At 48.8% G+C, this 72,089-nt stretch overlaps 3 long non-coding RNA genes and 1 pseudogene across 3 annotated transcripts; all 4 read left to right on the top strand.

The window, feature by feature from the left end:
- Positions 1-17,096: 17,096 nt before the first annotated feature.
- On the top strand, positions 17,097-17,562 carry LOC103635652 (uncharacterized). The gene is made up of 2 exons (XR_557533.2): positions 17,097-17,129; positions 17,225-17,562. It is a non-coding gene; the product is annotated as an uncharacterized lncRNA (long non-coding RNA).
- Positions 17,563-18,417: 855 nt separating this feature from the next.
- Positions 18,418-22,993, top strand: LOC103635642 (probable polyamine transporter At3g13620; annotated as a pseudogene).
- Positions 22,994-31,938: 8,945 nt separating this feature from the next.
- On the top strand, positions 31,939-33,904 carry LOC118475993 (uncharacterized). Its single transcript, XR_004855256.1, has 3 exons — positions 31,939-32,382; positions 32,456-33,531; positions 33,840-33,904. It is a non-coding gene; the product is annotated as an uncharacterized lncRNA (long non-coding RNA).
- Positions 33,905-34,005: 101 nt separating this feature from the next.
- Positions 34,006-35,727, top strand: LOC103635628 (uncharacterized). The gene is made up of 2 exons (XR_557524.4): positions 34,006-35,178; positions 35,690-35,727. It is a non-coding gene; the product is annotated as an uncharacterized lncRNA (long non-coding RNA).
- Positions 35,728-72,089: the final 36,362 nt, after the last annotated feature.

Raw genomic sequence — 72,089 nt, 5'->3', positions numbered from 1 at the left:
GTGTCGCGGGGAGATGGCGCTCGTCTTCGTCTCAAACGCGGGGTCGATGCCCGACGCGCCCCCCGTTGGGGCGCTGGGGCCGTCGACTCGCTCGACAGCCGACGAGGCGCTGCCTCCTGCTTGGCCTTGGTTGCCCTGCCTCCTCCTCCGTCGGCGGGGGAGAGGACAGGGTGAGCTCGAATGTTGTTCTTCCACCACGCGGGGAAGACGTCGTCGATTCCGCCGCTGGCGGGCGGGCTATCGGCCGCCATTGTCATTGTCGCACGGCGGTGGAAGGAGTATCATGTCGTAGCTGCCGTCGAGGGACATGAACTCAAGGCTCCCGAAACGGAGCACCGTCCCGGGTTGGAGAGGTTGCTGGAGACTGCCCATCTGGAGCTTGACAGGAAGCTATTCGTCAACACGCAGCAGGCCCCTACCTGGCGCGCCAACTGTCGGCGTTCCGAGACCGGGGGGTCCCTGAGCCGACGAGTGAATGTCGTCGCGTGCCCCAGCCCAGATGGGCCGAGCGCGAGGCCGAGCGCGAAGGGGGGAGAGCGAGGCAGCCGGAGACCGGCGTGAGAGAGGTGGGAATCCCGCGGCCTTCGTGTTCGTCCCGCGCCCAGGTCGGGTGCGCTTGCAGTAGGGGGTTACAAGCGTCCACGCGGGAGAGGGAGCGAGCGGCTTCAAGCGAGCGCGTACCTCGTCCTCGTCCCCGCGCGGCCAACCCTCTCTAAGAGGGCCCTGGTCCTTCCTTTTATAGGCGTAAGGAGAGGATCCAGGTGTACAATGGGGGGTGTAGCAGAGTGCTACGTGTCTAGCAGGGGAGAGCCAGCGCCCTAAGTACATGCCGTTGTGGCAGCCGGAGAGATCTTGGCACCCAGCTGGTGTGATGTCGTGGCCGTCGGAGGAGCGATGGAGCCTGGCGGAGGGACAGCTGTCGGAGCTGTTGAGTCCTTGCTGACGTCCTCTTGCTTCCGTAAGGGGGCTGAGAGCCGCCGTCGTCACAGAGTATGCAGGGCGCCATCATCGCCTATCTGGCGGAGCGAGCCAGATGGGACGCCGGTCTTGTTCCCCGTGGCCCGAGTCAGCTCGGGGTAGGGTGATGATGGTGCCTCCTGTTGACGTGGCTGGTCTGCGCCCTAGGTTGGGCGACGTGGAAGCTCCTCCGAAGCCGAGGTCGAGTCTGTCTTCCGTGGCCGAGGTTGAGTCCGAGCCCCCGGGTCGGGCGAGGCGGAGGTCACCGGCTGATGCCGGGGCGGAGTCCGAGCTCTGGGGTCGGGCGAAGCGGAGTTCGTCGTCTTCTGGGGCTGAGCCCAAGTCCGAGCCCTGGGTCGGGCGAGGCGGAGATCGTCGTCTTCTGGGACTTAGCCCGAGTCCGAGCCTTGGGTCGGGCGGAGTTCGCCGTCTTCCGGGACTTAGCCCGAGTCCGAGCCCTGGGTTGGGCGGAGTTCACCGTCTTCCGGGACTTAGCCCGAGTCCGAGCCCTGAGTCGGGTGGAGTTCGCCGTCTTCCGAGACTTAGCTCGAGTCCGAGCCCTGGGTCGGGCGGAGTTCGCCGTCTTCCGGGACTTAGCCCGAGTCCGAGCCCTAGGTCGGGCGAAGCGAAGCTTCCTATGGTGCCTTCGACCGGGCCTGGCTGCCTGTCAGCCTCACTCTATCGAGTGGCACCACAGTCGGAGTGGCGCAGGCGGCGCAGTCTTTCTGTCAGGCTGGTCAGTGGAGCGGCGAAGTGACGGCGGTCACTTCGGCTCTGGGGGGCGCGCGTCAGGATAAAGGTGTCAGGCCACCTTTGCATTAAATGCTCCTGCGACTTGGTCAGTCGGTGCGGCGATTTGGTCAGGGTTGCTTCTTAGCGAAGACGGGGCCTCGGGCGAGCCGGGAACACATTCGCCGTTGGAGGGGGGCCTCGGGCGAGACGGAGATCCTCCGGGGTCGGCTGCCCTTGTCCGAGGCTAGGCTCGGGCGAGGCGTGATCGAGTCCCTCGTATGGACCGATCCCTGACTTAATCGCACCCATCAGGCCTTTGCAGCTTTATGCTGATGGGGGTTACCAGCTGAGAATTAGGAGCCTTGAGGGTACCCCTAATTATGGTCCCCGACAGGCGTCATCTTGGTGTACCTAGGATTTTCACGAATAAGGTTGACAAGATGGGGGTCAATTACTGTAAATGACCTGAGCATGAGTCGGACGACGTCATGATCCGTCCATCTTGTGCTCCCGTAGCTTCGGATCTTGTTGACCAGGGTCTTGAGCCTGTTGTAGGTCTGAGTTGGCTCCTCTCCCCTGATCATCGCGAACCTCCCCAGCTCGCCTTCCACCAACTCCATTTTGGTAATCATGGTGGCGTCGTTTCCCTCATGAGATATCTTAAGGGTGTCCCAGATTTGCTTGGCGTTATCCAAGCCGCTCACCTTAATATATTCATCCCTGCAAAGAGATGCTAGCAACACAGTAGTGGCTTGGGCATTTTTGTGAATTTGTTCATTGATAATCACAGGGTTATCAGTACTATCAAAATGAATCCCATTTTCGACAATTTCCCAAATACTAGGATGGAGAGAAAATAGATGACTACACATTTTATGGCTCTAAAATGAATAGTCTTCTCCATCAAAGTGTGGAGGTTTTCCAATTGGAATTGATAGTAAATGCGCATTTGAATTGTATGGCATGTGAGAATAGTCAAATGAGTAGTCTTGATTAACCGTTTTCTTTTCGACGAAGAGTCATCGTCATCGTCGTCTCTTGGTGAAGAAGAGGAGGCATCACTATCGTATTAGATGATCTTCTTGATGCGCCTCTTCTTCTTCCCGTCCCTCTTCTTGTGACTCGAGCCTGAGTCAGTAGGCTTGTCGTCTCTTGGCTCGTTGAAGATGGACTCCCTTTCCTTGTTGTTGACCACCATCCCCTTTCCCTTAGGATCCATCTCTTCGGGCGGTTAGTCCCTTAGATGAAGAGTATGACTCCGATACCAATTGAGAGCACCTAGAGGGGGGTAAATAGGTGATCTTGTAAATTTAAACACTAAATAGCCACAAACTTGATTATCAAGGTGTTAGTGAAATCAGGTGGCTATGAAACACGCTCGTGTGGTCAAAACAATCACAAGAAGCAACACACGAGACACGCGATTTTTATCCCGTGGTTCGGCCAAATAACACTTGCCTACTTCCACGTTGTGGCGTCCCAATGGACGAGGGTTGCACTCAACCCCTTTCAAGTGATCCAATGATCAACTTGAATACCACGGTCTTTTCCTTTAGAGTATTTTTCCCGATTGTGAGGAATCTCTACAATTTGGAGTCTCTCGCCCTTACAATAGAGATCACAAAGAAGCACAAGAGTAAGGGAGGGAAAGCAGCACACACAAGACTCAAGTTCGTAGCAAAATCACGCACATACGTGAAGAGGTGAGCACACAACACAACGCGATGAGTTTACAACTCGAAAGTGCTCAAATCTCAAGAACTATGATCGGAATGCGTGAGTGCAGAGTCTAGGTGCCTTAGGGTGTTTCTTATAAGATTGGTCTTCTCCTCCATGCGCCTAGGGGTCTCTTTTATAGCCCCAAGGCAGCTAGGAGCCGTTGGAGGTGGAAGGCCAATCTTGCCTTCTGTCGAGTGGTGCACCGGACAATCCGGTGCACCACCGGACAGTCACTGTAGCAGTCCGGTGCGCGATCTCCTTCCATATCTGGCGCATCCGACCGTTGGTCCTCGGGATCGGTTGGCGCACCGGACAGTCTGGTGTGCCCAGCCGACCGTTGGCACGGGCCACGTGTCGCGCGTTGATCGCGCGGCCGACCGTTGGCTGCTGGCGCCGTTGGCTCACCGGACAGTCTGGTGCGCCACCAGACAGTCCGGTGAATTATAGCCACGTCACCTCTCTCTTTTCCCGAGAGCAGCCAGTTGACGTTTGACCAGCCTAGGGCACCGGACACTGTTCGGTGCACCACCGGACAGTCTGGTGCACTAGGCCCGAGCTATTGCTGGCTGCTCACAGCCAACCTTTTGCCAATTCGAATCTTCTTGTCTTGGCACTATTTCTAGCACTTAGATGAACATGTTAGTCTTCAAAAACCAATTTACTAAGTCTAGAAACATACCTTGTTGTATGATTTGCACTTCTCACTTTATTTAGCACATATGAACTTAATCAAACGTGTTGGGCATTTAATCACCAAAACATTATAGAAATGGCCCAAGGGCACATTTCCCTTTCACAAGTTGAGCCTTGTTTCTTGTCACCACCCCGTGCTCGTCTTGCTTGTTGCGGAACACCCACTTGGTTCCCACAACGTTTTGCTTTGGACGTGGCACCAGGCTCCAGAGTTCTTTTCTTTTGAAGTTGTTGAGCTCTTCCTGCATGGCCAATACCCAGTCTGGATCCTGCAAGTCCTCTTCTACCCTGAAAGGCTTAATAGAGGAGACAAACGAGTAATGCTCACAAAAATTAGCTAATCGTGAGCGAGTAGTTACTCCCTTGCTGATGTCACCCAGAATCTGATCGACGGGGTGATGTCTTTGGATCGTTGCTCGGACTTGAGTTGGAGGGACCCATGGTGCTTCTTCCTCCATAACCTGTTCTTCTTGTGCTCCCTCTTGATCCGGCCCCTCTTCTTGAGGTACCTATTCACCGTCTTGAGTTGGGGGATGCACCATTGTCGAGGAAGATGGTTGATCTTGCTCTTGTAGTTCCTGTGGTCGCACATCACCTATCGCCATCGAGTGCATTGCAGCCGTCGAAACTTCTTCTTCATCTATATCATCAAGATCAACTTGCTCTCTTGAAGAGCCATTAGTCTCATCAAATACAACGTCGCTAGAGACTTCAACTAATCCTGATGATTTGTTGAAGACCCTATACGCCTTTGTATTTGAGTCATACCCTAGTAAAAACCCTTCTACTGCCTTGGGAGCAAATTTTGAATGTCTACCTTTCTTTACCAGAATGTAGCATTTGCTCCCAAATACACGAAAGTAAGAGACATTAGGTTTGTTATCGGTAAGGAGTTCGTAGGATGTCTTCTTGAGTAGGTGATGCAGATAGAGCCGGTTTATGGTGTGGCAGGCTCTGTTCACAGCTTCCAACCAAAACCGCTCGGGCATCTTGAACTTTCCAAGCATCGTTCTCGCTATGTCGATTAGCGTCTTGTTCTTCCTCTATACCACACCATTTTGCTGTGGTGTGTAGGGAGCGGAGAACTCGTGTTTGATGCCTTCCTCCTCAAGAAAATCTTCAACTTGCAGATTCTTGAACTCGGACCCATTGTCGCTCCTTATCTTCTTCACCTTTAGCTCAAATTCATTTTGATCTCTCCTTAAGAAGCGCTTTAGGGTCCCTTGGGTTTCTGATTTATCCTGCAAAAAGAACACCCAAGTGAAGCGGGAAAAATCATCAACAATCACAAGACCATACTTACTTCCCCCGATGCTGAGGTAGGCAACGGGTCCGAAGAGGTCCATGTGAAGAAGCTCCAGCGGTCTTGATGTTGTCATCACATTCTTGCTGTGATGAGTGCTTCCCACCTGTTGCCCTGCCTGACATGCTGCACAAGGTCTGTCTTTCTCAAAACAGACATCGGTTAGTCCTAACACATGATCTCTCTTTAGAATCTTATGAAGGTTCTTCATCCCAACATGTGCTAGATGGCGATGCCAAAGCCAGCCCATAGTAGTCTTAGCCATTAACCATGCATCTAGATCGGCATTCTCTTTCGAAAAATCAACTAAATAGAGCTTGCCGTCTAATACACCCTTAAAAGCTAATGAACCATCATTCGTTCTAAAGACAGATACATCTACATTTGTGAATAAACAATTATAACCCATGTTACATAATTGACTCACAGACAATAAGTTGTACCCGAGCGAATCAACTAAAACACATTGGAGATAGAATGCTCGGATGTGATGGCTATCTTTCCCAATCCTTTAACCTTGCCTTGGTTCCCATCTCCAAAGATGATCGAATCCTAGGAGTCCTTGTTCTTGACGTAGGAGGTGAACATTTTCTTCTCCCCCATCATATGGTTCGTGCATCCGCTGTCGATAATCTAGCTTGAGCCCCGGATGCATAAACCTGCAAGGCAATTTAAGCTTGGGTTTTAGGTACCCAACTCTTGTTGGGTCTTGCAAGGTTAGTCACAATAACTTTTGGAACCCAAATACAAGTCTTGTCTCCCTTGCATTTGGATCCCAACTTCCTAGCAACTACTTTTGCATTCTTACATGAAAGTACAAAAGAAGTATTGCAAGCATGGTAAATAGTAGAAGGTCCATTGCACATTCTCCTAGGCGCATGAGACACAACATGATTTCTCCTAGGCCTACTTCTACCATGAACAAAGGTTGAACTAGAGGCAATCATAGCATGTGTATCATTATAAGCAGCATGATCAAAACTCCTATTATAATGAGAACAACTAGCAATTTTCCTATGATAAATAAAGGCATGGTTCCTTTGAGGACTACTAGCCATAGGGGCCTTCCCTTTCTCCTTGTTGAGAACGGGAGTCCTTTGGCTTATTAAGTTCTTGGTTTCTTTTAAAAAACCAAGTCCATCCTTAATTGAGGGGTGTCTACCAATAGTGTAGGCATCCATAGCAAATTTTAATTTATCAAATTCAACTTTGCAAGTCTTAAGTTGAGCATTAAGACTTGCCACCTCATCGTTTAGTTTAGCAATAGAAATAAGATGTTCATCATAGGCATTAACATCAAAGTCCTTACATCTATTGCAAATAACTACATGTTCTACACATGGTCTAGTTGCATTTGCTTCCTCTAGTTTAGCATTTAATTCAACATTTAAATCTTTTACACTAGAGACAGATTCATGACCAGCAGACAACTCAGAGGATAGCATTTCATTTCTTTTAATTTCTAAAGCAAGAGTTTTTTGAACATTAACAACCTTGTCATGTTCCTTATACAAAATGTCCTCTTGCTTTTCTAACAATCTATCCTTTTCATTTAGAGCATCAATTAATTCATTAATTTTGTCTACCTTAGCTCTATCTAGTCCTTTAAACAAGTCAGTGTAATCTACTTCATCATCGGAAGATTCCTCATCCCTAGAAGAAGAGTACTTACGGGAATCTCGAATATGTACCTTCTTCTCCTTAGCCATGAGGCAAGTATGGCGTTCATTGGGGAAGAGTGAAGACTTGTCGAAGGCCGAGGCAGCCAATCTTTCATCGTTGGAGTCGGATGAAGAGCAGTCAGAATCCCATTCCTTTCCAAGGTGCGCCTCGCCCTTCGCCTTCCTGTAGTTCTTCTTCTTTTCCCTCTTCCCGCTCTTTTCTTGTCCCTGGTCATTATCATTATCGGGGCATTGTGCTATGAAATGACCAGCCTTACCGCATTTGAAGCAGGAGCGCTTTCCCCTTGTTTTGTTCTTGTTGGGGTACTCCTTACGTCCTTTTAGCGCGGTCTTGAAGCGCTTGATGATAAGCGCTATTTCGTCCTTGTTGAGCCCGGCAGCCTCCACTTGTGCTACCTTGCTTGGTAGCGCCTCCTTGCTGCTTGTTGCTTTGAGAGCAACGAGCTGCGGCTCGTAGATGGGCAGTGGACCATTTAGCGCATCGTCCACGTATCGCGCCTCCTTCACCATCATGCGCCCACTCACAAATTTTCCAAGGATCTTCTCGGGCGTCATCTTGGTGTACCTGGGGTTTTCACGAATAAGGTTGACAAGATGGGGGGTCAATTACAGTAAATGACCTTAGCATGAGTCGGACGACATCATGATCCGCCCATCTTGTGCTTCCGTAGCTTCGGATCTTATTGACCAGGGTCTTGAGCCTGTTGTAGGTTTGTGTTGGCTCCTCTCCCCTGATCATCACGAACCTTCCCAACTCGTCTTCCACCAGTTCCATTTTGGTGATTATGGTGGCGTCGTTTACCTCATGAGATATCTTGAGGGTGTCCCAGATTTGCTTGGCGTTGTCCAAGCCACTTACTTTATTGTACTCATCCCTGCAAAGAGATTCTAGCAAAACAGTAGTAGCTTGGGCATTTTTATGAATTTGTTCATTTATAACAACAGGATTATAAGTGCTATCGAAATGCATCCCATTTTCTACAATTTCCCATATGCTAGGATGGAGAGAAAATAAATGACTATGCATTTTATTACTCCAAAACAAATAGTCATCTCCATCAAAGTGTGGAGGTTTTCCGAGAGGAATTGATAGTAAATGCGCATTTGAATTGTAGGCAATGCGAGAGTAATCAAAAGAATAGTTTCGATTAATCGTATTTTTCTTGGACGAGGAGTCGTCGTCGTCGTCCCTTGGTGAAGAAGAAGATGCATCGTTGTCGTAGTAGATAATCTTCTTGATGCATCTCTTCTTCTTCCTATCCCTCTTTTTGTGACTCGAGCCTGAGTCAGTGGGCTTGTCGTCTCTTGGCTTGTTGAAGAGGGACTCCTTCTCCTTGTCGTTGACCACCATCCCCTTTCCCTTAGGATCCATCTCTTCGGGCGGTTAGTCCCTTAGATGAAGAGTATGACTCTGATACCAATTGAGAGCACCTAGAGGGGGGGGGTGAATAGGTGATCCTGTAAAATCAAACACTAAATAGCCACAAACTTGATTATTAAAATGTTAGTGAAATCAAGTGGCTATGGAACACGCTCGTGCGAACAAAACAATCGCAAGAAGCAACACACGAGACACGCGATTTTTATCCCGTGGTTCGGCCAAGTAACACTTGCCTACTTCCACGTTGTGGCGTCCCAATGGACGAGGGTTGCACTCAACCCCTTCAAGTGATCTAATGATCAGCTTGAATACCATGGTGTTTTATCTTAGAGTACTCTTCCCATTTGCGAGGAATCTCCACAAGTTGGAGCCTCTCGCCCTTACAAAGTTATGATCACAAAGAAAGCACAAGAGTAAGGATGGGAGAGCAACACACGCAAGACTCAAATCTGTAGCACAATCACGCACACAAGCCAAGACTTGAGCTCGAAACACAGCACAGGGAGTTTGCAACTCAAATGGAGCTCAAATCACCAACACAGCGAATCAAATGCGTGGAGATGGAGTCTGGAGTCTTAGAATGTTTCTTGAAAGCTTGGTGTTCTGCTCCATGCGCCTAGGGGTCCCTTTTATAGCCCCAAGGCAGCAAGGAGCTATTGGAGATCAATTTGGAAGGCCATTCTTGCCTTCTGTCGAGTGGTGCACCGGACAGTCCGGTGCACCACCGGACAACCACTGTTCATGTCCGGTGCGTGATCTCCTTCCATATCGGGCGCAACCGACCGTTGCTCCTCGGGACCGGTTGGCGCACCAGACAGTCCGGTGCACCCAGCCGACCGTTGGAGCTGATCACGTGTCGCGCGTTGATCGTGCGGACGACCGTTGGCCGCTGGTGCAGTTGGCTCACCGGACAATCCGGTGCACCGTCGGACAGTCCGGTGAATTATAGCCATGTCGCCTTTACATTTCCCGAGAGTGACGAGTTCATCGTGGATGACTCACCGGACAGTCCGGTGCACCACCGGACAGTCCGATGAATTTTAGTCGTACAGCTCTGTCATTTCCTGAGAGCAGCCGGTTCACCGTTGGCCAGCCTGGCGCTCCGGACACTGTCTGGTGCACCATCGGACAGTCCGGTGTGCTAGGCCTGAGCTGATGTTGGCTGCTCATAGTCAATCCTTTTCCAAATTCGTTTCTCTTTTCTCTGTACTGTTTCTAGCACTTGGACAAACATGTTAGTACTTAAAAACAATTCACTAAGTCTAGAAACGTACCTTGTCTTTGATTTTCCCTTCTTGCTCACTTAGCACATACAAGTTCAAAACATTTGTGTTGGGCATCTAATCACCAAAACAATTATAGAAATGGCTCAAGGGCACATTTCCCTTTCAGGTTCGTATATCCATTGGATATCCGACCCACCGGGGTTTGGGTTCAGATTTGGGCATAAAGTTTGACCCACGGATCTCGCCCGCACCCGACCCGTGATAAAATCAGGTCGGGTATCCGCGAGGCTTGATGGATACCCGAAGATAACTAAACCTAGTTTTTATCTCAGCCCAATGACCCGCTGAGACCCCATGACTGACCAATCATTAGTTCATTATTCTAACCCTAGCACTGTTCGGTCGGTGATTCGACTTTCCCCGGTCCTGCTCCCCGCCCGACTCCTCAAGCAGGCACACTCGCAAGTCGCGCAACCAAATCAGAGACATCGCCACCACGAGCTCTTGTTCGCCCGACCACCAGCGGCCATCCCTACGACGACCTCCTATTCCAAGCCTCCCTTTATCCCTCTCATCTAGCTCATCATTATCGGGCGCGTAGGCACGACTACTATGGCGCATCGGTCCACCGTGGAAGGCGTGGTACCGCTCCACATGACTGCAAGGCAGCACCATAGTAGGAAGCTAGGATCCCAAGTACCACTACTCCTATGAGCCAGCCACCATGACTCCCGAGTCCTGATCTACATCATCGGTGCCATGAACCCACACTCAAGTAAGCCCTTTTTAATAGTGCTCCTAGACACTATTTTGAAAAGATGTTACAGCGCTGCACAAAATCTCCTAAACCAACATGATCAACCATTGAAAGTGGATACTCATGGACACATATCCTTATTGTGAGTTCTTTCCTAGCAACTTGTTGATCAAAACATACTTATCGACTACTACCGCTCCATGCTAATCTTTACTCAACTTCATGGTTACTTGGTTTAATCCTTTTCTAACTTGCCTTGATTGACAACTTCCAATATGACTACGCAAATGAGTTATACCCACTTTACTATCTCTAACTAATTGCTTTTTACACCAATTACATTGAGCTTTTAATTCACCACCAACAGTTAATTGTTCAAACTCTAGCCAAACATCACATTTCATCTTCATCTCAACATTAACAGTATCATAATCATCATTCATAATGACAAGATTTATACCTTCTTATGGTGCTGCAGGAGGAGCATTAGTACTTGATGGTGGCGTGTCACTAGCAGTAGCGGTAGGAGCACCAGCGACACTTGATGGGTCTACACTCGGTGTTGGCGTAGCCATTGGCATACCGGTAGCACCGCCACCATCGCCAACAGTTGACATGTTTGAGGTCACCCACCTCGCACCACCACCCCATGAGGACAACATTAAACGATTAGCATGTTACCCTGAGCTGGGTCCACTTGTAAGCGCCATGTGAGGACCACCTATTTGAGACCCTTGTTAATGAGACAACAACTTAAAATAGGCATGTAAGTTCTTTGTCTCTCGAAGATGCAAAATACTTTACCAGCGCCCAGGGGAAGAGGGATTGCAGGCAGGGGACATACACGTGGGCAACAGGCTTGCTGGAGGGCGGCTTGGTGGCACTGGCGATGTAGATCGGGACTCGAGAGTCGTGAGGGCTGGCTCACGAGAGGAGTGGTACCTGGGCTCTTGGCTTCCTGATGCGGTGCTGGCTTGTGACCGTGTGGAGCGGTGATGCGCATGCGTGATGGACTAGTGGTGTCGTGCTTCCGCGGTGGACTGGTGGTGCTGCGGCATGCACGCCTTTGCACCCGACAACGATGAGCTAGAGGAGAGGGACAAAGGGAGGCTAGGAGTGGGAGATCGTCGCAGGGATGGCCGCGGTGGCCGAGCAGATAGGGGCTCATAGTCGTAGTGTCGTCTAGTCATTTGCGCGGCTAGCGTGTGGTGGCTATGCCTACTCGGAGAGTTGGGTGGAGCGGAACCGCGGAAGGTCCAATCGCTAGACGAACAAGTTAGGTTTAGAGCGATAAACACTACAGTAAACTAATAAACATCCGACAGCCGCCTTATCTCCGACGGCGGCCTACGAGGCCGTCGGAGATAAGATTATGTCCGACGGCCACAAAGGGCGCTCGGAAATAGCGCTTATCTCCGACGGCCTCGAAGGCAGCCGTCGAAGATAAGGTTATGTCCGACGGCTGGCAGCGTAGCCGTCGGAGGTAAGATTTTTTAATCCCGCAGGAACCGGCGCGCGGTTCATTTCCACGCGCGCGCTCTTCTCTTCTCTTCTCTGTCTCTGCCCACGCGCCGCCGCCGTCGACTGCGCCGCCGCCGTCCGCTGCACGGCGCCGTCGCCCACTGCGCTGCCGCGCCGCCGCCCCGCCTCCCACTGCCCCGCCGCCCCGCCTCCCAAAGCCCCGCCGCCGTCGACGCAGCCCCGCCCACACGCCTCCCCGCCCAGCCGCCGTCGCCGCCGGCCGCCGGCCACCGGTCGCCGCCCCGCTCGCCCCGTCGCTCACGTCAACAGGGGTGCCCCGTCGCTGCCGGCTACATCTCCGCCCGCCATATTATCAAAGTAAGTATTTTTAGATTTATTTTGTATATATTAATATTGTTTTGTAGTTTCTAATGTTGTTATTAAATAATTAGTATGTTAAATAATGTTTATCTTATTATATCCGATGGCCTAAATTTGATTATTTGGCGAAATTTGATTATATGGCCTAAATTTGATTACGTAATTAAATTACCTTGTTTTAGTTTATTTAGTGGTGCTTTAGATAATTTAAATTTTAAATTTCCGAGGGTAATTATTATGCCCTCGGAAATAAGGTCATTTTATATGATTTGTCATTCATAACAATGTTATTTCGTATGTAATATTGTATTGTGGTTTATTAGTTTAATTATTTAATAATACACGATGATTCTAGTTAATCATAGTGTATCGTAGTGTGAACAAACGAAACCTAGGCGTCACCCGTTTCGGCCCAACACACCTTACAAGCGACGCATGTGAGGTATGTTGGGCCGGAATTGTCCCTTTATTGGACAGCCTCGGGGTGACCGACAGAGTTCGTGTTTATGACAAAAGCATGTGCTCCTGCTTAGTTTCGGCAGCATAACCCCTCTGTTCTCCAATTGCACCATTTTAGGCGTGCGATTGGAGAACAGCGGGGTTATGCTGCCGAAATTTCGCACGACCACATGTCTTGTCATAAACACGGCCTCGTCGGTCACTCCTGGGTGGGTTTAGGACCTATCCTTTCCTACAGATGTAGGGGCGTGATTTCTTCATAAAAACAGATGGTCCGTGCATTACTTATCTAATTAAGTTAACGTCTCGTATCTAGTATGGAGGAGAATCGTCGATGGATGTATGAAGGTTGGAAGAAAAGAGGTGCTCTATCAAGTGAGTGGGTGGCCAAGACTGACGCTTTTCTCGACCATGCTTTTGCTCGGTCAGAGACTGGAACCGATGTTAGGTGCCCTTGTAGCAAGTGTCGGAACATTAATTTCCTTGACAGGAGGACTATGTCGATACATATTTGCAAGAACGGTTATATGCCAGGCTATGAGGTGTGGGTGCACCACGGTGAGGACCCACCTCCTCGTATTGTATCGGAAGTTCAGTCACATGAAGAGGAGGACTACGATAGGATGGAAGAGATGCTTGACGATGTACGCCATGAGTTTCTAACTGTCGATTCGGAGAACCCCGGTCAACCCACCGAGTTTGAGGATCCAGCTACACCTGAGGTTCAGAAGTTCTTCGAGCTCCTTAAAGCTGCCGAAGAGCCGTTGCATGAGCACACAAAAGTGACCGTCCTTGTATTTGTGACTCGACTTATGGCTATTAAGTCTAAGTTTGCATTCTCAAACAACTGTTACAAGGAACTTTTGAACTTGATCAGTGATGTACTTCCGGAGAATCACAAGATGCCAAAGGACATGTATCAGTCTAAAAAGCTGTTATCTGGCCTGGGTATGGACTACGAAAAAATCGATGTCTGTGAAAATAATTGTATGCTTTTCTAGAAGGAGACCGCAGGTGAGAAGAAGTGTAATGTATGTGGTGAGCGTAGATTCGTTGAGGTTGAAAACGACGATGGTTTGACCGTGACTACGAAGATTGCACGTAAGCAGCTTCGTTACATGCCTCTCATACCTCGGTTGAAACGTTTGTTCATCTCCAAGAATACAGCCAGACACATGAGGTGGCACAAAGAAGGGGTACGTGAGAATCCAAATGTCATGGTGCACCCAGCTGATACAGATGCATGGAAGGCACTAGATGCTTTTGATTCCAGCTTTGCTGATGAAGTGCGGAATGTTCGCTTCGGTTTGGCAACAGATGGTTTCTCGCCATTCAATCTAACTGCAACGTCGTACTCATGTTGGCCCGTCTTTGCTGTTCCATACAACCTTCCACCAGCTCTTTGCATGAAATATGAATTTATTTTCTTGTGTCTTATAATACCTGGTCCGGATCATCCTGGAACAAAGATCGATGTGATGATGAGACCCCTGATTGAAGAATTGAAAATTTTGTGGGAAGGAGTCGAGGCGTACGATTGTTACAAGAAACAGAAGTTCAACCTGAGAGCCGCGTTTTTATGGTCTATTCATGATTTTATGGCTTATGGTATCTTTGCTGGATGGAGTTGTCATGGGATTTTGACATGTCCTATATGCGTTGAAGACACTTTATGCTTTCGACTAAAGTTTGGTGGAAAGATATGTTACTTCGATTGCCATAGATGTTTTTTGCCAGAGGATCACCCGTTCAGGTTCGATAGGAACGCTTTTAAAAAGGACACGATTGTGACGAGGGGACCACCCAAGCGTCTAAGTGGTCCAGAGATTCTCGCGAGACTTAATGATTTGAAACTAAACGAACATGGAAATCGTTTTGAAGGTTATGGAACCGAGCATAATTGGACTCACAAATGTGGTCTATGGGAACTCCCTTATATGAAAGCCTTGATTCTAATGCATAACATTGATGTCATGCACCAGGAACGAAATATGGGTGAAAGCATTATCAGCACTTGCATGAATATCACCGACAAAACAAAAGACAACCCTAAGGCAAGGAAAGACTTGGCCTTAATCTGTAGAAGACCAACTATGGAGATAGGAGAGAATCAGAAGAAGCCACGTGCTCCTTTCAGTATTAAACCTAAAAGGAAGAAACAATTGATGAAATGGTTGAAAAACTTAAAGTTCCCAGATGGTTACGCCGCGGGCTTTAGAAGGTCTATGAATTTGAAGACGGGCAAGTTTTCTGGGTTGAAGAGTCATGACTACCACATAATAATGGAAAGACTCCTTCCTGTTATGTTTCGTGGTTTTGTAAAAAATGATGTCTGGAAAGCATTAGCGGAGCTAAGCTACTTTTATAGACATCTTTGTGAAGATGATGTTGAAGATAATGTTGAAGATGATGTTGGAGATAATGTGGGAGATGATGCTGGAGACGACGCTGGTGGAGATTCTGGGGCTGGAGATTCTGGGGCTGGTGGAGATTCTGCAGCTGGGTCTGGAACTTCTCGAGTTAAGAGAACGAGGAAGCTGCATTTTGTTGGACCACCTCCAGAGCTTCCACCCGAATCTCGGGTTGTGATAAAGCCTAGTGGAAAGTGAGTGACATATCTTTGCTTAAATGTTATTGAAAGTTATGTTTTAATTTCTACATTGATTTCTGTTTGCAAGACTTAGATCGACGACTCGTTCACAGGCACAGGACACTACAGGCAGGTGAACATGGTTCTTGGTAATCTTGTTCGTCTGCACTGGCCTGGTCTTGTGACTTTGCCTACTGGCGAGTCTGTCCCCGCCACCACTTGGGAGCATTATCGCTATGGTGTCTGTAGAACGTTTGGCAACACACAGGCACTAGTTTGGGATGCATTCTGGGTATGACTTGTTTATACTATTTTAGTTATTCCATATATGTTTGCTTTTATGATAACACTATGGTTTTTGCAGAAACGGTACAAGTTGCCGGACGATGGATCATATGATATGAACGCTCGTTACGTGTTTGAGTATAACGCGAACGATATCGTTGCAGATGCAATGTACTATGCACAAATTCAGGCTATAAAGGCATGGTACAGAGCAAATGCTGATGATCGACCGATGCCAAATACAAAGGCCGAGTGGTCATCAATTTACTTGACGGAGGAGCAATACCTAGAGGTAAACAGGTTCTTGCCTCTCATATCGCACGAAGCCATGTATTTGCTTGCTTTATTTAAAAAATTTCATGTAGGTGTCGGTGCCGTGGATGGCCACCCGATCAGACGGTTATCGGGCATTGTGCAGATGGTGGGGTTCCCCTGAGTTTCGTGCCATTTCCGAAAGGAATAGGGGAAACCGTGGAACTGAGTCGTTCCACAACTACGGCGGTGATGGTCATGTGCGCTTGGCTAAGCGAATGGTAAGTCTCAGTTTGTCGTAACTTTGAATTACATAGAAATGTGTCAATATAACTTTTATGTACAGGAAGTCAAATCCGGCCGTACGCCCACGGATGTGGAGGTGTATATGCAAGGCCATAGGGGTTCTGATCCTCAGAATCCTGATGTGTTATGCACTCAGACGGCCACCGACCGTCTAGTGAGTTTTTGATACTCTATTATGTGTTTGACATTGTTTGCAATGGCATAGGGGTTATGCACCTATATTTGATATTGTTTGCCTCCAGGATTCGTATGGGCAGGAGATGGTTCAACGCCATGGGGAGGAGTACGATTGGAGGAGCCAGCCAATCGACCCTCAGGCAGCATATGCTAGTGCAGGAGGACAAGCCCATGGACGGTGAGATTATTTGATTTGGTTTTCAAAATTGTCATCATATGCTTGCGATTCAACTGAGGCATGAGTTACTATACTAAGTGCATGGTTCACTCTTGTAGGTTGGGTATTTTTGATTCTACGATTGATTCCAGAGAGCTGAGACGCCGTGGACGACAATCCACATCGTCGTCTTCACAGTCGTCTCGTTCACGATCAGCAGCCCATGAGATAGAGCTTGCGGTGTTGCGTCAACAGGCAGAGTACCATCAATAAGTCTTGAGGGATCAATTGGAGTACCAGAGGCAACAATCTGAATACCAGAGACAACAAGCCGAGTACCAGAAGAAGAGAGACGAGTATTATGCAAGCCTCCAGGCCCAAAATCAAGCTCTTCTCTCGGTAAGTTGAAGTAACATTTTGTAGCTTATTTTGCAAAACACTTGATGTGTATCTTGTTTGCTCAACAATGACTTGTATATAATTTGTAGCAACTAGCCCAACAAGCGGGCGTCCCGATGCCGACATATGGGATGCCGCCTCCGGACTTTGCACTGCCAATGCCAATGTTGGCGCCTCCACCACCGCCTCCGCCTCCGTCACAATTCCCTATGGTATGTACACATATGCGTGTGTGACATGTTCATAGATGTCTTATGTGTTTAAATGAACAACTGAGTGGTTACTATTTCATGTGCTTGTGTTATAGGGATTTCAGACACCCCCCGCTTCAGTTGCCGCACCTGGAGATGGGTCTGGTCAGGACGACACAACACATTCGTGGGTGAACAATCTTTTCAGCACGCATAGTCCAGCCGGAGGAGGTGGCGATGGATATGAGTGATACTGATGTAAAACACTTGTTGAAACCTTTCATGTGAAAGCCTACCCGTCGAATAATGTTCATTTTGGAGTTTGGACAACTATGTTTATGTAAACACTTATTGCAACCATTTGGAACTATGTTGTTATGTTAAATTTTGTGAATGTGAATGCTTATGTGATTATATTTGTGAATGTGTATACTTATGTGAGTATATTTGTTAATGTGAATGTGTATATGTGTATGAATTCTGTTTTGTATTTGCAAATGTCAGATTTTTTAAATTTCAGATTTTTGTGCAATTTCTGAAAAACGTTATGTCCGACGGCTTAGTGTAGGCCGTCGGACATAGGCTATATGTTATGTCCGACGACTTTAAACCGTCGGACATAACAACTGTGGGCCCAGGCAGCGGTTAAAACGGTTACGCCGCCTTATCTCCGACGGTTCTATAGGGCCGTCGGACATACGCTATGTCCGACGACAGCCGTCGGACATAACACTATTTCCGACGCATTATCCACGACGACTTAAAACCGTCGGAGATAAGTTACTACCGTCGGAAATAGCTTATCTCCGACGGTTTAGTTCTTATGTCCGACGGTTTGAGCCGTCGGAAATTTCCTCGTTTACTGTAGTGAAACCAGTTGAGAAGTCTTTTAAGCCATTAGGCTGAGATAAAATCTAGATTTAGTTATTTTTGGATATCTGTCCGAAACCCACGAGTAAAAGATAAAATCTATACCCGTCTCGATTTTATCACAAATCGAGTGGATGAAATTAACATCCCGAGCTCACGTGTGGTGTGGAGCGGGCCGGCCCATGCGCTGTAGCAGCTAAGTAGTGGTCGCGTCGCCTAGGCGCCGACAAGCCGGACCATACGCCTCCCCCCGTTTACAATTCGTTTATATACGCGGCAGTGGCACAATGCCCGCATGAACGGTCGGCACACTTGCTCCGCTATCCAGAGTACCAAGACTCTTTGCCCTCACGAGTCACGATGAACCAGCACATACAAAAAGAGGACATATTTGGTGCACATGGAAGATTGATGCACATGGTACACATATTAAATCATCACCACTCATTTTAGATCTAACGCCTCTAGTTAATCGTTCAATTTACAAATAACACCCTCTAGTTAATCGTTCAATTTACAAATAACACCTCCCACCACTACACACCACCACGTTGGAGAGTATTCTTAGCAAAATATACCAAACAACTAGAGACGTTAGATCTAAAATGAATGGTGATGATTTAATATGTGCACCATGTGCACCAATCTTTCATGTGCACCAAATATATTCTCCATACAAAAAACCAAGCTGCCGTCGCAACGCCAACAGCAACAAGAACTGCCACCAGAAGATGGCGTCATCGTGCAAGCTCTCACGTCGCAAGACGAGCAGCAACAGGCGGCGCAAGGTCGCCATGGCACCGTGCAAGGCGATCAGCACCACCGGAGCAGCAGCAAGCTGACGGTCCTCCCGCTCATCTTCCTCATCTACTTCGAGGTGGCTGGCGGTCCGTACGGCTCCGAGCAGGCGGTCCGTGCGGCGGGCCCTCTCTTCACGCTCCTCGGCTTCCTCGTCTTCCCCTTCGCGTGGGGCGTCCCGGAGTCGCTTGTCACGGCTGAGCTCTCCGCTGCGATCCCCGGCAACGGCGGCTTCGTCCGGTGGGCCGACCTCGCCTTCGGCCCGCTCGCCGGCTCGCTGCTCGGCACGTGGAAGTACCTCAGCTGCGTCATCAACATCGCCGCGTACCCGGCCCTCGTCGCCGACTACCTGGGCCGCGTCATCCCCGCCGTGGCCGGCACGGGCAGGACGCGCACGTGCACGGTGGTTGGCATGACCGTGTTCCTGTCCTTCGTCAACTACACCGGCCTGAGCATCGTCGGGTGGGGCGCCGTGGCTCTGGGGCTGGTGTCCCTGGCGCCGTTCGTGCTGATGACCGGGATAGCGGTGCCCAAGATGCGGCCGCGGCGGTGGACGGTTCCGGTGGAGGGGAGGAAGGACTGGCGGCTCTTCTTCAACACGCTGTTCTGGAACCTCAACTACTGGGACAGCGCCAGCACCATGGCCGGCGAGGTGGAGCGGCCGGAGCGTACGTTTCCCCGGGCGCTGGCGCTGGCGGTCGTGCTCATCGCTGCTAGCTAGCTACCTGCTGCCGCTCATGGCAGCGACCGGCGCCACGGACGCGCCGCCGGACACGTGGGCGAACGGCTACCTGGTCGATGCTGCCGGTACGTATACACTAGAGTGAAAGTGAAGGAGTTGATATACTTTGGGCGCCTACATTTCTAGAAATTTTACGACAACAATCTTACACAATCAACCAATACAATCAAAAGAAACAAGTCACAAGAGGCATCTTTTATTTTTGGGTTTTTAAAATTGGTCTATAGCAAAAAACAAGAAAAATACATGTTGTCTGAACAATAAAAAAGGACCAGGCATCCAAAATACAGAAGTGTTATATATATATGTATGTGCAATCAAAGTCCGCATATACTCTCCTGTTTGGCCACTAGAGACGAAAAAAAATGATCCCTTGTGTTCAGTTCTTGATGTTAACTATGGAATCCAATGCAGTTCCGTGGCTCTAACTCTAAGTGGCCTCATCGGTTCTTCAGATCAAATAATAAGGGCCGTTGAAACAACGTCAAAATCATTTTTTAGAAATTACTAATCATTTCACTTTGTAATGGTAGTGACCGTGTGATGTCATGTGTGACCTACAGGTAGGAGTTTAGACTTTCCCATTGTGAAAATAAAAGAAAATTCACTTTGTGGTGTTGGTTCGTGAACTTTTTTGTTCACTAATACATAGAACCTCTAGAGCAACGGTTCTCAACCTATTTATACCGACGGTTGTACATAGAACCGTTAGTGCTAGATACTAGTAGAATTTTTTTTATAGGTTGATAACTAAGAACCGTCAGTGGAAATCAATTTCTACTAGCGGTCAAGATAGTAAAACCACTAGGAAAACCTTTTCCATAAAAAGTAAAAATGGTTTAGAAATAGCAAACAAATATTTTAATCATGGTGTCAAAAAGACCACGAAAAAAATATTTTCTAGTGAATTATTTTAATCGCATCGTTTTTCGTTTGTAATCGAACATGTGATCTCACTTACGTGAGAAGTCTCATCTATCACTCCACTTATGATTGCCCTTGTACTTTGATAACACTTTTGTTGTTCACATATTATAAATAACTGAGTGTAATATGACTATTTGAGGCCGTAAATGAATTCAAACAAAAACGTTATCAACTATAAAGTTGAATAACTTTTAAGGTTCTACACTTTTGTTATGATACATTTTCTATCAGAGTTCGTTTCCAAAAAATGCATTTTGAATTTGACAAGTAGAAATGCAAATTTTGAGAGTCGATATGATTTCAAATAAAAAAAGTTGTCAACTACAAAGTTTCATAACTTTTCGAGATCTCAAACTTTTATCTCAGTAGTTTTATCATCTGGGATCGTTTGAGGAACTCAAAAAAATAAGGATAAAAATGATTTCTATTAGTGGTTTCTTAAGAAAACCACCACCAGAAATTATGGATTTCTGCAGACGGATTTTTTAACGAACCATCTATAAAGGAATGATTTCTACTTACGGTTTTTAAGGAACCATCTGTAGAAATAGTACCAGTGGTTAATAACTGAATTCGTCTGTAAAAATTGTAACTCACCTTAGTTTTTTTTTACTAGTGGTTGACCATGTTGTTGAATTTCTTAATAAAACACTATGTTACATGAGGCAAACTTGGGATCGAGTTTTTACACGATTTTTTTTTTGTAAATGAGTGTTATTTGCAAAATATACAAGACAAAAATGAGAGGATAGGAAAACATTTGGTTTAAGACAAAAATGTGTGGTCAACTTTAGTCTTGACCATGTGGTCGAGATTTATTGTAATAAAATATCTCGTGGGAGGCAAACACGGGATGAAGTTTTTACTTCAAATGCGTCGATAAATCATAGGTACACAAGTAAATTTCAAATTTTCATAAAACTATAGCATGTCCTGTTAAATGCACTAAAGTTTATAGCTAACTATTAAAATTAGTTAGAGACATCTAAACAATGTAGAACCTAGCTAATAGTTCAACTATTAGTTGCTTTTAGCCAAAGATATTCAAACATCTTTAGCTAATAGTCTAGCTAACTATTAGATACACCATCAACTTCCCATTAGTTTATCAACTAGTTTAGCCCAGCTAAAATCAGCTAATTCTGCTAGCAAATTTTCAGCCAATAGTTCTAGTACATTCAGGGCTAGTTTGGGAACTCTATTTTTCTAAGGGATTTATATTTACTCAAAGAAAAATGAACTAATTTGGGCTAGCTTGGCTTGGCAACTCCATTTTCTCGAGGTTTATTATTTTTCCAAGGGAAAATAAACTAATTTTCTTTTGAAAAATAAAAATTCCTTAAAAAAATAGGATTACCAAACTAGCCCTTTCTTTTAGAAAAAATGGAATTCTCTTTAAAAAATAGGGTTTCTAAACTAGCCCTCAAACACGTTCTTAGTCCTGTTTACCCTCAAACCTACAACTACTTGAGAAGTATAGCTATTTTTAACGCTTAGCCACGAAACTAGGTACATTTTTTTGCAGCAGCTTTTACTATGATTTGTAGAAAAGTCAAGACTTGAAACTTGGGTGCGTGTGCTGCAGGCGTCATTGGAGGCCCATGGCTCAAGTTCTGGATCGAGGCCGGCGTGGTGCTGTCGTCCATCGGCATGTTCGAGGCCCAGCTGAGCAGCGGCGCGTTCCAGCTGCTGGGTATGGCGGACCTGGGACTCCTCCCGGCGGTCTTCGCCCGCCGCGCCGCCCGCTTCCGCACCCCGTGGGTCGCCGTCGCCGCCTCCTCCGCCGTCACCCTGGCCGTCTCCTTCCTGGCGTTCGACGATGTCGTCGCCACGGCCAACTTCCTCTACAGCCTCGGCACGCTGCTGGAATTCGCCGCCTTCCTCTGGCTCCGCGTCAGGCAGCCGTATCTGAAGCGGCCGTACCGCGTGCCGCTATCGCTGCCCGCGCTGGCCGCCATGTGCGCCGTGCCGTCAACGTTCCTGGCGTACGTGTGCGTTGTGGCCGGGTGGAGAGTGTTCGCGCTCGCCGGCGCGCTCACGGTATTCGGCGTTGGCTTGCACGGCACCATGAGGCTGTGTAGAGCCAAGAGGTGGCTCAGGTTCAAAACCGGCTTGGTTGCCGCGGCGGAAGATCGCCGAGGGGATGTCGCCGTTTCTGCTGGAGATCGAGTTTGAATGAATGAACTGTGACGCCCCTAAGTGGCTAAGTCCCACTCTCCAAAGCATGCATGCAATGTCATCGCGTATTTGTAAATCCAAGAGTAGAATGCATTAACGGTCCTCAAATTTGACATGACGTGTCATTTAGTTCCTTTAACTCTCAAACTTAAAAAACTGATTCCCCAACTTTGGCGGGCCATCCAAAACCAGATTTACTTAAACCGAGCCGAATATCGACGTGGTGTGCCACGTTAAAGTCGTTTGGGTCCCCGAACTTAATATGTTGTGTTACCTGAATCTCCAAAATTTCATTAATGCGCTAGCTCCAGCGTGACAAGCCAAGTCAGTATTCAATTTGAATAAACCCAATTTTGGATGACCGACCAAGTTTGAGGACTCGTTTTACTAGTTCGATGACCCAAATAACACAACATGCCAAGTTTAAGAATCAGTGATGCATTTTACTCTAAATCCAACCACGCCACCCTTCTTCTCGTGTGAAGAATTGTTCAGTTTTATGTATGCGTATTGATTGTATTTGTATCATTATATGGTAAAAAAGGAAAAAATATAAATTACTCCATTCACCTATGAATGATATTCATATAACCCTAGAAGTATTTTTTTATTCAATTGATCTCTCCACATGTTTGAGTTGGTTCAATCTTCCTCTTAACAAAATTTGTCTTTTTATTTCCTTTTATACAAATTGAGCTTTCGGTTCAAATTTTGTTGGTTAGTACCTAATGCCATAACTTAGTGAAAGTTGCCTAGAGGGGGTGAATAGGATTTTCAACAAAAACTAGAAACAAACTAGGTAAAACCGGCTCAGCCGGTGTCAAAACCGGTTCAATCGGTTTGAACGAGCTCAACTTAAGAATGAGATATAAAACTGAATTACTGTTGGGGTTCTTCTTCTCCGCTGAAGGTCCTCAAGGCAAAAACACATTCGACAAAATGATACAAAAGCTTGCCGAAGTTATCTTTAGCCTCGGCTCAACTCCTCGAGATGAAGCTCAAGGGCTTTGGCGACAGTGCAAGAAGCCAAAGGTCAATAGCTTCGGCCCAGACCAAGCAAAGAAGGAAAAAAGGACTAGATAGACATTACTAGTTTTAATTACTTATAAACAAATGTTTGAGGGCATGAATGTAATTGTACCCGGGCTGCGTCCCACGCCTATAAATAGATGAACAGTACCCTCGTATTGTTCACGCTGGATTATAATCACTCTTGCGCCATTCTCGCATCCTTACCTTCTGCCAAGCCGAAGGTAACAATGTAATATGAATATTATTGATATTTACTCATATTCACAGTAATATAAATGATTCATAATCATGATCTTTATTTCTTTATGTTCTATTGCTTAATTATTCATATTCCTATGTTTAAATGATGAAGGTATGTCCTTCATGACCTTCGTTTAAAGATCATTATATCCGAAAGGAAATAATGCTTCGAAGGACGAAGGTCTTTGACTATTAACAATTGTGTTGCCTTGTTCTTGATCTATAGCATTTGAGAACAAGTGACCAACAGATCTCGAAATTCACCCAGTTAACTTTGGAAATGAGATGTTCTAGATAATCCACAGGGTTCAAAGTAGTAGATCTGAGAAGGGCACTTCTCAAAATCCACACACCAAAAAGATATAAGCAAATCTTCCACGGAATGGTGAGAGAACAAAGAACACAAACAAACACAATGAGCAAGAACACAAGAGACACAAGATTTATCCTGAGGTTTGGTCACACCACAAAAGGTGTCCTACTTCCTTGTTGAGGCGCCCACAAAGAGTCAGGTCTCTTTCAACCCTAAACCTCCCTTCGCCGACCACAAAGGTCAAGCCCACACAATAATCTTTGCTCAAACGAGCGGGTAATACAAACTTTCTTGTGGTCTTCCATAAGATTTGGAGACTCACAAGTGAGAGCACCTATGGGGGGTTAATAGTGATCATGTAAAATTAAACACTAAATAGCCACAACCTTGATTATTAAAGTGTTAGTGTGACCAAGTGGCTATGGAGCGAGCTCGTGCGAACAAAACAATCACAAAAAGCAACACAAGAGACAAGCGATTTGTATCCCGTGGTTCGGCCAAGTAACACTTGCCTACTTCCACGTTGTGGCGTCCCAATGGACGAGGGTTGCACTCAACCCCTTTCAAGTGATCCAATGATCGACTTGAATAGCACAGTCTTTTATCTTTTGAGTATACTTCCCATTAGCGAGGAATCTCCACAAGTTGGAGTCTCTCGCCCTTACAGTATTGATCACAAAGAAAGCACAAGAGTAAGGATGGGAGAGCAACACACGCAAGACTCAAATCCACAGTACAACCACGCACACAAGTGAAGAAGTGAGCACACAAACACAGCGCAAGGAGTTTACAACTCGAACAGTGCTCAATTCTCAAGAACGATGATTCAATTGCGTGGATGCAGAGTCTAGGTGTCTTAGGATGTTTCTTGTAAGCTTGGTATTCTGCTCCATGTGCCTAGGGGGTCCCTTTTATAGCCCCAAGGCAACTAGGAGTCGTTAGAGATCAACTTGGAAGGCATTTCTTGCCTTCTGTCGAGTGGTGCACCGGACAGTCCGGTGCACCACCGGACAACCACTGTAGCGGTCCGGTGCGCGATCTCCTTCCATATCGGGCGCAGCCGACCGTTGGTCCTCAGGATCGGTTGGCGCACCGGACACTGTCCGGTGTACCCAACCGACCGTTGAAGCGGGCCACGTGTCGCACGTTGATCGCGCGGCCGACCGTTGGCCGCTGGCGCCGTTGGCTCACCGGACAGTCCGGTGCACCACCGGACAGTCCGGTGAATTATAGCCACGTCGTCTTTTTCCTTTTTCTGAGAGCGACGAGTTCATCGCTGATGACTTGGACGCGTGCACAGATGACTCACCAGACAGTCCGGTGCACCACCGGACAGTCCGATGATTTATAGCTGCGTCGCTCCGCCATTTCCCGAGAGCAGCTGGTTCACCGTTGACCAGCCTGGGGCACCGAACACTGTCCAGTGCACCACCAGACAGTCCGGTGTGCCAGGCCCGAGCTGGTTTTGGTTGTACACAGCCAACTCTTTTCCAATGTCTTTCTTCTTTTCTTGGCATTGTTTCTAGCACTTAGATAAACATGTTAGTATTCAAAAACAATTCACTAAGTCTAGAAACCTGCCTTATTCTTTGATTTGCACTTCTCACTCATTTAACACATAGGTACTTAATTAATATGTGTTGGATATCTAACCACCAAAATACTTATAGAAATGGCCCAAGGGCACATTTCTCTTTCAATCTCCCCCTTTTTGGTGATTTATGCCAACACATCAAAAAGCAATAAAAAAGTGCAACTTCAATGCAAATGAAGACCAAATTCTTTTTACTTATGATTTGGCATATTTGGATCACTCTTTGCCACCACTTGGTTTGTTTTTGCAAATTAAATTCTTTTTCCTATCTCTAAGTCGAACACACTTGTTTAGGCAAATCGAGAGATATTCGAAGAGTAAAATTGATCAAGTGTCAAAAACTCCCCCTTTTCCCATAATCAATATTCTCCCACATAAGAGACCAAATTTCGCAATAAGAGTCATTTGTGCAAAATACAAATTCTAACTCTACTGTTTTTGAAATTCACAAGTGGTTGGCTGATCCAGTTGCTTTGGCCCTTAATTTCTCCCCCTTTGGCATGAAGCACCAAAACGGGAAAACTTTTGGCCCCTTAACCCCATTGCCTCACCAAAATGGCAAATAAGAGCAGAAAGGCAACGAGAGCATTAGTATGAACTTGTAATTAAGTACACTAATACCGGAGTGCAGTTTAAGTCTTTTCGTTGTCCAAGTTCATTTTCCCTTTCAATGTACCTTCGAGACTACATCAAGTGTACTTAACCAAACAAGTTAGTCTCAAAGGGGTCAAGTTGTAGCACATCTCCCCCTAAATATGTGCATCATTTTGCATATAGACTTATGAGGTCCGGGGATGATTTGTACAACTTGAGCACCATAAATAGACAAGAAATAATATAAATGCTCAAAGTAACATGATCAAGGCATAGACTACATGTATGCTATATATCAATCCAAGTTACGTGAATCTAAGACATTTGGCTCACTATGCAACCTGCAAAACCTTTTCTCATCTAAAGGCTTGGTGAAGATATCGACTAGCTGGTTCTCGGTGCTAATGTGATACACATCGATGTCTCCCTTTTGCTGGTGGTCTCTCAGGAAGTGATGCCGGATGTCTATGTGCTTAGTGCGGCTGTGTTCAACAGGATTATCTGCCAAGCAGATTGCACTCTCACTGTCACATAGGAGTGGGACTTTGCTCAGATTGTAGCCAAAGTCCTGGAGGGTTTGCCTCATCCAAAGTAGTGGCGCGCAACACTGTCCTACGGCAACGTACTCGGCCTCAGCGGTGGATAGGGCAACAGATGTTTGTTTCTTGGAACTCCAGGACACCATGGACCTTCCTAGAAATTGGCACGTCCCTGATGTGCTCTTCCTATCAACCTTGCACCCGGCATAATCAGAGTCTGAGTATCCAATCAAGTCAAAGGTAGACCCCTTTGGATACCAGATCCCGAAGCAAGACGTAGAAACTAAATACCTAAGAATTCGCTTAACGGCCACAAGGTGATATTCCTTGGGGTCAGATTGAAATCTAGCACACATGCATATACTAAGCATAATGTCTGGTCTACTAGCACAAAGATAAAGTAATGAACCTATCATTAACCGGTATGCCTTTTGATCAACGGACTTACCTCCTTTGTTGAGGTCGAGATGCCCGTCAGTTCCCATCGGTGTCTTCGCGGGCTTGGCATCCTTCATCCCAAACCTCTTGAGAAGATCTTGAGTGTACTTCGTTTGGGAGATGAAAGTGCCGTCCTTGAGTTGCTTTACTTGGAATCCAAGGAAGTAGGTCAACTCGCCCATCATTGACATCTCGAACTTTTGCATCATCACCTTGCTAAACTTCTCACAAGACTTTTGACTAGTAGAGCCAAATATTATGTCATCGACATAAATTTGGCAAACAAAAAGATCACCATTGGATGTCTTTGTGAAGAGAGTGGGATTGGCTTTCCCAACCTTGAAAGCATTGGAAATAAGGAAATCTCTAAGGCATTCATACCATGCTCTTGGGGCTTGCTTAAGTCCATAGAGCGCCTTAAAGAGCTTATATACATGGTCGGGATACCTATCATCCTCAAAGCTAGGGGGTTGTTCCACGTATATATCCTCCTTGATTGGCCCATTGAGGAAAGTGCTCTTTACGTCCATTTGGAACAGCCTAAAGGAATGGTGAGCGGCATAGGCTAATAAAATTCGAATTGACTCTAACCTAGCCACAGGAGCAAAAGTCTCCTCGAAATCCAAACCTGCGACCTGGGCATAACCTTTTGCCACAAGTCGAGCCTTGTACCTTGTCACCACTCCGTGATCGTCTTGCTTGTTGCGGAACACCCACTTGGTTCCCACAACATTTTGCTTTGGATGTGGCACCGGGCTCTAGACTTCATTCCTTTTGAAGTTGTTGAGCTCTTCCTGCATGGCCAACACCCAGTCCGGATCCTGCAAGGCCTCTTCTACCCTAAAAGGCTCAATAGAAGAGACAAACGAGCAATGCTCACAAAAAGTAGCTGATCGTGAGTGAGTGGTTACTCCCTTGCTGATGTCACCAAAAATTTGATCAACGGGGTGATGTCTTTGGATCGACGCTCGGACTTGAGTTGGAGGGATCTGTGGTGCTTCTTCCTCCATAACTTGTTCTTCCTGTGCTCCCCCTTGATCATGCCCCTCTTCTTGAGGTACCTGTACATCATCTTGAGTTGGGGGATGCACCAATGTCGAGGAAGAGGGTTGATCTTGTTCCTTCAGTTCCTGGGGTCGCACATCTCCTATCGCCATCGTGCGCATTGCGGCCGTCGGAACTTCATCTTCATCTATGTCATCAAGATCAACTTGCTCTCTTGGAGAGCCATTAGTATCATCAAATACAATGTCGCTAGAGACTTCAACTAATCCCGATGATTTGTTGAAAACCCTATACGCCTTTGTATTTGAGTCATATCCTAGTAAAAACCCTTCTACTGCCTTGGGAGCAAATTCAGAATGTCTACCTTTCTTTGACAGAATTTAGCATTTGATCCCAAATACACGAAAGAAAGAGACGTTGGGTTTGTTACCAGTAAGGAGTTTCTAGGAGGTCTTCTTGAGGAGGCGATGCAGATAGAGCCGGTTTATGGTGTGGCAGGCTATGCTCACAGCTTCCGACCAAAACTGCTCGAGTGTCTTGAACACTCCAAGCATCGTTCTCGCCATGTCGATTAGCATCCTGTTCTTCCTCTATACCACACCATTTTGCTGTGGTGTGTAGGGAGCGGAGAACTCGTGCTTGATGCCTTCCTCCTCAAGAAAATCTTCGACTTGTAGATTTTTGAACTCGGACCCATTGTCACTTCTTATCTTCTTCACCTTTAGCTCAAATTCATTTTGAGCTCTCCTTAAGAAGCGCTTTAGAGTCCCTTGGGTTTCTGACTTATCCTGTAAAAAGAATACCCAAGTAAAGCAGGAAAAATCATCAACTATTACAAGACCATACTTACTTCCCCCGATGCTGAGGTAGGCAACAGGTCCGAAGAGATCCATGTGAAGAAGCTCCAGTGGTCTTGATGTCGTCATCACATTTTTGCTGTGATGAGTGCTTCCCACCTGTTTCCCTGCCTGACATGCTGCACAAGGCCTGTCTCTCTCAAAACAGACATCGGTTAGTCCTAACACATGATCTCCCTTTAGAAGCTTATGAAGGTTCTTCATCCCAACATGTGCTAGACGGCAATGCCAAAGCCAGCCCATATTCATCTTAGCTATTAAGCATGTATCTAGATTGGCATTCTCTTTCGAAAAATCAACTAAGTAGAGCTTGTCGTCTAATACACCCTTAAAAGCTAATGAACCATCACTCCTTCTAAAGACAGATACATCTACATTTGTGAATCTCTACTACTAATTATGTAGCTATTGTAGGCGTGCACACTCCATGGTTCTGCCGCTGCCGCGACCGCACCTCGCCCCGCATCCCGCCCGCAATCAGCGCCTCCGCCGCCGCAGCCCATCCCGAAACCTCCGCGCCCCCACCCGACCCCGCGCATCCCACAGCCCCCGCCCCCTCGCGCAGCCTTGGCGCCGTGACCGCCGCCTCTGCTCCCTCCTCCATCCCGCGCAACAACGACGACCGTCGGGCCTCGCCTGGCAAATCAAGTGGGGAATCCACCCGCCAGGCTTCTCCCTGACAGCGGTAGACGGTGGCGGCGATGGGGCCGAGAGCGAGGAGGCCCCTTCCCCATCCTCTACCCTCCCCTGCGATCCCAGCATTGGTGCCCGCATCCCCGCTGTCCGAAGCATGGCGCTCTTCGTCTCCTCCCTCGCCGCCGCCCTCTCCCACCTCTCCCTCCCATCGACCTCCACCCCCAAGCCTCACCCGGCCTCGCTCCTGCGCCTGCGCTCCACCTACCGCCGCGTTGTTAGCCTCGCGCTCCATACAGAGGAGCTAGACGGCCACCGGCTCGGTGGCCGGAGCAAGAACGACAGCAGGATGAAGCTGCTGCTGTCCAACCCCTACACCGACGTCTTCAACAGCGACGGCGAGGACGACGAACGCGCCGCCGGCCGCGGCAGCAAGAGGCCAGGCGAGTCGGCGGTAGAGACCTTCTTCTCCTCGTCGCGAAGCTTCTCGTCGGACTCCTCCGAGTTCTACACCAATAAGAAGCAGCACAAGAAGAAGACGGCGACGAAGCCAAAGGGAATGGCGAGGAGGTGATGGCTGTCGAGGAGGAGGCGGAGGAGGATGCCGGGCTGTCGGGAGGGTTCGCTTCACTTCCAGATCTGGAAGCACGAGCACGATCGATCGTGCAGTGCAGGTCTTGATGTGAGGCGGCACTGCTGCTTCGAGGCGCAGCTGCACGTGCTCCAGGCGGATCCGGCCACGTTCACGTCCGATCTCGAGGACGCCGAGGACTTCGCCGCGTGGAGCAAGGAGGCGCTCTCCCAGGCCGCCGCAGAGATGCAGGGTTTTTCCTGTGAATCTGATAAAGCATGGGTAGCGCAAGCAGAGATGCAGGGTGAACCGTTCCAAATCTGATAAAGCATGGGTAGCGCAAGCAGATATGCAGGGTTTTTCCTGCGATATTATGTTTACTGGTGAGTGAATAACTTTTTTGTTTCAACCGTGGTCTTGAAATATTGGCTTGCTATTGGGCACGACTAGAAACAACAATAATTTGAGTACTAGCATTAGCATATCTTTTTATTTGAAAAGATTATAATAGAGGCAGGGTAGAAACATTGAATTCAAATATTTAATATTTGAAAATGTGTTAGCCGTGCTAAATGGTAGTATTTCTGTTTAAGTTCACATGATGCCTTACTTTTTATTTTTCTTTACCTGGAACTACAGAAGCTTCGTTTTTACAGATAAGGGATCTCATTACTGGTTAGGTGATTTAGAGATATTTAAAAGGAAATTGTCACATATGATATACATATATTACCATCCACAGCTTTGTTTGTTTACCTGGTAGTTAATCTATGTATGTAGTTTTCCAGTTCTGTTTGTGCGCTTGTCCTGTCTTCATATTTGCTATCTCATTCTAAGGTGCGACTTTGAGAGAGGACAGTGTATGTACCCAAGTTGAATGTCATAATTTAGATTGTTTTTTTGTATTCCAGTGCCGTTAGTACTTTCTATTCGATTTAGATGTCGATAATTAGGATCTTGTTTATGCTTCATTGTGGCCATAAGCATACTGATGTATTTCACGGATAGACTGAGCATTGATGTAAGACAGTTTCTATCGAGGAATCTTTTTGTTTTCTTCTAAAGTTTGTGTGCCAGTATCTGCTCCACTGACTGGAACAAATTCATTGGTCCAACAGATTGGATCATTAGACTGATCTCAACTCCTTGTTTAGTTTGTATCGCCAACTGTTATATACCATATTGGGCACTAAATCCAAAGCTTCGATTTATATGTGATGAAGTGTTCTTGTATATCCAGTCTGATTTGTAATTGTATTACTACTCAATCTCTGAACAGATAAGGAGCTAGATATAATTGAGATGGCTATGTACGGGGACGTCATTCGTCCAGGGAAGCAATGTCGCTGCAGAATAGTAGCCGAGGTGCTCGGTCAGGTGAAGCCAACGAATCACATGGCTGCATGTGAGTTACCAGACAAAGGTGCCTCTTAAAATGTATAATTCAAATAAATTGGTTTCGACTCTCACCTGTCAGAACACAACCTTTTGTAGCGCAGTTGATTCCATTCAACAGGGGAACTTGAGTTCTTTCTCACAAGGCATAATATTGGGAACTCGCCGACATCGTTCAGAGATAACAAATCTTCCCCTGTCCCAGTGTCGAACATAGGAGTTGCACTGAAATTTAAAGAAAACAAAGAATTTTATTTGGGGAAGGTTGAGTGGAAAAATACTTGCATTTTAGATTCATTCTATCTGTATTTTCCCTAGCAATGAGTCCACTTGTTCTTGCACAAAACCTATAACCACTAAGTGAAATGAAGATTATTAGTGAACTAAATTCCTAATAAAGCAATCCTTGGTACTAGAATCACCTTGAGTCAAACTATTTTAAAACTATTTTAAGTATGACCGCTTATATATAAAACAATAAGATCTTGCTTCTCGTGATGTTGTTTCAAGATCAATGACAATGGAAATTAGAGAATGACGTGGTGTAGGTATGTATTCGTGCTAGGTGCCTGTTTTTTTCTTCCTCTGTTTGGAACTTATCTTTTGATCTGATTACTACAGGGCCATTGAAGGACCACATTTATTTGCATCTGAACCATCTGCCGCCTGAGGTTCTCAAAGAAAGGCTCCCTGGTATTTCCGAAACTGATGCTATTTTTGCTGGTGTTGACGTCACCAAGGAGCCCATTCCAGTTTTGCCTACTGTGCACTACAATATGGGTGGTATCCCAAGTCCCAACGAACTACCGTGGGGAGGTTTGTATTGAGCGTGTAGTAAACAAATATGGGTCAAAACCTGCGTATTGTAATAGAAATATATTCTGCTATTCTGCATAACAGGTAGTGGATATCAAGGGTGATAATCCAGATGTTGTTATCTCTGGTCTAATGGCTGCTGGTGAAGCAGCATGTGCATCTGTCCATGGTGCAAATAGGCTAGGCGCAAATTCACTTCTTGACATAGTTGTTTTTGGCAGAGCTTGTGCAAACAGGGTAGCAGATATTTCTAAACCAGGTAGGTTCCTTATATTCACGGGGAGGTATTATGGGACGAAGTCCGCGCCGAGGAGAGGGTGCAAAAGGTTGTGGAGAAGGAGGGTATCAATGTGAAGTACTTCTGGGTAGCACGTTGTACCATGTGGAAGACCTTCCCTTCCGCCTTGACGACATACCGTCCAACTATGGTGGCTTCAAGGAGGCTATGAAGGGGCTGGACATCAGAAAGGTGTTGGAGGCGCCCGAGGAGGTCAAGTGCGTGCCCATGAAGAATGTGCTCGAGCCCGGAGACATCCCCACGCTTGCTGAGCTCAGTCTCACTACTCCACCAGGCATGGCACAGATGAGTCGGCTTCAAGACATAGATCACTTTCTTTTCCTGTAGCATGCTTTTAGATCTTTAGCTAGGTTCACCATCTTGACATTTATGCCCGAGTTCACTTTATAGTCTATACGTGGTAATGGCTTAAAGCATTCAGTACTTCTAAGTAAATTGTACAGGTACAACTAGAAAGGTTTCTGGCATTCAGTACCACGATGTGTTCTGTCGTTGAACCTGTTTGAGCTGCTGAAGAAGTCTGGTTGGCAGGAGGGCACTGGCCTTGAAGCGCGGGACCAAGGCCTCGAGCATGACAGAGAGGGTTTGATTCGTTTTCTTGTGTGATTGTTTGCAAAGAATAATTGATTCTTGAATAGATCATTATCTGAAATATCTATGTCCAGAGTTCCAGTTATTTTTATTGTTCTGTTAACCTTACCAGTCACTTCTACTCTATTGAATATTTTGTTATGTGATTACAACTCATTTTTTGTACGTGACTAATGGCAAGGAATAACTGATTGTTGAATATTTTATTGCCTGAAATAAACTTATTGGTCTGTACTTGTTTATTTGCTCGGAGTTTAGTTGGAATTTTAATGGACTTTATTGTCACTTCAAAAATATCAGGTTGCAGTCATTTGTTGACGAAGGTGAAAGAGAATTGATGCATGAGTAACTCATTGTTTTAGAAGGTAAGGTATTGCATTGATCACCTCCCCACTCTGTCCATCCCGCCTCCCCCATGCCGCTCACACCTAACGCTGCCCCACCCCTCCTGTTATTTCATTCAATCATTATAGGAGAATCAGAAAGTGTGTGATTGGTTTGCCATATGAAAGTTTCCATTCATCTCTTTTCCATTTGCACTCAGTCTTCTTGATTTTCATTCTTCCAGATCACCTCTCATAAAGATGCATGGCCATTTCTGGAGCCGGTGGATGTTGTAACTCTACAGCTTCCTGACTATCACAATGTAATGGCTAAACCTGCTAATATAATTTTGTCATTTATCGCTGCAGTTGATTCCTAACAGAGTAATAATTTTGGTTACAAGGGGATATTGTTGTAGGTAGGTGAAAATATTTATCACTAATGTTGTTGTATATCTTTAGTGTTATCCTGGATGTATGAGCAATACAAAATCTTGACAAGGTACACTGACTTTTATCTTGATCCAGTTTGGCCTCCGTTTGCATTATATTGCAAGCACATGTATATAAATATAAGTATATAACTACAATAGACATGAGCCATTGTAGTTAGTGGCTTTTCCTTTATCAGTGGAACCTTCTCACCCCCTTTTGAGAGTTTTACCATTGAATTAATATAACAGTTTATGTTCAGTTTCTTGAAATACAAGGTTGTGTCCTTAACCTCTATTATCTGCTACATGATTGTATCATTTATTATTTTTATGTATCACTTCAAATTGTGGAATCCTTGACATGTAGCTGTATATGTTTCTCTGTATTTAGCTTTCAGATTCCAATGGCAGTACTTCAGGTGTTTTCTATTTGTTCAACTAGCAAACTTCTTAGTTCTGTTATGTTTTAGTATTGTACACTATATTCAAATTTGATATCGAAATGTCTGAAAGCATTTACAGTTGTAACTGTAATTATCTTCACTATCCATTTATATGGCTGTCCGTGACACACATACGTTTTCCATGCCTGAATGTTTTTTAATCTAAGCATTTTCTATCTCAATCAAAATAATATTTACCATTTACATGTCGCCAACCATATGGGGTTGCTAATTCATTTCCTATGTTGTATTACTTTAGAAATTGGCGCAATTTGGGACTAGACAGCTTAGTTCTGGATGACATAGAGAGCCCCTTCTTTGGAAGGAGAACTTCAATTCTTGATACAGCCGCAAAAGATTGGTCCTGTGTGGTGATGCTAGATCTTGAATGTGACGATTTGATAAATGATATGTTCCATCACTTCTTGAGGACTGTTAAGTAAGAACTATCTTAAATATTCTCACCTTCATCTATTTCTCTTTTTTCTGGATTTCTTGATGCACTAAAACTGTTTTTGCTAAGATATATCCTGGATACATTCTCAAGTTCATTTAAATTTGTCTAGAATAGTTTATGTCTAAGATTTATTAACTAACATGAGCATTCGATGGCTCCATTTTTTCCTTGGATCTGTTAAATGAAATAACATAATATACTTTTGGTCTTATTTGTTTCCAATTTAGATACTAAAACTATATGTGTGTAATTTTGCCAGTCTTACTTAACTGCTAATGTTGAAATTTCAATTCTAAACTCGTCATTGCTCCGCAACACGCCCAATATTTTATGGAATAATGATAAATGAATCTTTTTTTATTTTGTTCTTAATCTTTGGTTTACTATGTCCTGCTGCTAAATTTGTTAAATAGGCCAGATCTCTTGGTTCCAGAAGTATGTTGTATTTTGTATTAATTCTACAAGTTTTGAACTTTACTATGTCTTATTTCAGTTCTGGGCATTCAGAAGCCGTCATATGCTGCATGGAAACAATATTAATGAGATTGGTAATTGAGGAGAGTGAGGATGTCCAACCACAAATTGCTTCATGTCTACTCCAAAATGTTAGAAAAGAAGAAAAGGTATCATCCTTAATTTTTTCTCACATCAGCAACATAGATTTATTTACAACTAATTAAGTACTCAGTGTAGGTGTCCACATGCGCGTGTTCTGCCTCCAGAAATCTCGGTCTGCAAACTCTCCATCTCGCGTCGAAGCTCGTGAGCGGGAGCGGCCACGACAACGGCGTGGACTGGTGGGCCTTCGGCGTCTTCCTCTACGAGCTCGTCTACGGCCGCACGCCCTTCAAGGGCCACACCAAGGAGGCCACCCTCAAGAACATCCTCTCCAAGCAGGCCACTTACCTAGGTTTTAGTTTGTCTGGCTTTGCTCGTCATTTTGTACTTGTTTTTCTCACATATTTGTTCGCTTAGAATTTACTTCAAACTCACGTCCTTTTGGCAATATAACACACATGTATATACATTATCTATACTACTATATATTTCCGTTGCAACGCACGGGCACTCACCTAGTAAACAATTATAACCCTTGTTACATAATTGACTCACAGATAACAAATTATACCCGAGCGATTCAACTAAAAACACATTAGAGATAGAATGCTCGGATGTGATGGCTATCTTTCCCAATCCTTTGACCTTGCCTTGGTTCCCATCTCCAAAAATGATCGAATCTTGGGAATCCTTGTTTTTGACGTAGGAGGTGAACATTTTCTTCTCCCCCGTCATGTGGTTAGTGCATCCGCTATCGATAATCCAGCTTGAGCCACCGGATGCATAAACCTGCAAGGTAATTTAAGCTTGGGTTTTAGGTACCCAACTCTTGTTGGGTCGTACAAGGTTAGTCACAATAACTTTTGGAACCCAAATACAAGTCTTGTCTCCCTTGCATTTGGATCCAAATTTTCTAGCACCTACTTTTGCATTCTTACATAAAAGTACAAAAGATGTATTGCAAGTATGGTAAACAGTAGTAGGATCATTGCAAACTATCCTAGGCGCATGAGACACAGCATGATTACGCCTAGGCCTATTTCTACCATAATCATAAGTGGAGCTAGAAGCAATCATAGCATGATCATAGAATCTATCATTATGACCATGCCTAGTAAATTTCCTATCATAAATATAAGCATGATTCTTTTGGGAACTACTAGCCATAGGGGCCTTCCCTTTCTCCTTGTTGAGAACGGGAGTCCTTTGGCTTGTTAAGTTCTTGGTTTCTTTTTGAAAACCAAGCCCATCCTTAATTGAGGGGTGTCTACCAGCAGTGTAGGCATCCCTAGCAAATTTTAGTTTATCATAATCAACTTTGCAAGTCTTAAGTTGAGCATTAAGACTTGCCACCTCATTTTTTAATTTAGCAATAGAAGCAACATGTTCATCACAGGCATTAGCATTAAAGTCCTTACATCTATTGCAAATAACTACATGTTCTACACATGATCTAGTTGCATTTGTTTCCTCTAGTTTAGCATTTAATTCATCATTTAAATCCTTTAGACTAGAGACAGATTCATGACAAGCAGACAACTCATAGGATATCATTTCATTTCTTTTAATTTCTAAAGCAAGAGATTTTTGAACACTAACAAATTTATCATGTTCCTCATACAAGATATCTTCTTGCTTTTCTAGCAATATATCCTTTTCATTAAGGGCAATTAATTCATTAATTTTGTCTACTTTAGCTCTATCTAATCCCTTAAATAAATCAGTGTAATCTACTTCATCATCAGATGATTCCTCATCACTGGAAGAAGAGTAATTGGGGGTATCTCGAATGCGTACCTTCTTATCCTTAGCCATAAGGCAATTATGGCGTTCGTTGGGGAAGAGCGAAGATTTGTCGAAGGCCGAGGCAGGCAATCCTTCATCATCGGAGTCGGATGAAGAGCAGTCAGAATCCCATTCCTTTCCAAGGTGCGCATCGCCCTTCGCCTTCCTGTAGTTCTTCTTCTTCTCCTTCTTTCCATGCTTTTCTTGTCCCTGGTCATTATCATTATCGGGACATTGAGCTATAAAATGACCAGTCTTACCGCATTTGAAGCAGGAGCGCTTTCCCCTTGTTTTATTCTTGTTGGGTACTCCTTGCATTCTTGTAGCGCGGTCTTGAAGCGCTTGATGATAAGCGCCATTTCATCCTCGTTGAGCCCGGTAGTCTCCACTTGTGCTACCTTGCTCGGTAGAGCCTCCCTGCTGCTCGTTGCTTTGAGAGCAACGGGCTGCGGCTCGTAGACAGGTAGTGGACCATTTAGCGCATCGTCCACGTAACGCGCCTCCTTCACCATCATGCGCCCGCTCACGAATTTTCCAAGGATTTCCTCGGGCGTCATCTTGGTGTACCTAGGGTTTTCACGAATAAGGTTGACAAGATGGGGGTCAATAATAGTAAATGACCTGAGCATGAGTCGGACGACGTTATGATCTGTCCATCTTGTGCTCCCGTAGCTTCAGATTTTGATGACCAGGGTCTTGAGCCTGTTGTAGGTCTGTGTTGGCTCCTCTCCCATGATCATCGCGAACCTCCCCAGCTCGCCTTCCACTAGTTCCATCTTGGTGATCATAGTGGTGTAGTTTCCCTCATGAGATATCTTGAGGGTGTCCCAGATTTGCTTAGCATTGTCCAAGCCACTCACTTTATTATATTCATCCCTGCAAAGTGACGCTAGCAAGACGGTAGTAGCTTGGGTATTTTTATAAATTTGTTCATTTATAAGCACAGGATTATCCGTACTATCAAAATGCATCCCATTTTCCACAATTTCCCAAATGCTAGTATGGAGAGAAAATAGATGACTACGCATTTTATGGCTCCAAAATGAATAATCCTCTCCACCAAAGTGTGGGGGTTTTCCAAGAGGAATAGAAAGTAAATGGGCATTAGAATTATATGGAATACAGGAATAATCAAAGGAATAGTTTTGATTAATCGTCTTTTTCTTGGACAAGGATTCGTCATCGTCCCTTGGTGAAGAAGATGATGCATTGCTATTGTCCGGGACCATAATTAGGGGTACCCCCAAGACTCCTAAACTCGGCTGGTAACCACCATCAGCACAAGCTGCAAAGGCCTGATGGGTGCAATACAGGTCAAAGCTCCATCCACTCAAGGGACACGATCTCGCCTCGCCCGAACCCAGCCTCGGGCAGGAACAGTACACCCAGGTGGATTCACGCCTCGCCCGAGGGCCTCCTCAAGCAACGGGCGCACCTTCGACTCGCCCGAGGCCCAGCTCGGGCAGGCTTCACGGAGAAGCAACCTTGGCCGGATCGCCTCGCCAACCGACCGTATCGCAGGAGCATTCAATGCAAGGATCGCCTGACACCTTATCCTGACGCGCGTTCCTCAGTCGACAGGGCCGAAGTGACCGCGGTCACTTCGCCCCTCCACTGACTGACCTGACAGGAAAACAGCGCCGCCTGCCCTGCTCCGACTGCTGTGCCACCCGCCAGGGTGAGGCCGACAGCAGCCGAGTCCAGCCTCAGGCGACATAGGAAGCTCCGCCTCGCCCGACCCCAGGGCTCGGCCCCCGCCTCGACCTCGGACGACGGTCTCCGCCTCGCCCGACCCCAGGGCTCGGACTCAACCTCGACCTCGGAAGACGGTCTCTGCCTCGCCCGACCCCAGGGCTCGGACTCAACCTCGACCTCGGAAGACGGTCTCCGCCTCGCCGGACCCTAGGGCTTGGACTCAGCCTCGACCTCGGAGGAGTCACCGCCTCGCCCGACCTTGGGCTCGGACCGACCACGTTACAGGGGGGCCCATCATTACCCTACCCCTAGCTAGCTCAGGCTACGGGGAATAAGACCGGCGTCCCATCTGGCTCGCCCCGGTAAACAGGTAATGATGGCACCCCGCGTGCTCCCTGACGACGGCGGTTCTCAGCCCCTTACGGAAGCAAGGAGACGTCAGCAAGGACCCGACAACCCCGACAGCTGTGCTTCTACAGGGCTCAAGCGCTCTTCCGATGGCCACGACATCACATGAACAGGGCACTAACACCTCTCCGACAGCCACGTCGGCATGTACATAGGGCTCTGGCTCCTCTCTGCTAGACATGTTAGCATATTGCTACACCCCCCATTGTACACCTGGGCCCTCTCCTTACATCCATAAAAGGAAGGTCTAGGGCCCTCGTACGGGGAGGTGGCCGCGCGGGAGAACGGGCTGACGGACAGGCTCTCTCTCTCTCCCTCGCGAACGCTTGTAACCCCCTACTGCAAGCGCATCCGCCCTGGGCGTAGGACAACACGAGCCGCGGTTCCCTTTTTTGTTCCCCTTGTGTTCCGTCTCGCGCCGACCCATCTGGGCTAGGACACGCAGCGATAATTTACTCGTCGGTCCAGGGACCCCCGGGGTCGAAACGCCGACAGTTGGCGCGCCAGGTAGGGGCCTGCTGCGTGTTGACGAACAGCTTCCCGTCAAGCTCCAGATGGGTAGTCTCCAGCAACCTGTCCAGCCCGGGACGCTGCTCCATTTCGGGAGTCTCGAGTTCATGTCCCTCGACGGCAGCTACGACATGGTACTCCTTCCTCCGTCGCGCGACAACGACAACGACGGCCGTTAGCCCACCTGACGACGGCGGAATCGACGACGTCTTCCCCGCATGGCGGAAGAGCAACATCCGGGTCTGTCCCGTCACCTTCCCCGCCGTAAAAGGAGGAGGCGGGGCAACCATGGCCAAGCAGGAGGCGACACCTCGTTGGCTGTCGAGTGAGTCGACGACGCCGGCGCCCCAGCGGGGGACACGTCGGGCGTTGACCTCGCGTCTGAGACGAAGACGAGTGTCGTTTCCCCGCAACACACCAACCCCAAGCGGATGGATGACGCCAGAACGCTCGCGAAGGACTTGCTGGGCGTCAGCCTCGTACCTGAGATAACGGTGCAGTCCGTCCCCGACGCGACTTCGTCACCATCCGTCGATCAAGAGGTGTTGTCCGTTTTCCACCCTGCGCCTTTTAGATTCAGCTTCGACCCACCAAGCGACCCCGCTTTGGTGGACGCTTTCATAAAGGCATATCCTAACCTTCCGGGGTACCATATGTGGTCAACCTGGGACCGACTGATGGCCGTCTCGACCTACGGGCCCCCGGGTTCCTAGGAAGATGACGAGCCCGACTCTGGTTGGGATTTCTCCGGGCTCGGTAACCCCAGTGCCATGTGAGACTTGATGGCCGCATGTGACTACTGCCTCTCCGATTACTCCGATGATGGCCACAGCCTTGACGACAAGGACTGTGGCCCAAGTCGTGAATGTTTCCACGTCGATCTAGGGGTTCTCGACGAAGGTAACCACCTTGGTATGTCGGAGGACGGCGATCCCCCTAGGCCTGCGCCTCGCATTGACATCCTTCGGGAGCTAGATGTGGTCCCAGTCCCTGCGGGGGGTCAGGACACACAACTCGAGCAAATCCACGAGATGCAGGCCAGGCTCGACGAGGAAGCAGGACAACTTGTGCAGCTCCGGCAGAACATCAGGCAGGAGTGGGCAGGCCAAGCACCAGCCGGAGAAGCGCGTCATCTGCCCCAGGACGTCCAACACCGCATCGCTGACGATGCCAGGGGAAGGTTGCCTCCGGCTTCCAGCGGGGTCAGCCAGAACCTGGCTACGGCAGCAATACTACTCCGAGCGATGCCGGAACCATCCACCACCGAGGGGCGGCGTATCCAGGGAGAACTCAAGAATCTCCTGGAGGATGCCGCGGTCCGACGGGCCGAAAGCTCTGCCTCCCGAAGGCAGGGGTACCCCCAGAGCATCGTGCCGCGACTTCCCGTTTCATGAGGGAAGCCTCGGTCCACACAGGGCGCACGCGGGACGCAACACCTGCAGCCTTGGGTCGCCTCGGCAACGAGCACCACCGCCGCGACCGTCGAGCCCACCTCGATGAGAAGGTGCGCCGAGGCTACCACCCCAGGTGTGGGGGACGCTACGACAGCGGGGAGGATCGGAGTCCCTCGCCCGAACCACCCAGTCCGAAAGCTTTCAGCCGGGCCATACGACGGGCACCGTTCCCGACCCGGTTCGGAACCTTGACTACCATCACCAAGTACTTGGGGGAAACAAGGTCGGAACTGTGGCTCACGGACTACCGACTGGCCTGCCAGCTGGGCGGAACGGACGATGACAACCTCATCATCCGCAACCTCCCCCTGTTCCTCTCCGATGCCGCCTGGGCCTGGCTGGAGCATCTGCCTCCTGCGCAGATCTCCAACTGGGACGACCTGGTCAAAGCCTTCACCGGAAACTTCCAGGGCACATACGTGCACCCTGGGAACTCCTGGGATCTCCAAAGCTGCCGCCAGCAGCTAGGAGAGTCCCTGCGGGACTACATCCGGCGGTTTTCGAAGCAGCGCACTGAGCTGCCCAACATCACCGACTCAGATGTCATCGGCGCGTTCCTCGCCGGCACCACTTGCCGCGACCTGGTGAGCAAGCTGGGTCGCAAGACTCCCAACAGGGCGAGCGAGCTGATGGACATCGCCACCAAGTTCGCCTCTAGTCAGGAGGCGGTCGAGGCCATCTTCTGGAAGGACAAGCAGCCTCAGGGACGCCAGCAGGAAGACGTCCCCGAGGCGTCCGCTCAGCGCAGCACGAAGAAGAAGGGCAAGAAGAAGTCGAAAGCGAAACGCGACGCCACCGACGCAGATCTTGTCGCCGCCGCCAAGCACAGGAACCCTTGGAAGCCTCCCGGAGGGGCCAACCTGTTCAACAAGATGCTCAAGGAGTCGTGCCCCTATCATCAGGGTCCCGTCAAGCACACCCTTGAGGAGTGTGTCATGCTTCGGCGCTACTTCCACAAGGTCGGGCCCCCGGCAGAAGGTGGCAAAGGCCATGACAACGACAAGAAGGAGGGCCACAAAGCAGAGGAGTTCCCCGAGGTCCACGACTGCTTCATGATCTACGGTGGGCAAGTGGCGAATGCCTTGGCTCGGCACCGCAAGCAAGAGCGGCGGGAGGTCTGCTCGGTGAAGGTGGCGGCGCTAGTCTACCTAGACTGGTCCGACAAGCCCATCACCTTCGACCAAGGCGACCACCCCAATCGCGTGCCGAGCCTGGGGAAGTACCCGCTCGTTGTCGATCCCGTCATCAGCAATGTCAGGCTTACCAAGGTCCTCATGGACGGAGGTAGCAGCCTCAACATCATCTACGCCGAGACCCTCGAGCTCTTGCAGATCGATCTGTCCACGATCCGGGCCGGTGCGGCGCCCTTTCACGGGATCATCCCCGGGAAGCGCGTCCAACCCCTTGGGCAACTCGATCTGTCCGTCTGCTTCGGGACTCCCTCCAACTTCCGAAAGGAAACCCTCACGTTCGAGGTGGTCGGGTTCCGAGGAACCTACCACGCAGTGCTGGGGAGACCATGCTATGCCAAGTTCATGGTCGTCCCCAACTACACCTACCTCAAGCTCAAGATGCCGGGCCCCAACGGGGTCATCACCGTCGGATCCACGTACCGACACGCTTACGAATGCGAAGTGGAGTGCGCGGAGTACGCTGAGGCCCTCGCCGAATCCGAGGCCCTCATCGCCGACCTGGAGAGCCTCTCCAAGGAAGTGCCAGATGCGAAGCGCTACGCCGGCAACTTCGAGCCAGCAGAGGCGGTTAAGTCCGTCCCTCTCGACCCCAGCAACGACGCCTCCAAGCAAGTCCGGATCGGCTCCGAGCTCGACCCCAAATAGGAAGCAGTGCTCATCGACTTTCTCCGTGCGAACGCTGAGGTTTTTGCGTGGAGTCCCTCGGACATGCCTGGCATACCGAGGGATGTCGCCGAGCACTCGCTGGATATCCGAGCTGGAGCCCGACCCGTGAAGCAGCCTCTGTGCCGATTCGACGAAGAAAAGCGCAGAGCCATAGGCGAGGAGATCCACAAGCTGATGGCTGCAGGGTTCATCAAAGAGGTATTCCATCCCGAATGGCTAGCCAACCCTGTGCTTGTGAAAAAGAAAGGTGGGAAATGGAGGATGTGTGTAGACTACACTGGTCTAAACGAAGCATGTCCGAAGCACAGGGTTGGATTCCACTGCTGGGTGCGAAACCCTGTCATTCCTTGGTGCCTACTCAGGGTATCACCAAATCAGGATGAAAGAGTCCGACCAGCTCGCGACCTCTTTCATCACACCCTTTGGCATGTACTGCTATATTACTATGCCATTTGGTTTGAGGAATGCGGGCGCGACATACCAAAGGTGCATGAACCACGTGTTCAGAGAGCACATTGGCCGAATGGTCGAGGCTTACGTCGATGACATCATAGTCAAGACGAGGAAAGCCTCCGACCTCCTCACCGACCTTGAAACGACATTCAAGTGTCTCAAGGCAAAAGGCGTAAAACTCAATCCCGAGAAGTGTGTCTTCGGAGTCCCCCGAGGCATGCTCCTGGGGTTCATCGTCTCCGAGCGGGGCATCGAGGCCAACCCAGAGAAAATCACGGCCATCACCAACATGGGGCCTATCAAGGACTTGAAAGGAGTATAGAGGGTCATGGGATGCCTTGCGGCTCTGAGCCGCTTCATCTCGCGCCTCGGCAAAAGAGGCCTACCCCTGTACCGCCTCTTAAGGAAGACTGAGCGCTTCACTTGGACCCCCCGAGGCCGAGGAAGCCCTCCGGAACTTAAAGGCGCTCCTTACAAGCGCGCCCATCTTGGTGCCCCCCGCTGCCGGAGAAGCCCTCTTGATCTACGTAGCCGCAACCACTCAGGTGGTCAGTGCCGCGATCGTGGTCGAGAGACGAGAAGAAGGGCATGCATTGCCCGTCCAGAGGCCGGTCTACTTCATCAGTGAGGTACTGTTCGAGACCAAAATCCGCTACCCGCAAATTCAGAAGCTACTGTACGCGGTAATTCTGACGTGGCGAAAGTTGCGACACTACTTCGAGTCTCATCCGGTGACTGTGGTGTCATCCTTCCCCCTGGGGAAGATCATCCAGTGCCGAGAGGCCTCGGGTAGGATTGCAAAGTGGGCGGTGGAGATCATGGGCGAGACAATCTCGTTCGCTCCTCGGAAGGCCATCAAGACCCAAGTCTTGGCGGACTTTGTGGCTGAATGGGTCGACACCCAGCTTCCAGCAGCTCCGATCCAACCGGAACTCTGGACCATGTTTTTCGACGGGTCGCTGATGAAAACAGGAGCGGGCGCGGGCCTGCTCTTCATCTCACCCCTCGGGAAGCACCTCCGTTACGTGCTGCGCCTCCATTTCCCGACGTCAAACAACGTGGCCGAGTACGAGGCTCTGGTTAACGGGTTGTGCATCGCCATCGAGCTAGGGGTTCGGCGCCTCGACGCTCGTGGCGACTCGCAGCTTGTCATCGACCAAGTCATGAAGAACTCCCATTGCCGTGACCCGAAGATGGAAGCCTACTGCGACGAGGTTCAGCGCCTGGAAGACAAGTTCTACAGGCTCGAGCTCAACCACGTCGCTCCACGATACAACGAGACTGCGGACGAGCTGGCTAAAATAGCCTCGGGGCGGACAACGGTTCCCCCGGACGTCTTCTCCCGAGACCTACATCAACCCTCCGTCAAGACCGACGACACGCCCGAGCCCGAGGAGGCCTCGGCCCAGCCCGAGGCACCCTCGGTCGCCGAGGGTGAGGCACTGCGCGTCGAGGAAGAACGGAATGGGGTCACGCCTAATCAAAACTGGCAGACCCCATACCTGCAATATCTCCACCAAGGAGAGCTACCCCTCGACAGAGCCGAAGCTCGGTGACTGGCGCGACGCGCCAAGTCGTTTGTCTTGCTGGGTGACGAGAAGGAGCTCTACCACCGCAGCCCCTCAGGCATCCTCCAGTGATGCATATCCATCGCCGAAGGTCAGGAGCTATTGCAAGTAATACACTCGGGGGCTTGCGGTCATCACGCAGCACCTCGAGCCCTCGTTGGAAACGCCTTCCGACAAGGTTTCTACTGGCCAACTGCGGTGGCCGACGCCACTAGGATTGTACGCACCTGCCAAGGGTGTCAATTCTACGCAAGGCGGACACACCTGCCCGCTCAGGCCCTGCAAACAATAACCATCACCTGGTCGTTTGTTGTGTGGGGTCTGGACCTCGTCGATCCCTTGCAGAAGGCACCCGGGGGCTTCACGCACCTGCTGGTCGCTATCGACAAATTCTCCAAGTGGATTGAGGTCCGACCCCTAAACAGCATCAGGTCCGAACAGGCGGTGGCGTTCTTCACCAACATCATCCATTGCTTTGGGGTCCCGAACTCCATCATCACCGACAACGGCACCCAGTTCACTGGCAGGAAGTTCCTGAACTTCTGCGAGGATCACCACATCCGGGTGGACTGGGCCGCCGTAGCTCACCCCATGACGAATGGACAGGTAGAGCGTGCCAACGGCATGATTCTACAGGGACTCAAGCCGAGAATCTACAATGACCTCAACAAGTTCGGCGGGCGATGGATGAAGGAACTCCCCTCGGTGGTCTAGAGTCTGAGGATGACGCCAAGCCGAGCCACGGGCTTCAGGCCATTCCTTCTAGTCTATAGGGACGAGGCTATCTTGCCCACAGACTTGGAATACGGCTCCCCAAAGACAAGGGCGTACGACGATCGAAACAACCAGACCAGCCGAGAAGACTCCCTGGACCAGCTGGAAGAGGCTCAGGACATGGCCTTACTACACTCGGCACGGTAACAGCAGTCTCTGCGACTCTACCACGCCCGAGGGGTTCGGTCCTGAGACCTCCAGGTGGGGGACTTGGTGCTTCGGCTACGACAAGACGCTCGAGGGCGTCATAAGGTCACACCTCCCTGGGAAGGGCCGTTCGTCATCGCCAAGATTTTGAAGCCCGGAACATACAAGCTGGCCAACAGTCAGGGCGAGGTCTACAGCAACGCTTGGAACATCCGACAGCTACGTCGCTTTTACCCTTAAGATGTTTTCAAGTCGTTCATATACCTCGTTCTCTTTACATACGAAAAAGAGTCTAACCGTCAAGGAAGGGTCAGCCTTGCCTCGACAAAGCCCGACTATAAGGGGGGAACCCCCTCTACGTCAAAATTTTCCTCGGACAAAGTCTTCCACCAAAATGATTTTCATGTTTCCCGGCTATATCAGTAACAGAACCCCGCGAAACGAATAAGAGCGCATGTAAGCGGCAAGGCCGACCGAGCCGAGGGACTCCTACGCCTCCGGGATATGGATACCTCACTCGTCACCTTCCGTGAAAAATAACTCTTACTCGGATAAGCGATTCTGCTACTGACGAACAAGTCCGAATACTCGAAACAGGAGGAAAAGAAACACAACTTTATAACACGACGGTAAAGTGTTCAGGCCTCGGCGGCCGCGAAAGACACATACATGTTCAAAACAAACTGCTCCGGTAGAATCAGGCATCGCCCTGGGGAGGAGCGGCACCCTCGGCTTCGTCTCCACCCTCTGCGTCGTTTCCACCCTCGGCGAGATCCGCCCCGGCCGTGGACGGCGACGCAAGCGGAAGGATTTCCACCTCAAAGGAGGACGCCAGCACCGCGCTTGGGCCCGTGGCGGTCGCGTCAAGCCTCTGAACTTCGGCAAGGGCAGCTTCATCTTCGTCGGGAAGATAGTACCCCTCGCTGACCCGCTCCAGATCCACATCGTAATGGGAAGGAAGCACGGCAAAGGCCCGCCTAACGCCGTGATGCAGCGCCTCACGGAGTCTGCCGCGCACATGGCCGCCCAAGGCCTGCAGGCGACTCTGGGGGGAGCTTCCCGAGGGGACGTCGTCAAGACCAAAGACCTGGCAGAAGGCCGAGATAGCTTCGGACATGGCCACGCGGTCGGCCTCCTTCTGCTCAGCCGCCTGGGCAAGTGCCTTAGCGGACTCGTTGAGGGCAGACTCGAGCTCTGCAAACAGCCAAAACAGAATTCTTCAAACATGAGTTGAAGAACGAAGCTGAATCAAAATCTCAAAACAGCCAAGACATACCTTCAGCCCGGGCACGCTGCTCCGAGGCTGCGGCTTGGGCGGACTGAGCAGACCCGACGGCCACGGCCAGGTCTGCCGCAAGGGCTCTGGCCCGAGCAGACGCCTCGGCTAGCTGGCCTCCAAGGGCCTCAGCCCGGCTTTCAGCCTCGGCAGCCTGGCTCTGAGATTGGTCCCGCTCACCGATGACCTGGCCAAGCTCCAACTACCGCCACTGCGCCTCTGTGCGTGCCGCCGCTGCCTCTGCCCCTAGCTCGTCACAGAGCAACCGAAGGTCCGCCGCCTTGGCGCTCCGTTGGGAGAGGCGCTCGGTAGCCTCGGCAAGCGCGGCCCTCAGGAACCGCAGCGAACCCCAGACGTCGGCCTCGCGGCGGATGAACGACGACTTGGTGGTACTCAGATCCATCAAATCCTGAGGAAAGGAAGCAGTGCGTCACAAAGAGTGCCCTGGTCACGTGAAAGGTATGCCTGAAATCCTTACCTGGAGGATCCTGGGAACGTTCCTGGAAAGGACCTCCATGGTCGACCGAAGCGACCCCATCGCTGCCTCGGCACACTCACGGAGCTCGTCCCGAGACTGCTCCTCCCGCTCATCGTCAAGAACGAAGAGGGGTTTCGAGGCACCATGTGTCCAGAACCAGAGCGCCTGCTCACGCCGCTCATTGGGATCGTTCCGCGCGAGAACGAGGTCGCCGCTCCCCAGGACGGGCCGCGGTTCTGCGCCCCCTCCTCCAAGGCGTCGGCACCCCCTGCAGTCGGCGCATCGGGTACCTCCTCGACTAAGGGGACAGGCTTCCGATCACCGGCCTCGAGTAGCGGCGCCTCAGCCATCTTAGCATCGGCGGCGACGGGTGGCTCCACGGGCAGAACGGCAACAGCCTCGGCAGAAGCTGGTGCCGGCGTCGGCAACACGTCAGGTGGGTTCAAGGCCGCGGCCGCACCAGCAGTCTCCCCCGACACGACGGCCGCCTCAGCGGAGGGGTCAGCCTGAGGAGCTCGCCCCACTGCAACCCGTGCCGCCTGAGCCCCCGCTTTGGGGCATCTTGTGAGGAGGCCAGCCGACCGGTGTGGCCCAGTGCGGCACTGGCTACAGAAGCCGACGCCGTCTTGAGGACCTTCCGGGGAGCCAGACCGGTCGAGCCATGCCTCCGTTTGCTGGGAGGAAAAGGAAAAGTAGGATCAGGACACACGAAGAAGGAGCTGGGATAGAGGTATCCTTAGATACTTACCCACTCCGGACCAAGGCCAATCGTGCATGCGGGGAGGCCCCTCGGGCCTCGGCCCCCGCAGGCGCTGCCAAGGTTTGCCCCGCTGCCGGCTTCGGCACCATCCCCGCCTCGGGCACCAAGGGCGCCGAAGGGACGGTCTGCCTAGGCGCAGTCACGACGACCTGAGGACCAACCTCCTGTGCGACCGGTGAAAGGGAATTAGGCTTACACCTATTTTCCTAATTAATTTTGGTGGTTGAATTGCCCAACATAAATAATTGGACTAACTAGTTTGCTCTAGTGTATAAGTTATACAGGTGGCAAAGGTTCACACTTAGCCAATAAAAAGACCAAGTATTGGGTTCAACAAAGAGAGCAAAGGGATAACTGAAGTGTGCCCTGGTCTGGCGCACCGGACTGTCCGGTGTGCCACCAGACTGTGTACGGTGCACCACCGGACTGTGTCCGGTGCACCAGGGGACTTCACGCTGAACTCCTCACCTTCGGGAAAATCCAGAGGCGCTTCGCTATAATTCACCGGACTGTCCGGTGTACACCAGACAGTGTTCGGTGCTCCAAGGAAGGGCGTCTCAGGAACTCGCCAGCTTCGGGAATTCGCTCCGCTATAATTCACCGGACATGTCCGGTGTGCACCGGACTGTCCGGTGAGCCAGCGGGGCAACGACTACTTCGCGCCAACGGTCACCTGCAGAAGCATTAAATGCGCGCCAGAGCGCGCAGAAGTCAGGCACGCGCGAAGTGGCGCACCGGACACTCTACAATACATGTCTGGTGTGCCACCGGACATCCAGGCGGGCCCAGAAGACAGAGCTCCAATGGTCGGAACCCAACGGCCTTGGTGACGTGGCTGGCGCACCGGACATGTCCGGTGTGCACCGGACTGTCCGGTGCACCATGCGACAGACAGCCCCACCAAACGGCTAGTTTGGTGGTTGGGGCTATAAATACCCCCAACCACCCCACATTCAAGTGATCCAAGTTTTCCCACTTCAACTACTTACAAGAGCTCTAGCATTCAATTCTAGACACACCCAAGTGATCAAATCCTCTCCAAACTCCACACAACGCCCTAGTGATTAGTGAGAGAGATTTGCTTGTGTTCTTTCGAGCTCTTGCGCTTGGATTGCTTTCTTCTTTCTTTGATTCTTCATTGTGATCAAACACTCACTTGTAACCAAGGCAAGAGACACCAATTGTGTGGTGGTCCTTGCGGGGAAGTTTTTGTTCCCGGTTGATTTGAGAAGAGAAAGCTCACTCGGTCCGAGGGACCGTTTGAGAGAGGGAAAGGGTTGAAAGAGACCCGATCTTTGTGACCTCCTCAACGGGGAGTAGGTTTGCGAGAACCGAACCTCGGTAAAACAAATCCACGTGTCTCACTCCTTATTCGCTTGCAATTTGTTTTGCACCCTCTCTCGTGGACTCAATTATATTTCTAATGCTAACCCGGCTTGTAGTTGTGATTATTTTTTAGAATTTCAGTTTCGCCCTATTCACCCCCCCTCTAGGCGACTTTCAATTGGTATCAGAGCCCGGTGCGTCATTAGAGCCTAACCGCTCGAAGTGATGTCGGGAGAACACGCCAAGAAGGAGATGGAGACCGGCGACAAGCCCACTACAAGTCACGGGAAGGCTTCATTGGGAGAGTCCCGCAACAAGGAGAAGAGGAAGGAGAAGAAGAAGGAAAAGAAGACTTCTTCTCACAAGTCGCATCGGAGTGGCGACAAAATAAAGAAGATGAGGAAGGTGGTCTACTACGAGACCGACACTTCATCACCTTCTACCTCCGGCTCCGACGCGCCCTCCATAACTTCTAAGCGCCATGAGCGCAAGAAGTTTAGTAAGATCCCCTTACATTATCCTCGTACTTCTAGACATACTCCATTACTTTCCGTTCCATTAGGCAAACTGCCAACCTTTGACGGTGAAGATTATGCTAGGTGGAGTGATTTAATGAAATTTCATCTAACCTCACTCCACAAAAGTATATGGAATGTTGTTGAGTTTGGAGCATAGGTACCATCCGTAGGGGATGAGGATTATGATGAGGACGAGGTGGCCCAAATCGAGCACTTGAACTCCCAAGCAACAACCATACTCCTCGCCTCTCTAAGTAGGGAGGAGTACAACAAGGTGCAAGGACTAAAAAGCGCCAAGGAAGTTTGGGACGTGCTCAAGACGACACACGAGGGTGATGAACTCACCAAGATCACCAAGCGGGAAACGATCGAGGGGGAGCTCGGTCGCTTCCGTCTTCGCCAAGGGGAGGAGCCACAAGATATGTACAACCGGCTCAAGACCTTGGTGAATCAAGTGCGCAACCTCGGGAGCAAGAAATGGGATGACCACGAGGTGGTTAAGGTTATTTTAAGATCGCTTATATTCCTTAACCCTACTCAAGTACAATTGATTCGTGGTAATCCAAGATACACACTAATGACTCCCGAGGAAGTAATCGGGAATTTTGTGAGCTTTGAATTTATGATCAAGGGCTCATGAAAGATCAACGAGCTTGACGGTCCCTCCACGTCCAAAGCTCAACCGGTTGCATTTAAGGCGACGGAGGAGAAGAAGGAGGAGTCTACACCAAGTAGACAACCAATCGATGCCTCCAAGCTCGACAATGAGGAAATGGCGCTCGTCATCAAGAGCTTCCGTCAAATCCTCAAACAAAGGAGGGGGAAGGACTACAAACTTCGCTCCAAGAAAATGTGTTACAAATGTGGTAAGCCCGGTCATTTTATTGCAAAATATCCTATATCTAGTGACAGCGACAGGGGCGACGACAAGAAGGGGAGAAGAAAGGAGAAGAAGAGATACTACAAGAAGAGGGGCGGTGATGCCCATGTTTGTCGGGAGTGGGACTCCGACGAAAGCTCTAGCGACTCCTCCGACGACGAGGACGCCGCCAACATCGCCGTCACCAAGGGCCTTCTCTTCCCCAACGTCGGCCACAAGTGCCTCATGGCAAAGGACGGCAAAAAGAAGAAGGTTAAATCTAAATCCTCCACTAGATATGAATCCTCTAGTGATGAAAATGCTAGTGATGAGGAAGATAACTTACGCACTCTTTTTGCCAACCTAAACATGCAACAAAAAGAAAAGTTAAATGAATTAATTAGTGCCATCCATGAGAAGGATGACCTCTTGGACACCCAAGAGGACTTCCTAATCAAGGAAAACAAAAAGCATGTTAAGGTTAAAAATGCTTATGCTCTAGAAGTTGAAAATTGTGAAAAATTATCTAGTGAGCTAAGCACTTGCCATGAGACTATAGACAACCTTAGAAATGAGAATTCTAATTTGTTAGCTAAGGTTGATTCTATTGCTTGTAACGTTTCAATTCCCAATCTTAGAAATGATAATGATGATTTGCTTGCTAAGATTGAAGAATTAAACATGTTTCTTGCTAGCCTTAGGATTGAAAATGAAAAATTGCTTGCTAAGGCTAAAGAGTTAGATGTTTGCAATGCTACAATTTCCGACCTTAGAACTAAAAATGATATTTTGCATACTAAGGTTGTAGAATTAAAATCTTGCAAACCCTCTACATCTACCGTTGAGCACACTTCTATTAGTACTAGATGTAGAGATGTTGATGTTAATGCTATTCATGATCACATGGCTTTAATTAAACAACAAAATGATCATATAGCAAAACTAGATGCTAAAATTGTCGAGCATGAAATTGAAAATGAAAATTTTAAATTTGCTCGTAGTATGCTTTATAGTGGGAGACGCCCTGGCATTAAGGATGGCATTGGCTTCCAACAGGGAGGCAATGTCAAACTTAATGCTCCTCCTAAGAAATTGTCCAACTTTGTTAAGGGCAAGGCTCCCATGCCTCAGGATAACGAGGGTTACATTTTGTACCCTGCCGGTTATCCCGAGGACAAAATTAGGAGAATTCATTCTATGAAGTTTCACTCTGGCCCTAACCATGCTTTTATGTATAAGGGTGAGACATCTAGTTCTAGGCAACCAACCCATGCTAAGTTGCCTAAGAAGAAAACTCTGAGTGCATCAAATGATCATGACATTTCATCTAAAACCTTTGATGCATCTTATGTTCTAACTAACAAATCTGGCAAGGTAGTTGCCAAATATGTTGGGGGCAAGCACAAGGGGTCAAAGACTTGTGTTTGGGTACCCAAAGTTCTTGTATCTAATGCCAAAGGACCCAAAACCATCTGGGTACCTAAAGTCAAGAACTAAACATGTTTTGTAGGTTTATGCATCCGGGGGCTCAAGTTGGATCATCAACAGCGGGTGCACAAACCACATGACCGAGGAGAAGAAAATGTTCTCCTCCTATGAGAAAAACCAAGATCCCCAAAGAGCGATCACATTCGGGGATGGAAATCAAGGTTTGGTCAAAGGTTTGGGTAAAATTGCTATATCACCTGACCATTCCATTTCCAATGTTTTTCTTGTAGATTCTTTAGATTACAATTTGCTTTCCGTTTCTCAATTATGTCAAATGGGCTACAACTGTCTTTTTACTGATGTAGGTGTCACTGTCTTTAGAAGAAGTGATGATTCAATAGCATTTAAGGGAGTGTTAGAGGGTCAGTTATACTTGGTAGATTTTGATAGAGCTGAACTCGACACTTGCTTAATTGCTAAGACTAACATGGGCTGGCTCTGGCACCGCCGACTAGCACATGTTGGGATGAAGAATCTTCATAAGCTTCTAAAGGGAGAGCACATTTTAGGACTAACCAATGTTCATTTTGAGAAAGACAGGGTTTGTAGCGCATGCCAAGCAGGAAAGCAAGTTGGTGCCCATCATCCACACAAGAACATCATGACGACCGACAGGCCACTGGAGCTCCTACACATGGATCTATTCGGCCCGATCGCTTACATAAGCATCGGCGGGAGTAAGTACTGTCTAGTTATTGTGGATGATTATTCTCGCTTCACTTGGGTATTCTTTTTGCAGGAAAAATCTCATACCCAAGAGACTTTAAAAGGATTCTTGAGACGGGCTCAAAATGAGTTCGGCTTGAGGATCAAAAAGATTAGAAGCGACAACGGGACGGAGTTCAAGAACTCACAAATTGAAGGCTTCCTTGAGGAGGAGGGCATCAAGCATGAGTTCTCTTCTCCCTACACACCACAACAAAATGGTGTAGTGGAGAGGAAGAATCGAACTCTATTGGACATGGCTAGAACCATGCTTGATGAGTACAAGACTTCGGATCGGTTTTGGTCCGAGGCGGTCAACACCGCCTGCTACGCCATCAACCGGTTATATCTACACCGAATCCTCAAGAAGACATCTTATGAACTCCTAACCGGTAAAAAGCCCAATATTTCATATTTTAGAGTCTTTGGTAGCAAATGCTTTATACTTGTTAAAAGAGGTAGAAAATCTAAATTTGCTCCCAAGACTGTAGAAGGCTTTTTACTAGGATATGACTCAAACACAAGGGCATATATAGTCTTTAACAAGTCCTCTGGACAAGTTGAAGTTTCTTGTGACGTTGTGTTTGATGAGACTAACGGCTCTCAAATAGAGCAAGTTGATCTTGATGAGATAGGTGATGAAGAGGCTCCGTGCATCGTGCTAAGGAACATGTCCATTGGGGATGTGTGTCCTAAAGAATCCGAAGAGCCTCCGAATGCACAAGATCAACCATCCTCCTCCACGCAAGAATCTCCACCAACTCAAAATGAGGATGAAGCTCAAGTTGATGAAGTAGAAGATCAAGCAAATGAGCCACCTCAAGATGACGACAATGATCAAGGGGGAGATACAAATGATCAAGACAAGGAGGATGAAGAACAAAGGCCGCCACACTCAAGAGTCCACCAAGCAATCCAACGAGATCACCCCGTCGACACCATCCTCGGCGACATTCATAAGGGGGTAACTACTAGATCTCGTGTTGCACATTTTTGTGAGCATTACTCTTTTGTTTCCTCTATTGAGCCACACAGGGTAGAGGAAGCACTCCAAGATTCGGATTGGGTGGTGGCGATGCAAGAGGAGCTCAACAACTTCACTAGGAATGAGGTATGGCATTTAGTTGCACGTCCTACTCAAAATGTTGTAGGAACCAAATGGGTCTTCCGCAACAAGCAAGACGAGCATGGTGTGGTGACAAGGAACAAAGCTCGACTTGTGGCCAAAGGATACTCCCAAGTCAAAGGTTTGGATTTCGGTGAAACCTATGCACCCGTAGCTAGGCTTGAGTCAATTCGTATATTATTGGCCTATGCTACTTACCATGGCTTCAAGCTTTATCAAATGGACGTGAAGAGTGCCTTCCTCAATGGACCGATCAAGGAAGAGGTCTATGTTGAGCAACCTCCCGGCTTTGAAGATAGTGAGTACCCTAACTATGTGTATAAACTCTCTAAGGCGCTTTATGGGCTTAAGCAAGCCCCACGAGCATGGTATGAATGCCTAAGAGATTTTCTTATTGCAAATGGCTTCAAAGTCGAAAAAGCCAATCCTACTTTATTTACTAAAACTCTTGAGAATGACTTGTTTGTATGCCAAATTTATGTTGATGATATCATATTTGGGTCTACTAACGAGTCTACATGTGAAGAATTTAGTAGGATCATGACACAAAAATTCGAGATGTCTATGATGGGGGAGTTGAAGTATTTCTTAGGATTTCAAGTGAAGCAACTCCAAGAGGGCACCTTCCTAAGCCAAACGAAGTATACTCAAGATATTCTAAGTAAGTTTGGGATGAAGGATGCCAAGCCCATCAAGACACCCATGGGAACCAATGGGCATCTCGACCTCGATGAAGGAGGTAAATCCGTCGATCAAAAGGTATACCGGTCGATGATAGGTTCTTTGCTATATTTATGTGCATCTCGACCGGATATTATGCTTTCCGTATGTATGTGTGCAAGATTCCAAGCCGACCCTAAGGAAGCTCACCTTACGGCCGTAAAACGAATCTTGAGATATTTGGTTTATACTCCTAAGTTTGGGCTTTGGTATCCTAGGGGATCCACTTTTGATTTGATTGGTTATTCGGATGCCGATTGGGCGGGGTGTAAAATTAATAGAAAGAGCACATCGGGGACTTGCCAGTTCTTGGGAAGATCCTTGGTGTCTTGGGCTTCAAAGAAGCAAAATTCCGTAGCTCTTTCTACCGCCGAAGCCGAGTACATTGCTGCAGGCCATTGTTGCACGCAACTACTTTGGATGAGGCAAACCCTTAGAGACTATGGTTACAAATTAACCAAAGTTCCTCTTCTATGTGATAATGAGAGTGCAATCCGCATGGCGGATAATCCCGTTGAGCATAGCCGCACTAAGCACATAGCCATTCGGTATCACTTTTTAAGGGATCACCAACAAAAGGGAGATATCGAGATTTCATACATTAATAATAAAGATCAATTAGCCGATATCTTTACCAAGCCTCTTGATGAACAAACTTTTAACAAACTTAGGCATGAGCTAAATATTCTTGATTCTAGGAACTTCTTTTGTTGATTTGCACACATAGCCCATTTATATACCTTTGATCATATCTCTTTTATGTGCTATGACTAATGTATTTTCAAGTAAATTTCAAACCAAGTCATAGGTATATTGAAAGGGAATTGGAGCCTTCGGCGAAGACAATGGCTTCCACTCCGTAACTCATCCTTCGCCGACACTCCGAGCAACTCTCCATCTTTGGGGAGGAAAAGAACTCCGTCCTTGGTATAATCTTCACTCATTTATTTATGACCAAAGGGGGAGAGAGTAATTCTAAGGGCTCTAATGACTCCGTTTTTGGTGATTCATGCCAAAGGGGGAGAAAGTATTAGCCCAAAGCAAAAGGACCGCACCACTACCTAATTTTAAAAGAGTTTTTCAAATGATATGATTTTCAATTGATAAATTTCAAATTGGTATCTTATTGTGTTAAAAAGGGGGAGAAAAGTAGTATTTCAAAATTGATATATCAAAACCCTCTTGAACACTAAGAGGAGAATTTCATTTAGGGGGAGTTTTGTTCAGTCAAAGGAAAAAGCATTTGAAACAGGGGGAGAAAAATTTCAAATCGTGAAAATGCTTCACAAAATCTTATTCGTTTGCCTTTGACTATTTGCAAAAGAACTTTGAAAAGGATTTACAAAAGAATTTGCAAAAACAAATCATGTGGTGCAAGCGTGGTCCAAAATGTCAAAAATTGAAGAAACAATCCATGCATATTTTATAAGTATTTATATTGGCTCAATTCCAAGCAACCTTTGCACTTACATTATGCAAGCTAGTTCAATTATGCACTTCTATATTTGCTTTGGTTTGTGTTGGCATCAATCACCAAAAAGGGGGAGATTGAAAGGGAATTAGGCTTACACCTATTTTCCTAATTAATTTTGGTGGTTGAATTGCCCAACACAAATAATTGGACTAACTAGTTTGCTCTAGTGTATAAGTTATACAGGTGGCAAAGGTTCACACTTAGCCAATAAAAAGACCAAGTATTGGGTTCAACAAAGAGAGCAAAGGGATAACTGAAGTGTGCCCTGGTCTGGCGCACCGGACTGTCCGGTGTGCCACCGGACAGTGTCCGGTGCACTAGGGGACTTCATGCTGAACTCCTCACCTTCGGGAAAATCCAGAGGCGCTTCACCATAATTCACCGGACTGTCCGGTGTACACCGGACAGTGTCCGGTGCTCCAAGGAAGGGCGTCTCAGGAACTTGCCAGCTTCGGGAATTCGCTCTGCTATAATTCACCGGACATGTCCGGTGTGCACCGGACTGTCCGGTGAGCCAGCGGGGCAACGACTACTTCTCGCCAACGGTCACCTGCAGAAGCATTAAATGCGCGCCAGAGCGCGCAGAAGTCAGGCACGCGCGAAGTGGCGCACCGGACACTCTACAGTACATGTCCGGTGTGCCACCGGACATCCAGGCGGGCCCAGAAGACAGAGCTCCAACGGTCGGAACCCAACGGCCTTGGTGACGTGGCTGGCGCACCGGACATGTCCGGTATGCACCGGACTGTCCGGTGCACCATGCGACAGACAGCCCCACCAAACGGCTAGTTTGGTGGTTGGGGCTATAAATACCCCAACCACCCCACATTCAAGTGATCCAAGTTTTCCCACTTCAACTACTTACAAGAGCTCTAGCATTCAATTCTAGACACACCCAAGTGATCAAATCCTCTCCAAACTCCACACAACGCCCTAGTGATTAGTGAGAGAGATTTGCTTATGTTCTTTCGAGCTCTTGCGCTTGGATTGATTTCTTCTTTCTTTGATTTTTCATTGTGATCAAACACTCACTTGTAACCAAGGCAAGAGACACCAATTGTGTGGTGGTCCTTGCGGGGAAGTTTTTGTTCCCGGTTGATTTGAGAAGAGAAAGCTCACTCGGTCCGAGGGACCGTTTGAGAGAGGGAAAGGGTTGAAAGAGACCCGGTCTTTGTGACCACCTCAACGGGGAGTAGGTTTGCGAGAACCGAACCTCGATAAAACAAATCCACGTGTCTCACTCCTTATTCACTTGCTATTTGTTTTGCACCCTCTCTCGCGGACTCAATTATATTTCTAACGCTAACCCGGCTTGTAGTTGTGATTATTTTTGAGAATTTCAGTTTTGCCCTATTCACCCCCCCTCTAGGTGACTTTCAGCCGGCACGGGCGACTGCTCTTGGGGGATGGGCGGGTCGGCCTGACTCCCTGGGGTCACCTCAACTACCTCGGCCAAGGGGTCAAGTACCCCCTCGGCCTGCCCCTGTTCATCAGACCGGGACCCTGATGTCCCGGCCCTGGATACCGACGGCGCCAGCCCACTCGGGGGTTGGCTCGACGACCCCTGGCCGAGCCTCAGATCCGGGCTGAGGCCAAGGCGGGCCGCCATGTCGTCGTCTTCGTTATCATCGTCGTCGTCATCGTCGTCAGGCGTCTCCGGCGACGGCTCCCTCGGGAGCGCGTCCCTCTCCTGCTTCCGACGACGCGTCTCCAAGGCGTCCCAAGCCCGCATCCGCTCGCGGGCCCGAGCCTTTTTCGCGTCCTTCTTCTCCTTCTTCTTCTCCGCAGTGACCCTCCGTGCGGCTCGGTCCACCACGTCCTCCAGGACCGGTGGCAGGGAAGGCTTGTGAAACCCCAACTCCTGCAGACGGACGGAAATCTCCACTGTGAGAACCAAGGGCAATCTGACACAAGAAAGAAGAAGGAGCGGACACTCACCACGGACACGCACCCGCGCTCGGGACGCATCAGGGGCTGGGTAAGGGCGCCGGCGTCCAGCCTCCCTACCGTGCCAGCTACCCGCCTGTGGAGGTCATCGGCGGAGAGGGGGACAGAGGACATCTGCAAACCCTCCAAGTCGACCATCGGCGTCATCTCCGAAAGCAGCAACCGCCGCTCCGTCAAGGGAAGCACCCTCCGGCGATGGATGGCGGCAACCACCCCCGCGGCGGTAAGCCCTCTGTCTCGCAGCTCCTGCAAGGCCTCCAGAAGGGGCTGGAGATTCTTCTGTCTCTCGCGCGGGGCCCCATAGTGCTAGTTGCTGCCGGCGGCAGTCACCACTCGTTGAGAAAACGACGTGAGCCTCCCATCATCGTTCCGGAGGTAAAACCACCGGCGCTGCCACCCCTTGTTCGAAGACACAAGGATGGCGGTGATGTACTGTTGCGCGCGCGCCTGCCTCAGCTGGAGGATGCAGCCACCGGCCCGCAACGCCATGTAGACTCTCTTTTCCCCCGTCGTCGAGGCAAAAGGCTCCACGGAGAAGAGATGGGTCCACAGATCCTAGTGGGGGTCAATCCCCAAAAATCCTTCGCAAACCACCACAAAGATGGCTACTTGCGCGATAGAGTTGGGGTTGAGATTGTGCAGCTCCACCCTGTAGAAATGCAGAATCGCCCGCATGAAACGGCTTGCTGGCACTCCGAACCCCTGCTCATGGAAAGAAACGAAACTCAGCACATACCCCGACGGCGGGGACGGGGCGGCTCAGCTCAGAGGGACCATCCACTCCAGCTGCGGGTCACCGGAGAGGGGACAAAGCAAGCCATCGGCAACAAGGGCCTCCAGATCGTCCACCATGACGGTGGAAAAAGGCCATGGGTCGCGCGGCGGAACGACGGTTACCCGGTCGGCCATCACCAAGCGAAGGGGGTGGCGGCGGAGCGGACAAGGTGCGCGGTTTTCTTTCTCTGTCTATTCCCTCAGGTTGCGGAAACCAAAGCAGGAGGCGAGCAGCAGAGTAAAGAACCACCACCGGTCCCTCTTCCGAATATATAAAGGCCCGGGCAAGACCCGTTCAACACTTCGCCCGAACCCGCCGCGAAATTCAAAACTCGAAGGCGAAACGCCCGTTCCTCGAACGGCTCGCGCAACGGCTGCCCCGCGAACCACTCGTCCCGTCGCATTAACTCCGCGGCAGGGCAGGCGACACCTTTGGCACGCGAAGAGGGCGACGCTTCACCTCCACCATGATGACCGCGTCAAAAAAGGTGCGCCACATCGTGCAATTTTGTATCCTTTTCCTCTTCCCCTTTCTCTCTCTTGCTACAGAGACCGTGAAAGGGGATACTATGAAAGGGATCCTTCTCTGCGAAGGAAGCGGGCCCTGATCCCTCCTATTGATCAGGGGTTCGAAGGCTGGCCCCTCGGAAGGGTTCGACGGCCACCCCAGAGCACTCGGGCTCCGCGCCCACTACTGATCAGAGGTTCGAAGGCCGGCCCCTCGGAAGGGTTCGACAGCCGCCTTAGAGCACTCGGGCTCCGCGCCAACTACTGGTCAGAGGTTCGAAGGCTGGCCCCTCGGAAGGGTTCGACAGCCGCCTCAAGCCACTCGGGCTCCGCGCCCACTACTGATCAGGGGTTCGAAGGCTGGCCCCCCAAAGGGTTCGACAGCCGCCTCAGAACACGCAGAGCGAGGGATGACTCTGGGTACGTCTGATACATGGCCGAGGCTCAGGCTACGCTCCCGAGGTACCCTAGGACATTTCTGAGACCAGCAGGAGCGATTCTATAACGGAATCCCATCAGAGGGAGGCATCGAGCCCTCGGACCCTATCAAACGGGACTGGGTCTGGCAAATCACCTGCAGGTACTTTTGGAGCGCGCCTCTAGGCCACTAGCCGACCCTTATCGAACGGGGCACAGGCGTCCACTCGGATCACTGAAAGGGAAATGTGCCCTTGGGCCATTTCTAAGTATTTTGGTGATTGAGTGTCAACACAAGTGCTTAAATGTGAATCAATGCCCATGGATGAACAAAGTGCAAATCTAGAGCAAAGGTATGTTTCTAAGTCTTAGTACATTGGTTTTGTGTACTAATATACTTGTCTAAGTATTAGAAACAGGAAGAAGAAGAAAAGAAGAGAGTTGGCTGTGTACAGCCAAGAGGCTGTTTCGGTCTGGGGCACCGGACTGTCCGGTGGTGCACCGGACAGTGTCCGGTGTGCCAGGTTGCCTCGGCCGAAGAGGCCGCTCTCGGGAATTTGCTAACGGCGTACGGCTAAAATTCACCGGACTGTCCGGTGTGCACCGGACTGTCCGGTGAGCCAACGATCGGCCGAGCCAACGGTCGACCGCAGAATCTGCGTGCGACACGTGGTCTGGCCAACGGTCGGAAGGAGGCACCGGACTGTCCGGTGTGCACCGGACTGTCCGGTGCGCCAGATCTGCAACGGTCGGCAACGGTCGGCTGCGCTGTTTATGGAAATAAATCGGGCACCGGACAGTGTCCGGTGTGCACCGGACTGTCCGGTGCGCCCGACGACAGAAGGCAAGATTGGCCTTCTGGATTTGCTCTCAACGGCTCCTAGCTGCCTTGGGGCTATAAAAGGGACCCCTAGGCGCATGGAGGAGATAACCAAGCAACCTTAGAGCATTCTTGATCATCCACACTCAGTCTTTGCGCATCCGTTTGTTATTCTAAGTGATTCGAGCTCCGTTCTTGTGAAAACTGTGAGATAGTCTTTGAGCTCGATTCTTGGCCGTGTGTGTGCGCATTTTGCTGTGGATTTGTGTGTGTTGCTTCCCTCCCTTACTCCGTATTTCTTTGTGAATCTCAAGTGTAAGGGCGAGAGACTCCAAGTTGTGGAGATTCCTCGCAAACGGGATATTGAAAGAAAAGCATAACACTGTGGTATTCAAGTTGATCATTGGATCACTTGAGAGGAGTTGAGTGCAACTCTCGTCCGTTGGGACGCCACAACGTGGAGTAGGCAAGTTTTATACTTGGCCGAACCACGGGATAAATCACTGTGTCTTCTCTGTGTTGAACTCCTTGTGATTATCATATTGTGCAAGATCTTCTCTCTAGCCACTTGGCATTAACTGTGCTAACACTTAATCAAAGTTTTGTGGCTTAAGTTTTGAAGTTTACAGGATCACCTATTCACCCCCCCTCTAGGTGCTCTCAATTGGTATCAGAGGCAAGTTCTCTTCAAGAAGGGGACTAACCGCCCGAAGAGATGGATCCTAAGGGGAAGGGAATCGTGATCAACGACAAGGAAAAGGAGTCCTTCGTCAACGAGCCAAAAGATGATAAATCCAACGACTCTGGCTCGGGCCACAGACGTAAAGATGGGAAGAAGAAGAAGACAAGGCACATCAAGGAGATCGTCTACTACGACAGCGACGAATCCTCTTCTTCCCAAAAGGACGACGACAACGACTACAGGAAGACGGTCAATTCAAACTTTTCATTTGATTATTCTCGTATTCCACATAGTTCGAATTCGCATTTGCTTTCCATTCCTCTTGGCAAACCTCCACACTTTGATGGGGAGGACTACGGATTTTGGAGTCACAAAATGCGTAGTCATTTATTCTCTCTCCATCCAAGCATATGGGAGATCGTAGAGAATGGAATGAAATTTGATAGCTCGGATAGCCCTATGTTTATTAATGAACAAATTCACAAAAATGCACAAGCTACTACTGTGTTGCTAGCCTCTTTGTGCAGGGACGAGTACAATAAGGTGAGCGGCTTGGACAATGCCAAGCAAATATGGGACACCCTCAAGATTTCTCACGAGGGGAACGACATCACCATGCTCACTAAAATGGAATTGGTGGAGGGCGAGCTTGGAAGGTTTGCAATGATAAGGGGCGAGGAGCCAACCCAAACATACAACCGGCTCAAGACCCTTATCAACAAAATAAGGAGTTATGGAAGCACGCGATGGACGGACCATGACGTCGTCCGACTATTACTAAGGTCCTTTACCATTCTTGATCCTCATTTGGTGAATAATATTCGTGAGAATCCCAGGTACACCAAAATGTCGCCCGAAGAAGTCCTAGGAAAATTCGTCAGCGGGCGAATGATGATTAAGGAAGCAAGGTACGTGGACGACGCCTTGAATGGACCAATCAACGAGCCGCAACCTCTTGCTCTCAAAGCAACAAGAAGCAAGGAGGCGCTACCTAGCAAGGTGGCACAAATTGAGGCGGCCGGACTTAATGATGAAGAGATGGCTCTCATCATCAAACGCTTCAAGACGGTGCTAAGAGGTCACAAGGGGCAGCCAAGCAAGACCAAGACAAAGGGGAAGCGCTCATGCTTCAAGTGCGGTAAGATTGGTCATTTTATCGCTAACTGCCCCGATAACGATAGTGACCAGGAACAGGGGAACAAGAGGGAAAAGAAGAAGAACTACAAGAAGGCCAAGGGCGAGGCACACATTGGAAAGGAGTGGGATTCGGATTGCTCCTCCGACTCCGACAATGAAGGACTCGCCGCCACCGCCTTCAACAAGTCATCCCTCTTCCCGAACGAGCGTCACACATGCCTTATGGCAAGGGAGAAGAAGGTGAGTACTCGAGACTCCACTTATGCTTCTTCTAGTGATAATGAGTCTAGTGATGATGATGACATAGACTATTCATGCTTATTCAAGGGCTTAGATAGATCTAAGATAGACAAAATCAATGAATTGATTGATGCCTTAAATGATAAGAATGTGCTTTTAGAAAAGCAAGAGGATTTGTTGTATGAAGAACATGACAAGTTTGTAGAAGCACAAAAATCACTTGCATTAGAGATTAAGAGAAATGAAATGCTTTCTTGTGAGTTGTCTACATGTCATGATTCAATTGCTAGTTTAAAGAGCATAAATGATGATTTAAATGCTAAACTAGAAAAATCTAGTAAATCAACATCTTGTGTAGAACATGTTAAGATTTGCACTAGGTGTAAAGATTTCGATGTTGATGCCTGTAGTGATCATTTAGTTTCAATTTCCAAACTAACTGAGGAATTGGCTAGTCTTAATGCCCAACTTAAGACTAGCAAGAATGATTTTGATAAACTAAAATTTGCAAGGGATGCCTACACGATTGGTAGACACCCCTCAATTAAGGATGGACTTGGCTTTAAAAGGGAAGCCAAGAACTTAACAAGCCATAAGGCTCCCATTCCCGCTAAGGAGAAAGGGAAGGCCCCTATGGCTACTAGTGCTAAAAAGAACCATGCCTTTTTGTATCATGATAGGAAAAATTCTAGAAATGCTTTTAGAAGTTATGATGCTTTTGATTCACATGCTTATGATTCTTATGCCATGACTGCTTCTAGTTCTTCCTATATGCATGGTAGAAGTATGACTAGGAGAAATGCTATTCATCACGTGCCTAGAAAGAATACTATTCATGCTCCTAGGAAAGTAGTAAATGAATCTTCTACAATTTATTGTGCTTTAAATGCTTCCTTTGCTATTTGTAGAAAGGATAGGAAGATAGTCGCTAGGAAGTTAGGGGCAAAATGCAAGGGAGACAAAACTTGCATTTGGGTCCCTAAGGATATTTGCACTAACCTTGTAGGACCCAACAAGAGTTGGGTACCTAAGTCCCAAGCCTAAATTTGCCTTGCAGGTTTATGCATCCGGGGGTTCAAGCTGGATTATCGACAGCGGATGCACAAACCATATGACGGGGGAGAAGAAAATGTTCACCTCCTACGTCAAGAATAAGGATTCCCAAGATTCAATTATATTCGGTGATGGGAATCAAGGCAAGGTAAAAGGATTAGGTAAACTTGCAATCTCAAATGAGCACTCAATTTCTAATGTGTTTTTAGTTGAGTCCTTGGGATATAATTTGCTATCTGTTAGTCAATTATGCAACATGGGGTATAACTGTCTATTTACAAATGTAGATGTGTCTGTCTTTAGAAGAAGTGATGGTTCACTAGCTTTTAAGGGTGTATTAGACGGCAAACTTTATTTAGTTGATTTTGCAAAAGAAGAGGCCGGTCTAGATGCATGCTTAATAGCTAAGACTAGCATGGGCTGGCTGTGGCATCGCCGCTTAGCACATGTGGGGATGAAGAACCTTCACAAGCTTCTAAAGGGAGAACACGTGATAGGTTTGACTAACGTGCAATTCGAAAAAGATAGACCTTGTGCAGCTTGTCAAGCAGGTAAACAAGTGGGAGGAGCACATCACAGCAAGAATGTGATGACCACTTCAAGACCCCTAGAGCTGCTGCATATGGACCTCTTCGGACCCGTCGCCTATCTGAGCATAGGAGGGAGTAAGTATGGTCTAGTTATTGTTGATGACTTTTCCCGCTTCACTTGGGTGTTCTTTTTGCAGGATAAGTCTGAAACCCAAGGGACCCTCAAGCGCTTCCTCAGGAGAGCTCAAAATGAATTTGAGCTCAAGGTGAAGAAGATAAGGAGCGACAATGGATCCGAGTTCAAGAACCTTCAAGTGGAGGAGTTCCTTGAGGAGGAAGGGATCAAGCACGAGTTCTCCGCTCCCTACACACCACAGCAAAATGGTGTGGTAGAGAGGAAGAACAGGACGCTAATCGATATGGCGAGGACAATGCTTGGAGAATTCAAGACCCCCGAGTGTTTCTGGTCGGAAGCCGTGAACACGGCTTGCCACGCCATCAACAGGGTCTACCTTCATCGCCTCCTCAGGAAAACTTCGTATGAGCTACTAACCGGTAACAAACCCAATGTATCGTACTTTCGTGTATTTGGGAGCAAGTGCTACATTCTAGTGAAGAAGGGTAGAAATTCTAAGTTTGCTCCCAAAGCAGTAGAAGGGTTTTTGTTAGGTTATGACTCAAATACAAAGGCGTATAGAGTCTTCAACAAATCATCGGGTTTGGTTGAAGTCTCTAGCGACGTTGTATTTGATGAGACTAATGGCTCTCCAAGAGAGCAAGTTGTTGATTGTGATGATGTAGTTGAAGAAGATGTTCCGACGGCAGCTATACGAACCATGGCGATTGGGGAAGTACGGCCACAGGAACAAGATGAACGAGATCAACCATCTTCCTCAACTACGGTGCTACCCCCAACTCAAGACGATGAACAGGTTCATCAACAGGAGGCGGATGATCAAGGGGGAGCACAAGATGATCATGTGATGGAGGAAGATGCGCAACCGGCACCTCCAACCCAAGTTCGAGCGATGATTCAAAGGGATCATCCCGTCGATCAAATTCTGGGTGACATTAGCAAGGGAGTAACTACTCGATCTCGATTAGTTAATTTTTGTGAGCATTACTCCTTTGTCTCTTCTATTGAGCCTTTCAGGGTAGAGGAGGCCTTGCTAGATCCGGACTGGGTGTTGGCCATGCAGGAGGAGCTCAACAACTTCAAGCGCAATGAAGTTTGGACACTGGTGCCTCGTCCGAAGCAAAATGTTGTGGGAACCAAGTGGGTGTTCCGCAACAAACAGGACGAGCACGGGGTGGTGACGAGGAACAAGGCTTGACTTGTGGCAAAAGGTTATGCCCAAGTCGCAGGTTTGGACTTTGAGGAGACGTTTGCTCCTGTGGCTAGGCTAGAATCAATTCGTATCCTGCTAGCATATGCCACTCACCATTCTTTTAGGTTGTACCAAATGGATGTGAAGAGCGCTTTCCTCAATGGGCCAATCAAGGAGGAGGTGTACGTGGAGCAACCCCCTGGCTTCGAGGATGAACGGTACCCCGACCACGTGTGTAAGCTCTCTAAGGCGCTCTATGGACTTAAGCAAGCCCCAAGAGCATGGTATGAATGCCTTAGAGACTTTTTAATTGCTAATGCTTTCAAGGTCGGGAAAGCCGATCCAACTCTTTTTACAAAGACATGTGATGGTGACTTGTTTGTGTGCCAAATTTATGTCGATGACATAATATTTGGTTCTACTAACCAAAAGTCTTGTGAAGAGTTTAGCAGGGTGATGACGCAGAAGTTCGAGATGTCGATGATGGGCGAGTTGAACTACTTCCTTGGGTTCCAAGTGAAGCAACTCAAGGACGGCACCTTCATCTCCCAAACAAAGTACACGCACGATCTACTAAAGCGGTTTGGGATGAAGGACGCCAAGCCCGCAAAGACTCCGATGGGGACCGACGGACACACCGACCTCAACAAAGGAGGTAAGTCCGTTGATCAAAAAGCATACCGGTCAATGATAGGATCTTTGCTTTACTTATGTGCTAGTAGACCGGATATTATGCTTAGCGTATGCATGTGTGCTAGATTTCAATCCGATCCTAAGGAGTGTCACTTAGTAGCGGTGAAGCGAATTCTTAGATATTTGGTTGCTACGCCTTGCTTCGGGCTCTGGTATCCAAAGGGGTCTACCTTTGACTTAGTTGGATACTCAGACTCCGACTATGCTGGATGTAAGGTCGATAGGAAGAGTACATCAGGGACGTGCCAATTCTTAGGAAGGTCCCTGGTGTCATGGAACTCTAAGAAACAAACCTCCGTTGCCCTATCCACCGCTGAGGCCGAGTACGTTGCCGCAGGTCAGTGTTGCGCGCAACTGCTTTGGATGAGGCAAACCCTCCGGGACTTTGGCTACAATCTGAGCAAAGTCCCACTCCTATGTGACAATGAGAGTGCTATCCGCATGGCGGAGAATCCTGTTGAGCACAGCCGCACAAAGCACATAGACATCCGGCATCACTTTTTGAGAGACCACCAGCAAAAGGGAGATATCGAAGTGTTTCATTTTAGCACCGAGAACCAGCTAGCCGATATCTTCACTAAGCCTCTAGATGAGAAGACCTTTTGCAGGTTGCGTAGTGAGCTAAATGTCTTAGATTCGCGAAACCTGGATTGAATTGTAGCATACATGTATTTATGCTTTTGATCATGTTCCTTTTTGCATTTTGTTGCTTATTATGGTGCTCAAGTTGTACAAACACTCCCTGGACCTCACAAGTCCGTTGCAAAGTGATGCACATGTTTAGGGGGAGATGTGTTACAACTTGATCCTTTGAGACTAACCATGTGCTTGAGTTTGATGATTTAGTCTCGAAGGAGGATTGAAAGGGAAGAGGTGGACTTGGACCATGAAAGACTTCCACTGCACTCCGATGAGAGGGTAACTTATTCCAAGTTCATCTTTAGACTCTTATTGCCTTTGTGTTCTCATTTGAAAATTTTGGTAAGGCAATGGGGTTAAAAAGGCCAAGATTGATCCCGTTTTGGTGCTTGATGCCAAAGGGGGAGAAAATAAAGGCCAAAGCAATAAATGGATCAGCTACCACTTGAGAGATTTTGAAAATAGTAAAATAGAGTTTTTGTTTTGTCAAACGCTTTTATTGTCTCTTATTGTCTCTCTTGTCAAAAGTTGGCTTCTTGTGGGGAGATGTGTTGATTATGGGAAATAGGGGGAGTTTTTGAAATCTTTGATCAATCTCTTTTGGAATGACTCTCTTTATGCTTCAACATGTGTGTTTGACTTAGAGATAGAGATTTGAGTTTGATTTGCAAAAACAAACCAAGTGGTGGCAAAGGATGATCCATATATGCCAAAATTGGATCAAAATCAATTTGAGTTTTATTTGAAGTGATTTTGCATTTGTTCTAGTTGCTTTATGTTGTGTTGGCATAAATCACCAAAAAGGGGGAGATTGAAAGGGAAATGTGCCCTTGGGCCATTTCTAAGTATTTTGGTGATTGAGTGTCAACACAAGTGCTTAAATGTGAATCAATGCCCATGGATGAACAAAGTGCAAATCTAGAGCAAAGGTATGTTTCTAAGTCTTAGTACATTGGTTTTGTGTACTAATATACTTGTCTAAGTATTAGAAACAGGAAGAAGAAGAAAAGAAGAGAGTTGGCTGTGTACAGCCAAGAGGCTGTTTCGGTCTGGGGCACCGGACTGTCCGGTGGTGCACCGGACAGTGTCCGGTGTGCCAGGTTGCCTCGGCCGAAGAGGCCGCTCTCGGGAATTTGCTAACGGCGTACGGCTAAAATTCACCGGACTGTCCGGTGTGCACCGGACTGTCCGGTGAGCCAACGGTCGGCCGAGCCAACGGTCGGCCGCAGAATCTGCGTGCGACACGTGGTCTGGCCAACGGTCGGAAGGAGGCACCGGACTGTCCGGTGTGCACCGGACTGTCCGGTGCGCCAGATCTGCAACGGTCGGCAACGGTCGGCTGCGCTGTTTATGGAAATAAATCGGGCACCGGACAGTGTCCGGTGTGCACCGGACTGTCCGGTGCGCCCGACGACAGAAGGCAAGATTGGCCTTCTGGATTTGCTCTCAACGGCTCCTAGCTGCCTTGGGGCTATAAAAGGGACCCCTAGGCGCATGGAGGAGATAACCAAGCAACCTTAGAGCATTCTTGATCATCCACACTCAGTCTTTGCGCATCCGTTTGTTATTCTAAGTGATTCGAGCTCCGTTCTTGTGAAAACTGTGAGATAGTCTTTGAGCTCGATTCTTGGCCGTGTGTGTGCGCATTTTGCTGTGGATTTGTGTGTGTTGCTTCCCTCCCTTACTCCGTATTTCTTTGTGAATCTCAAGTGTAAGGGCGAGAGACTCCAAGTTGTGGAGATTCCTCGCAAACGGGATATTGAAAGAAAAGCATAACACTGTGGTATTCAAGTTGATCATTGGATCACTTGAGAGGAGTTGAGTGCAACTCTCGTCCGTTGGGACGCCACAACGTGGAGTAGGCAAGTTTTATACTTGGCCGAACCACGGGATAAATCACTGTGTCTTCTCTGTGTTGAACTCCTTGTGATTATCATATTGTGCAAGATCTTCTCTCTAGCCACTTGGCATTAACTGTGCTAACACTTAATCAAAGTTTTGTGGCTTAAGTTTTGAAGTTTACAGGATCACCTATTCACCCCCCCCTCTAGGTGCTCTCAATCACCCGTTAGCAACTCACTGGAGACACCATGTTCGGCGCCCTCCGAGGGCAACATGGCGCTTTCCCCCCCTCCTCCTTGCGGAAAGGCAACGAAGGGGCGTATGATAAAAGCCGAGTCAGTCCTTGACCGTCCTCTCGCTCTGTGCGGGGGCTCGGGGGCTGCTCTCGCAAACCCGGCTTCGGCCAATCCGTTGACAGCGTTAACATACCAGCCCGAGGACTCGGAACCTGACCATGCACCCGGACTACGATCAGATCGCATGAGGGAACAACCAGACCGGCCGAGGCATCACGAAAGGCACTAAGACCTCAGAGGAGTCAAACCACTCCTCCAAGGCCTCGGGGGCTACACCCGGCGGGTGCGCTCGCGCGCACCCACCGGAACAGAATGTAACCGAGAAAGGTCGGTCCCCTTGCAAAAAGTGCGATAAAGCCTCCAAGCGAGTACCAACACTCCCTTTGAGGCTCGGGGGCTACTGTCGGGGACCATAATTAGGGGTACCCCCAAGACTCCTAAACTTGGCTGGTAACCACCATCAGCACAAGCTGCAAAGGCCTGATGGGCGCAATACAGGTCAAAGCTCCATCCACTCAAGGGACACGATCTCGCCTCGCTCGAACCCAGCCTCGGGCAGGAACAGTAGACCCAGGTGGATTCACGCCTCGCCCGAGGGCCTCCTCAAGCAACGGGCGCACCTTCGACTTGCCCGAGGCCCAGCTCGGGCAGGCTTCGCGGAGAAGCAACCTTGGCCGGATCGCCTCGCCAACCGACCGTATCGCAGGAGCATTCAATGCAAGGATCGTCTGACACCTTATCCTGACGCGCGTTCCTCAGTCGACAGGGCCGAAGTGACCGCAGTCACTTCGCCCCTCCACTAACTGACCTGACAGGAAAACAGTGTCGCCTGCCCTGCTCTGACTGCTGTGCCACCCGCCAGGGTGAGGCCGACAGCAGCCGAGTCCAGCCTCAGGCGCCATAGGAAGCTCCGCCTCGCCCGACCCCAGGGCTCAGACTCAACCTCGACCTCGGACGACGGTCTCCGCCTCGTCCGACCCCAGGGCTCGGACTCAACCTCGACCTCGGAAGACGGTCTCCGCCTCGCCCGACCCCAGGGCTCAGACTCAGCCTCGACCTCGGAGGAGTCACCGCCTCGCCCTACCTTGGGCTCGGACCGACCATGTTACAGGGGGGCCCATCATTACCCTACCCCTAGCTAGCTCAGGCTACGGGGAACAAGACCGGCGTCCCATCTGGCTCGCCCCGGTAAACAGGTAATGATGGCACCCCGCGTGCTCCCTAGACGACGACGGTTCTTAGCCCCTTACGGAAGCAAGGAGACGTCAGCAAGGACCTGATAACCCCGACAGTTGTGCTTCTACAGGGCTCAAGCGCTCCTCCGACGGCCACGACATCACATGAACAGGGCACTAACACCTCTCCGACAGCCACGTCGGCATGTACATAGTGCTCTGGCTCCTCTCTGCTAGACACGTTAGCATATTGCTACACCCCCCATTGTACACCTGGGCCCTCTCCTTACATCTATAAAAGGAAGGTCCAGGGCCCTCGTACGGGGAGGTGGCCGCGCGGGAGAACGGGCTGACGAACAGGCTCTCTCTCTCTCTCTCCCTCGTGAACGCTCGTAACCCCATACTGCAAGCGCATCCGCCCTGGGCGCAGGACAACACGAGCCGCGGTTCCCTTTTTTGTTCCCCCTTGTGTTCTGTCTCGCGCCGACCCATCTGGGCTGGAACACACAGCGACAATTTACTCGTCGGTCCAGGGACCCCGGGGTCGAAACGCCGACAACTATCATAGTAGATGATCTTCTTGATGCGTCTCTTCTTCTTCCCGTCCCTCTTCTTGTGACTCGAACCTGAGTCAGTGGGCTTGTCGTCCCTTGGCTCATTGAAGAGGGACTCCTTCTCCTTGTCGTTGACCACCATTCCCTTACCCTTAGGATCCATCTCTGTGGGCGGTTAGTCCCTTAGATGAAGAGTACGGCTCCGATACTAATTGAGAGCACCTAGAGTGGGGTGAATATGTGATCCTGTAAAATTAAACACTAAATAGCCACAACCTTGATTATTAAAGTGTTAGTGTGACCAAGTGGCTATGGAGC

The sequence above is a fragment of the Zea mays genome, chromosome 1, assembly GCF_902167145.1.
Source record: "Zea mays cultivar B73 chromosome 1, Zm-B73-REFERENCE-NAM-5.0, whole genome shotgun sequence".
NCBI lineage: Eukaryota > Viridiplantae > Streptophyta > Magnoliopsida > Poales > Poaceae > Zea > Zea mays.
Note: the sequence above shows the minus strand (reverse complement) of the source record. Positions and strands in the feature narration are given on the sequence as shown.